Raw genomic sequence first — 72,089 nt, forward strand, 5'->3', positions numbered from 1 at the left:
GGGTATTTCTTCCCCTTTGGGTGTCAGTTGCCTTCCGACTCTGTCAGCCAAAATAAAAGATTCAGCGTGCTAATTTGAACAACCTTAAAAAGGAAAAAAATAAAAGACGATCTTTATACATTGTTATTTGCCTATGGGTCAGATATTCCTATCTTTTGGCTGACTGCAATATTTACCTTTTCTACTGCAAATGTGCTGCAGTCTTGTGTAATTCAGCCAGAAACAACCTTCCAATCCACTGGAGCATACGCTTTGTTGTTCTTGAGCCATCGTAACTCTAACAAGCCGGTATTCTATTCATCATTTTCAGCTCGGAGCACAGTCTTCCTCTTGTGTTCTCAGGATTCCTGCTGGTCCCTCCTCTCTTGACCTGGAGGACAGGAGTCAACCTTACCCAGGAAATCAACAGCAAACCATTAATGCAACCTTTTTGTAATGCTTGGAGCAAGATTAACATCTATCACATAGAAGGATGAACCCAGTGATTTCTCATTACTGTCCTTTACGTGCAGTGAGTGACATCTGCATCACCAGGCTCCTGCTGCATTTCTGGATGTGTCCTGTCCTTATACTCAGTCTACTTCTAGCTGTGTGACCTTTGCTGTCACTGTCGTTCCACCTCCAAGTCAGCTGGGGGCACTAGATGGGGGTTCAAGATAAGAAAATGTCCCATTCTGGCATCTTTCTGCCTTGTGTTCCCCCAAATAGCCGGGTGTAAGTGGGTGGCAGTTCCCAGAAGTCAGAGAGTGGGAATAATGCTAATGGCAGAAATGTCCTGAAACTCTTTAATTTCTCGTATCTTATCCAACCACCACCTCCCTACAACCACCTGTGCCAAATCCTCGTATATCAAGGGCTGAATTACAGAGTGGCAATAGATCCTTCCAGGACTGTCTCCAAGGCTCATCACTATCCTGGATACTCAATATGTGTCTAATTCAAGGATGTTCTCTTTTAGTGTCTTAAGTAATTTATTCTCTTAGAGCATGATCTTGGAGTCATAGAACCATGAATCCTGGAACCATAAACCATGGGCTCTTGGAAGCTGTGATTCATAGGCTTTGTGACTGTCTACCTCTACGTAGAATGTACTGAAAGTTCTCTAAAATGTATGCAATGGATTTACATGTCTATGGTATTTCACATGCTGTGCTATTAGAATAGGTATTGTTTTTCAATTTTACTGATGAAGGGAACGTTAAAAGTGAATTAGTTTTCAAGCTTTTTGACCTCTCAGTGCAGGGAGGACCCTGAGAGATTGTGTAGTAAGTTTTTCAGAGGAGGAAATGGGCTCTGAGGAGGTTAAATGGATTGTGCAAGGTGGACGCAGTTGTCAGGCAGGGTGGGGCCACTTCCAGGTGGCCATGACTCTGCTCTTCCTGGCACCATGCTACCTCCCTACAAGGTCTTGCTTATGCAACAGTTACCATGAGGCAGATTCAATTCCAATCGAGACAACTCCAGTTTGTTTGGTATAAGCAAACCTCATCATATTAAGAAGAGCCTAAAAATGTAAGTCTGAATCAATTTAAAATGCTAAGCAATATTGACACTTCAAAGGGACTCTATGGGACTCTTTTTGTTCATTATCATGGTCTGTAAGTCTTGCTGTATTTAAGGGAGCTAGTTGTTTTATGCCTTAAGGGTGGCATAAACTTTGTGAATCTGTACCTCTCAGTAGAATGTACTGAGAGTTGGGGGCCTTACTGGGCATAAAGTTGAAGTCTTTCTATTCCATACATCGTTTTCTTTGAGATACTATGGCAATGGATACTCTTCCCTCCTCCCTTCCTTTCTTCCTTCTTTCCATCCCCCCCTTCTTCCTTTCTTTCCTTCCATCTCTTCTTCCTCCTCCTTCTCTACATCTTCTACTTCTTATCCCCTCCTCCTTCTCTGCTTTCCCTTCTTTGATAAAGAAATGGTTGAGAATGAGTTGTCAGGATGAAGGTAGAGGATATGTTTATGGTTCAACCAATGCTAATTGCCTTCAAATAAAACACTTTATTTATTTGCCCCATAGACTAAAAACAAACAAACAAAACAAAGAAGAAAGCCCAAGCCAACTGTTAGAAAAAGAAGGTATGTAGCAAAGACATTAATAGGCATCCACCTCATATTGTGAAATCCTCAGTTCCTAATGGCATTCTTGTGAAGAAAGTGTGATCATGGATGACATGATCATAAACTAGGTAAGATTTATGTGTACTTTCTCCACGCGGCCTCACAATTTTAAGACAAAATCTGGGACTCCTGAGAGTAGGAAAAGGGGCAGCAGAGTTATTGAACTTCCCCAGATTCAAAAAACACAAGTCACTCAAGGATGACATCTTCCCTGACTATCCTAAAGAGTCTAGACATGGCCTCATGGGAACAATACCACTTGTTATAGGCCAGAGGGCAGAAATCCATTTGGATTTCATTGTTAAAACCAAAACAGAATTAGTTCGGGTCAGGCTGCAGTAGGAAAAGGAATTAATACTAATGAGTTGGAAGAATGTAACTAAGCTTGCAGCTAAGGAAAACAAATACATTCCGAGAGATTAAAAGACGCAAATTTTCCCCATAAAAGGAGGGGTGGGACCTAATCCCCTTTTCTACTAGGTTTATCACATACAGGTGTGTGTGTGTTTCATCTTCTCTAGATACTTCTTTCTTGTTTTTTTGAGGCTAATTTAGACCATATTTGGTAATATGTAAATAGTTCCAACCATGATGGTGTTCAACAATTAAGGGCCTGTGAGTATTTCCCTGGCTCTACAGAGATTACAAGTGCCATGATTAACCCCGTCCATTTGGAAATTGTAGTGACAAATTGTGTGGTAAAGTCCTTCCTTGTGAACGTATGGTTCTCATCAGATTTGGGGACATACTGATTGCCGAGGTGAGGGCAGGGCTTTGAGCTTGACTGCTTCACTGCTCATCCATACCTTCCTTTTATTGTCTTTCCTGTTCAGGAGCTTCATAGTTTTTCAAAGCCCAACAGCATTCCTAAAAGTAGAAGGAAGAGTGTTTGTTTAGCTGAATTAGGAGAAGTCTCCCAAGGCCAATGAAGTTTTTATTGAGCCATATCTGGAAGGACTTAAAAAATTAAGTGGGTTTCTTTATTTTGTGCTTTATTGTTTCTTTATATCCCTTTGAAAATGTAATCTGTACTGAGGTTCAAGATGGTTGATGTCCGTTGAGAAGTGAGACATCATTAATAGGACAAAAAGAGAGGAGGAGCCTGTGGGAGGTGACACTTGAACATGCTGGGATAGACAGATCATTTGGTTGAACTGGGAAGGGAGAGTCTGAGAATTTCATCAAGTCAAAGACAGGTTTTTGTGACTCTTTCTGGGTGTATGGTGTGTCAGATGGTGAGGACTAGCTGGGGAGTCTAAAGGATTCCTGGCAAAAGGTAACAAAAATGGAAGGTGTGCCAGATGGAACAATAAGTAGGGAGAAGATGGGGGTAACCTTATCAATAAGGAAAAATTGGGAGAGAACTAAAGTGTGCCAACACCGTATCACATAGCTGAACTACGATAGGGTTAAGAATATGTGTGTGTGTGCTGTGTGCATGTGTAGTCACTACAAATATAAACATTTTTAACCTAATTCTTACTGAATGCTTACTGTGTACCAGGCACTGTTCTAGAGTCAGTGATTTCAATCTCACAAGACCTTTTGTCCTCTGGATTGTGCTTAGCTTTCTGTAAGCAAGCTGGACTTTCAGATGCAGGATTACCCTTGTTTGCCTACAATGGAATTAAAAAAAACCAATAAGCCACAAAGCATATAAACCTGCTTACTACTGGATTCAAGGCAAGTGTTATTATCAATCATTTTTTATAGAAACACAAGGAAGTTAAGGAATTTGCCCAAAGTCACGCTGTTAGGAGTGGAAATGGTGGGATTTGAACCCAGGGACTGTGGGACCAGAGCATGGCTGCTTCACCACTGTAGTACTTTCCCTCTTTACAGGCACTGTGTGGTCTTTTCTGTTTGTCGTCATACCAAAATGCATGTAAAAGGATGTTCAGGGAAGTATCATTTATATAGCACATTATTGGAAAATATCTAAATGTTCTACCAGAGGAAATGGTTGGATAAATTTTAGTATGTTCCTATGAGAGAACACTATGCAGCTGTGAAAAAGAATATTCTCAAAGAACAGATATGGGTACTAGGTAATGTTAAGTGGAGAAAGCAGGCAACAAGTCTGTATGTATAATTTGATGTCAATTCTTTTAATGATGATAAAGGGAAAAAAGTGAAGACAATCTAATGGTGTATTAGTAGATGGACTACGGCTTAGTCTTCCAATGGAATACCACACCTAGTCCAACACAGTGAGAGTGATTGCCATGTATCAACATGGGTAAGTCCTAAAACATGCTGCTGACTAAACAAAGCAAGGTACAAATGATGCATATGACATTATATCATTTATGCAAAAATTTAACATGTACAAAAGCAATATACATTGTTATGGATGTATAAATACATAGTAAAAGTGTAAAAATACATACAGGATCTCTACATACCAGCTTCAGGATGACACTTCTTGGCTTCTCTTAGGAAGGAGAATTGGATGAGGTTGGGTTTTAGCTGGCCCCATTTTATTTTTAAAGAAAGAGAATTGAAGCACATATGGCAAAATGTTAACGTGTGTTAAACTGAGTGGTGTATGTAGGGTGGTATATAGGTTTCTTTTATACTACTTTTCTGTACGTTTGAAATATTTTATAATTAAAATTTTACGTATATATATAAATACATACACCAATATATATGGAAGAGACTGGCAGATAGGTATCAAAATATAAACAATGATTACTGTTGGAAGATTATAAACAATTATTTTCTCCAAGTTCTGTATTTTTCAAATTTTCTATAGTAAGCATGAGATAGTAAATAAAAACAGTCGATGACTTTTTAGAAAGTATCAATATTGGAGGCAAAGAGCACTGCCTTGGAATCTGCTCCTGTCACCGCTTTGAAAGCCAGCCCCGGTTAGATGACTCATTTAGCTGCTTGGAGGCATAGTTTTTTTCCCCTGCACGCTGGTGGTGATTGGAGTCTGTGTAGAGGTGGGCTGCATGCTCACTAAATCTACTTATTTTTCCTGGTAACCTGGTGCCTAATTGGCCCACGTGACTAACTCTCCCCAGTGCAGTGGGAGGACGCAGTGAGGACTGAGTGTACCTTCTCTGAAGTTTCCCTCCTCCCTCTGACTGCTGGCTGGATGAAGCCTAAGGTGCCTTGAAACCCTTGTTTGAGACGGTGGAGCCACAGTGTGGAAGTAGCCTGGATCCCATGTGTCGCCACTTGGAGGAGGGTGGTCTAACCAGGAACATACACATTGGATTTTGTGAGAAAAATTTTGGGGCTGTTTGTTACAGCAGTTAGCCTACTCTGACCAATACATCTCTAGGGTCCCTTCAAATTCTAATATTTTATGAATCCAAAGAGGCCCTTGGTTTCACGTTATTTTTCCACTCATTTGACTCAATGAGGTTCACTAGTCTCAAGGACAAACTAACTTAAACCATAAATTTGGATGTGTCCAAAATAATAAGTGAATAATAATAAGTGAATTGAAAAGATAAATAATAACAGAAAGAAGGCCAGGGGCAAATTCAGAATCAAGTAAGTTTGACATGTGACCAACTTGAGGCTGTTATGTTTTTTGCATTTCCTGAGGACAAGGACCTGAATATCTTTTTCTCTTTATAACCCCTATTTTTATATCGCATAGGCACTTAATCAATACTGTTGGATGAATGAATGAATGTGTGGGAAGATGCTATCAAGTTCTGATGGTCACATACCTTGAGAAGTGGTATGTGTCTCCCCCAAATTCGTGTTGAAATCCTAATCCCTGAAGATGATGGTATTAGTAGGTGGGGGGCTTTGGGAGGTGCTTGAGTCCTGAGGGCAGAGTCCTCATGAATGGCATTAGTGCCCCTATAAAAGGCTCCGGGAGACCCCCTAGCTCCTTCCACCATGTGAGGACACAGTGAGAAGAGCCCTTACCAAAGGCTATCGCCTTGATCTCAGACTTTCAGCCTCCAGAACGGTGAGAAATAAATTTCTGTTGTTTGTAAGCTACCCAGTCTGTAGTATTTTCTTCTAGCAGTCTGAATGGACTCAGGCAAGAAGCCCCAGTGCTGCATCATTTCTGGGGTTATAGTCACCTGAACTCAGTTCTGTCACACATGGATGATGTGCCCTTTCAGCTTGGTGAGGGGAGTCAGACACATGACTCTGGACCCGGAGGGCTCAGACAGGCTGGGTTAGAGTCCTCTAGCCTCTGCCTCTGCCTTAGACCTTCCGTGCCTCAGTTTTCTTAGATATAAAATAGGGATAAAAGTGCTACAAAACTCCTAGGGTCATTTTGAGGATGAAAGAAGTGAATGGAGATGAAGCACTTAGCATAGACCTGCCCCAAAGCTGAGTAACTTGGAGTTAGGACATGAATTCAAAGTGACCCTAAGTTATATCAAGATAAGACTTCCCCCTCCCCCCTTCTGGTCTGCCACTGCCAGTGTCTCAGCTAGCAATGTGTTGACCTTGACAAGATGTAGCATTGCTCTACAGTGTGCGCCAAAATTGCCTTATTAAAACATCATCAAGTCATACTCGCATACTCACTGATAAAGAAATCAGTGGTTCTTATGTAGCAGGAGTGTGGGTGGTGTGGGAAGTTTCCTAAAACAGACGTCCTATAGGGTAACTTCTTAGCTGAATGACTTAGAGCAAGTGACTCAAGTTCTCGAGTTTCATTTTCTCATCTGTAAAGTGGGGAGAGAAAACCTACCTACCATGCAGGTTATTGTGAGGATGAAATCAAAACAGTGTCCCTGAGGCTCAGTGCCTGGCATGGAGGGGTCACTCTTACCCCTCCCTGTCACCTCTTTGAAACCCAGCCCTGGTCGAAGCACAGAAGACATTCCTCCAGTTTTTATTCAGAACACTGTGGTTTTGTTAAAACTCAGATACTTTGGGGGAAGCTTTTATTTATTTATATTTTGTGTCCCCAAACACCCATTTTCCTGAAGGGAAATGGAATCTGTCTGGTTTTGATTCACTTACACTCAACTTGTTGGTATTATTTTGTAAGCGCCAGCCAATATCCAAGTAGCCCTTGGAATCTTCTCTTAAAAGCTGCATTTTAAAGTCTAGGAAGTTTATTTTTCTCCCTTCCTTCCTTTGTTCCTTCCTTCCTTCCCTTTCTTTCCTTTCTTTCCTTTTTCCTTTTTCAAAAAATGTTAAGAGGAAATTGGACTTTAGCACCAGTTTGAGTTTGGGTTTATCCTGAGTGTATGACTGACTGGCTTCCAACAAATTTGGTAAAAAGTACACTTTGCCATTCCTGGTTTGAAGATTTCAGCTCAATTTCAGTTACTCATGAAAAATGTTTTCATATTCCAAGCCAAGAGCACATTTGTGTGTTCTGTTGCTGTTTTAGTGGATCATGAAATTGTTGCCTCTTCAAGACTTTTGGTTTGCCACTTAAATGAAATAAATGAGGACCCTTGCTGCATATTTGCATCGTACTGGCTTTCCATTGACCCTATCTTCATTGATTTGGTAGAGGGTTTGGTGGAAATTGGTAAGAAGTTTCATGTAGTCAGTCAAGAGAAATTACATGTAATTATCCTAACCTATACTCAACAGAAAAACAGAAAGGAATTGGACACTACCCTTGGTGTAGAGGGTTTCTCAAAGATTTCTAATGAGTAGGACACCAGTCCCACTCTCTACCATGTCATCTTACCCACCAAGCCGGTATAGTAAACACAATCTCAAGACAATGCCATGTACTTTCCATTGTGTAGTAATAGGCTTCGTCTGCTATTTCTAGGCTAACAGTTGTTCATTGTTCATGCTGCTTCAAGGTTTAGAAATTGAATTTTCTCTCTGGTTCCCAGGGGAAACAGGGAGACTAAAAACAAACAAGGAGGTAATTTCCACATGTGTAGCAGCCATTTCATTTGCCAAACTGTATATTTGTGTATTTTAAGAGATGAGTTTTCAACAGCTTAGATTTTTGTATAAATCTCAGGAAGGAAATGAAGTCTCCTCTCGAATTTGCATTCAGCTGCGCTTTCTGGGCAGACACGGTAAGCCTTGTCAAGTTTGACTTGAGTACTCATTTCCAGGCAAGGAATGTGTATTTCTGGTTTCATAAGAGGAACAGTAAATTTCAATCTTCTAGCCTTCCACTTTGCTACTGTCTGGAGGCAGTGCATGAGATGTCACACTGAAGACTTTTTTTTTTAATACCAACCTCCAGTGACTTTATTATTATTTTTTAATAGATCTTTATTGGAGTATAATTGTTTCACAATACTGTGTTAGTTTCTGTTGTACAACAAAGTGAATCAGCCCTATGCATACATATACCCCCATATCCCCTCCCTCTTGAGCCTCCCTCCCACCCTCCCTATCCCACGTCTCTAGGTCATCGCAAAGCTGATCTCCCTGTGCTATGCTGCTGCTTCCCACTAGCTAACTATTTTACATCTCCACCTAGATTGTGAGCATTTTAAGGTAGATAAGGGAGACTCATAAGTATCAAATTGTTTTATTTGCACCTGTACCTAAATTTTCATATAGCCAAAATAGCCACAGAAGATTTGGGTAGAGGGATTAAACAACCCTTGAAACTCTTCCTTGTTTAATTTAACTAGGTCGGTGGAGCCCATTGAGGGCCTGCCCACCCAAGGCAAAAAATGGGAATGAAACCCTACCAAATATTGTACTAACAAAGGTGGCGTGTGAGAGGAGTGGAGTTATGTTTATGGTTTGTCTGTTTCCTTTTTCTTTTCTGAATTCTTATACAATGAATGTATGTGTGTATCTATAGATCTTAAGGTTGTGTTTGCCAAAAAGATGAGCATATGTATTTGTTTTTTTAAGAAATCAAACTATAGACAAATGTATAGAATGCAATGTCCAAGTTCTTATCATTCGACCCTAATGATTCTGATCTCTAGAGATCACAGTTGGTTTTGTGGGTAAACTTCCAGACTTTTCTCAGGTTATCTATGTGTAATTGTCAACGTTGTATTGAAGGAGTGGGACTCGCTAGAGTACAGGTAGAAAACAGATTCCCTTTGCTGTCTCTATCAATGTGATAAGCAGGTTCACTTCAAGTTTCTTGGATACTCATCTGGATAACAATTCCTCCAGTCCTTTCAAGTCCCAAGCAAAATCCCCAGGCTCTCTGGCTCTCTGCACATGAGGGGTTCCGACAGCTTGAGGGCATCCTCTGACAAAAGATGCAGGTGTTGCCGGGGAGAATGAAAGCTAACCCCTGGAGCAGGGGTGTGAATATCATCAAGAGATGGGAAGGATATGAGCAGGGAGTGCTGACAGCACCTCTACAGGTGGGGCCCCTTTTAAAATGATCCTGGCTGGCTCCCTCACATGTGGTCCAGAGGGAACATACACGCAGTTTGGCTGCTGCTCTTAAGAGGAGGGCAGTCTGCTTCAATGCGGTGCCTTCAGTGCCTGGCCCTCCCTGGGCCGCTGGATCCAGTCTCTTGCCAGTAGATGAATTTTGATCATAGATTTGTCTGTACTTCTATACACTCCAGTGTTCTGAGCAATCTCCTTGAAGCACCCCTTATTTAGATAGAGGTAAAGATGGAAGTACTATCCCAACATATCATTCTAAAGAAATTCTTTCTCAACCTTGTCAATTTCAGTCCTTTTATACTCTTGAGGCGGGTGATGGGCTAACGGTTGTAGTGGATGCCTCCTTTGTAAGTCCTGTCTAGGTGGTCTAGCAGCTCAGTTTGAAATGTGAGAGCCCTAATCACCTATTGCTTTGTTCTGAGTCTCTTGGAGCCTTAGACAAAGCTGAAAAAGAGTTTCATTTTAACCTCTTGTTACAGACCTAGAAATTTTATCGTTTCCCATAAATTGGAACATATTAATGTTCTGCAAATTGCTGTCTTAATTACTTAGCAATCTTTTCACGTCAGATGATGTTGAACTGCCTCATTCATTTTAATGAAAGCAAAAGATTCCATCAGGTAGATCAGCTGTAGTTTAGCCATTTCCCTATTGATAGGTTGTTTTCAATTTTTGGATCTTTTAAACAATGCTGCTATCAATATTTCTGTACTCACATTTTTTTTTTGCATGCGTGTACACATGCTAGTAATTTCTCTAGAATAGAGACTTAAAAGTAAAGCTAAAGGTATGAAAGGTGTGAACCAGGAAGTTTCTGCTAGATTCTTCCAGAGTGCCCCTGCAAGGGTTGTAAAAACTCTACTTTCTCCAGCAGTGCCTAAGAGTACCCATTTCCCCGCAGCCTCACTAAATGTTTTCACTGTTTTTTTTTTTTTTTAACTTTTTTTTTTTTTTAGAAATTCACATTCTTTTATTTATTTATTTATTTATTTATTTATTTATTTATTTATTTATTTATTTTTTTGGCTGTGTTGGGTCTTCGTTTCTGTGCGAGGGCTTTCTCCAGTTGTGGCAAGTGGGGACCACTCCTCATCGCGGTGCGCCGGCCTCTCACCATCGCGGCCTCTCTTGTTGCGGAGCACAGGCTCCAGACGCGCAGGCTCAGTAATTGTGGCCCACGGGCCCATGCTCCGTGGCATGTGGGATCTTCCCAGACCAGGGCTCGAACCCGTGTCCCCTGCATTGGCAGGCAGATTCTCAACCACTGCGCCACCAGGGAAGCCCTTTTCACTGTTTTTAATCTTTGCCATTTTGGGGAGCCAACAGTAATCTCATTATTATTTTATTCTGTATTCCCTTGGTCACTAATTATGTGAGTTATCTTTTCTCATGTTTGTCCATGTGTATCTGTGCTCTTTGAATCAACATATCCTTCTCTAGTTTGGAGTTCTAAGGTCTTTACCAACCTCTTGTAGTTCTAAACAAGGGGGAAATGGCAAAATGATAAAGGAGAGATAAATTGAAGAGATTTGGTGAGAACCTGGCCCAGCTCCACAAGGACAAGAATGGCGGAATTTCTACCACTCAGATTTTATCACCTTTTTTTCTAAAACTCTTGGCAAGTCTGAATCTGAAACATAGGCTACCTTTTTTTCTCAAATTGACACGTGTAATTTATTAGTAAAATTTCAACTGATTTTTTGTATTCAAGAGCACGTGCAAACTTACTTTGAATCTTAAACCCAAGTAGTTGCATGCATGCCTTTTGTCTCTTGGCCCTTATTTTACACATATTAAAAATTACTAAAGGCATATTGGGTTTAGAGGGAGAACCAAAGGAGATTATTTAGGAACACCTAGCAGCCATGGCAACATAGAAGGGGCATGTACTCTCCTCAAAAATATTCCACTTACAGGTAATGACATACATTTGCTAAACAGCCCCAAGCTAACCCAAGAAAGAATAAACAGATGGTTTGAGGTGTGTCAGGAATAGGATTTACAAAATAAGATTATAGTTATGCTGGAAAGTAACAGCAATCATTGTAAAAAGATGGAACAGACTCACTTTTTGCCATGGGGCAGAGGAAGAAGGGGGGTTTTAAATTGCTGCATGTGAATTAGAGTTGCCTCACCAAGATACATAGCTCACTGGGTTTTATAGATTTCGCTAGGCACTTGTATAGACGATATGATGGGCCTCTAGTTGGGTTTCTTCAGATCTGAAGCAGGGGAATTGCATTCTAGTTATAGACATCCCTGATGGTGTTGGCCCTATTTTACTTGTGTTTGGCATGCTAATCTACAACCTTTACTAACCCGAACATCACTATCATACCACTTGAACTGTCAGTTGAGAAGACATTGGAAAGAGCCAGCCTGTTTATTCCTGAATGTGTATTTTTGGCTGCTTGAAATAGATTTTCAGCAAAGGAGGGTACAGAATACCTCCCATGTATGATTGGCCTATTTTCTCATTAGTCCAAATCATAGCCTTTGAAGGTGTAATGAACGAGTCTGCCTCTGCCATGAATTTTATTTAATTTATTTATTTATTTTTAATTTTTTTATTTTTTAACATCTTTATTAGAGTATAATTGTAAATAACTCAGTTTCATTCCTTTTTATGGCTGAGTAATATTCCATTGTATATATGTGCCACATCTTCTTTATCCATTCATCTGTCGATGGACACTTAGGTTGCTTCCATGTCCTGGCTATTGTAAATAGAGCTGCAATGAACATTTTGGTACATGACTCTTTTTGAATTATGGTTTTCTCAGGGTATATGCCCAGTAGTGGGATTGCTGGGTCATATGGTAGTTCTATTTTTAGTTTTTTAAGGAACCTCCATACTGTTCTCCATAATGGCTGTATCAATTTACATTCCCACCAACAGTGCAAGAGGGTTCCCTTTTCTCCACACTCTCTCCAGCATTTATCGTTTGTAGATTTTTTGATGATGGCCATTCTGACCAATGTGAGATGATATCTCATTGTAGTTTTGATTTGCATTTCTCTAATGATTAATGATGTTGAGCATTCTTTCATGTGTTTGTTGGCAATCTGCATATCTTCTTTGGAGAAATGTCTATTTAGGTCTTCTGCCCATTTTTGGATTGGGTTGTTTGTTTTTTTGATATTCAGCTGCATGAATGTTTTGGAGATTAATCCTTTGTCAGCTGCTTCATTTGCAAATATTTTCTCCCATTCTGAGGGTTGTCTTTTGGTCTTGTTTATGGTTTCCTTTGCTGTGAAAAAGCTTTTAAGTTTTATTAGGTCCCATTTGTTTATTTTTGTTTTTATTTCCATTACTGTAGGAGGTAGATCAAAAAAGATCTTGCTGTGATTTATGTCAAAGAGTGTTCTTCCTATGTTTTCCTCTAAGAGTTTTATAGTGTCCAGTCTTACATTTAGGTCTTTAATCCATTTTGTGTTTATTTTTGTGTATGGCGTTAGGGAATATTCTAATTTCATTCTTTTACATGTAGCTGTCCAGTTTTCCCAGCACGACTTATTGAAGAGACTGTCTTTTCTCCATTGTTTATCTTTGCCTCCTTTGTCATAGATTAGTGGACCATAGGTGCGTGGGTTTATCTCTGGGCTTTCTATCTTGTTCCATTGATCTATGTTTCTGTTTTTGTGCCAGTACCATATTGTCTTGATTACTGTAGCTTTGTAGTATAGTCTGAAGTCAGGGAGTCTGATTCCTCCAGCTCCGTTTTTTTCCCTCAAGACTGCTTTGGCTATTCGGGGTCTTCTGTGTCTCCATACAAATTTTAAGATGATTTGTTCTAGTTCCGTAAAAAATGCCATTGGTAATTTGATAGGGATTGCATTGAATCTGTAGATTGCTTTGGGTAGTATAGTCATTTTCACAATGTTGATTCTTCCAATCCAAGAACATGGTACATCTCTCCATCTGTTTGTATCATCTTTAATTTCTTTCATCAGTGTCTCATAGTCTTCTATATACAGGTCTTTTGTCTCCCTAGGTAGGTTTATTCCTAGGTATTTTATTCTTTTTGTTGCAGTAGTAAATGGGAGTGTTCCCTTAATTTCTCTTTCAGATTTTTCATCATTAGTGTATAGGAATGCAAGAGATTTCTGTGCATTAATTTTGTATCCTGCAACTTTACCAAATTCATTGATTAGCTCTAGTAGTTTTCTGGTGGCATTTTTAGCATTCTCTATGTATAGTATGATGTCATCTGCAAAGAGTGACAGCTTTACTTCTTCTTTTCTGATTTGGATTCCTTTTATTTCTTTATCTTCTCTGATTGCTGTGGCTAAAATTTCCAAAACTATGTTGAGTAATAGTGGTGAGAGTGGGAAACCTTGTCTTCTTACTGATCTTAGTGGAAATGGTTTCAGTTTTTTACCATTGAGGACAATGTTGGCTGTGGGTTTGTCATATATGGCCTTTATTGTGTTGAGGAAATTTCCCTCTATGCCTACTTTCTGGAGGGTTTTTATCATAATTGGGTGTTGAATTTTGTCGAAAGCTTTCTCTGCATCTATTGAGATGATCATATGGTTTTTCCCCTTCAATTTCTTAATATGGTGTATCACATTGATTGATTTACGTATATTGAAGAATCCTTGCATTCCTGGAATAAACCCCATTTGATCATAATGTATGATCCTTTTAATGTGCTGTTGGATTCTGTTTGCTAGTATTTTGTTAAGAATTTTTGCATCTATGTTCATCAGTGATATTGGCCTGTAGTTTTCTTTCCTTGTGACATCTTTGTCTGGTTTTGGTATCAGGGTGATGGTGGCCTCATAGAATGAGTTTGGGAGTGTTCCTTCCTCTGCTATATTTTGGAAGAGTTTGAGAAGGATAGGTGTTATCTCTTCTCTAAATGTTTGATAGAATTCGCCTGTGAAGCCATGTGGTCCTGGGCTTTTGTTTGTTGGAAGATTTTTAATCCCAGTTTCAATTTCAGTGCTTGTGATTGGTCTGTTCATATTTTCTATTTCTTCCTGGTTCAGTCTCGGCAGGTTGTGCATTTCTAAGAATTTGTCCATTTCTTCCAGGTTGTCCATTTTATTGGCGTATAGTTGCTTGTAGTAATCTCTCATGATCCTTTGTATTTCTGCAGTGTCAGTTGTTACTTCTCCTTTTTCATTTCTAAATCCATTGATTTGAGTCTTCTCCCTTTTTTTCTTGATGAGTCTGGCTAATGGTTTATCAATTTTGTTTATCTTCTCAAAGAACCAGCTTTTAGTTTTATTGATCTTTGCTATCATTTCCTTCATTTCTTTTTCATTTATTTCTGATCTGATCTGTATGATTTCTTTCCTTCTGCTAACTTTCGGTTTTTTTGTTCTTCTTTCTCTAATTGCTTTAGGTTTAAGGTTAGGTTGTTTATTTGAGATGTTTCTTGTGTCTTAACGTAGGCTTGTATAGCTATAAACTTCCCTCTTAGAACTGCTTTTGCTGCATCCCATAGGTTTTGGGTTGTTGTGTTTTCATTGTCATTTGTTTCTAGGTATTTTTTGATTTCCTCTTTGATTTCTTCAGTGATCTCTTGGTTATTAAGTAGTGTGTTGTTTAGATTCAATGTGTTTGTATTTCTTACAGATCTTTTCCTGTAATTGATATCTAGTCTCATAGCATTGTGGTCAGAAAAGATACTTGATATGATTTCAATTTTCTTAAATTTACCAAGGCTTGATTTGTGACCCAAGATATGATCTATCCTGGAGAATGTTCCACGAGCACTTGAGAAGAATGTGTATTCTGTTGTTTTTGGATGGAATGTCCTATAAATATCAATTAAGTCCATCTTGTTTAATGTATCATTTAAAGCTAGTGTTTCCTTATTTATTTTCATTTTGGATGATCTGTCCATTGGTGAAAGTGGGGTGTTAAAGTCCCCTACTATGATTGTGTTACTGTCGATTTCCCCTTTTATGGCTGTTAGTATTTGCCTTATGTATTGAGGTGCTCCTATGTTGGGTGCATAAATATTTACAATTGTTTTCTTTTTCTTGGATTGATCCCTTGAACATTATGTGTTGTCCTTCATTGTCTCTTGTAATAGTCTTTGTTTTAAAGTCTATTTTGTCTGATATGAGAATTGCTACTCCACCTTTCTTTTGATTTCCATTTGCATGGATTATCTTTTTCCATCCCCTCACTTTCAGTCTGTATGTGTCCCTAGGTCTGAAGTGGGTCTCTTGTAGACAGCATATATACGGGTCTTGTTTTTGTATCCATTCAGCCAGTCTATGTCTTTTGGTTGGAGCATTTAATCCATTTACATTTAAGGTAATTATCAATATGTATGTTCCTATTCCCATTTTCTTAATTGTTTTGGGTTTATTATTGCAGGTCTTTTCCTTCTCTTGTGTTTCCTGCCTAGAGAAGTTCCTTTAGCATTTGTTGTACAGCTGGTTTGGTGGTGCTGAATTGTCTTAGCTTTTACTTGTGTGTAAAGCTTTTAATTTCTCCATCAAATCTGAATGAGATCCTTGCTGGGTAGAGTAATCTTGGTTGTTGGTTTTTCTCTTTCATCACTTTAAATATGTCCTGCCACTCCCTTCTGGCTTGCAGAGTTTCTGCTGAAAGTTCAGCTGTTAACCTTATGGGGATTCCCTTGTATGTTATTTGTTGCTTTTCCCTTGCTGCTTTTAATATTTTTCCTTTGTATTTAATTTTTGATAGTTTGATTAATATGTGTCTTGGCATGTTTCCCCTTGGATTTGTCCTGTATAGGACTCTTTGCGCTTCCTGGACTTGATTAACTATTTCCTTTCCCATATTAGGGAAGTTTTCAACTATAATCTCTTCAAATATTTTCTCAGTCCCTTTCTTTTTCTCTTCTTCTTCTGGGACCCCTATAATTCGAATGTTGGTGCGTTTAATGTTGTCCCAGAGGTCTCTGAGTCTGTCCTCAATTCTTTTCATTCTTTATTCTTTATTCTGCTCTGCAGTAGTTATTTCCACTATCTTATCTTCCAGGTCACTTATCCGTTCTTCTGCTTTAGTTATTCTGCTATTGATCTTTTCTAGAGAATTTTAAATTTCATTTATTGTGTTGTTCATCTCTGTTTGTTTGCTCTTTAGTTCTTCTAGGTCCTTGTTAAACGTTTTTTGTATTTTCTTCATTCTATTTCCAAGATTTTGCATCATCTTCACTATCATTATTCTGAATTCTTTTTCAGGTAGACTGCCTATTTCCTCTTCATTTGTTAGGTCTGGTGGGTTTTTACCTTGCTCCTTCATCTGCTGTGTGTTTTCTCTGTCTTCTCATTTTGCTTAACTTACTGTGTTTGCGGTCTCCTTTTCGCAGGCTACAGGTTCATAGTTCCCGTTGTTTTTGGTGTCTGTCCCCGTTGGCTAAGGTTGGTTCAGTGGGTTGTGTAGGCTTCGTGGTGGAGGGGACTAGTGCCTGTGTTCTGGTGGATGAGGCTGGATCTTGTCTTGCTGGTGGGCAGGCCTGCGTCCGGTGGTGTGTTTTGGGGTGTCTGTGACCTTATTATGATTTTAGGCAGCCTCTGTGCTAATGGATGGGGTTGTGTTCCTGTCTTGCTAGTTGTTTGGCATAGCGTGTCCTGCACTGTAGCTTGCTGGTTGTTGATTGGAGCTGCGTCTTGGCATTGAGATGGAGATCTCTGGGAGATTTTCACTGTTTGATATTACGTGGAGCTGGGAGGTCTCTTGTGGACCAGTGTCCTGAACTTGGCTCTCCCACCTCAGTGGCACAGCCCTGACACCTGGCTGGAGCACCAAGAGCCTGTCCTCCACACAGCTGGCCCATGGTCCCAAGGATTGTCACAGTTTTGGCTGGTGGGGCCCCTCCAGAGCTGGCAGCGTCAGTGAGGCCGCCCTCCCCTCGGGCTCCAGGGCAGTTCAGTGACGGCGGAGGGAAGAGACCCTGAGCCAGGAGTTCCAGCTCTGTGGAAACGCAGGCTCCATTCTGGGTGCCTGCCATGAATTTTAAATCTCAAATCTCTCCTTTCCAATTCAACTAAGAATTTAAAAAGATAGTATTTCCTCTTGGGAGTATTTTGGCATTTTCCAAGGGAAAAGAGAGAAGAGATTGTCAGTGGGGATTTGCTGATGATGAGAAGAAGGTGGTCACAAAGAAAATACTGGAGATCTCAGAACTTGGGATGCAGTTGAAGCTTCCTTGTGTGGTTAGGAACTGCCCCCATGTAAGTAAAGGATGGATTTGGCCTTTAGACTATATTTCCATTAGTTCTAGAGTTTGACAGCCAGTTCCCAATGGCAGCCTGCCAGAAATCATGTGAGACCTCCAAGTTGGCATGGCTGATCTCTGACTAATGGGGAAAACTACCCAATGAGAATTAGCAATCTTGCATCACCAATCAAAATTCTTATATTACCTTTCATGTGGGTAACAGAACAAGACTTCCAAAAGCAGTTAGGACTGGTTTTAACATGGCCTGTTGGTCACTGAGACAGGAAATATTTAACATGAATCAGACTCATTTGGAATATTTTCGATTTGTCTTGATCCTAAGGTTTCCTGGTGTTAGTATTATTGAGCACTCATTTAGCCCTTTAATGTATCGAAAAAAATGTGCCTTCTCATCATTCCTGGATAGATACAATTGGCCTGATTTGACTCTATCATGGTTTTTATTTGGAACAGATTTTTCAACCTAACACTTTTGGAGAAGTGAGTCTCTTAAATGTTAAACTAACAAAACCAGTCCTGGCCAACTATTCCAAAGAACAGTGTTGCTATCATAGGCTGAATTGATCCCAGATGGATTCTGGAGTGGGAGGACTAACAGTTACGTAAAATGGCCTAAATCTGAATTACACAGTGGTGACCCTCTGGAAGAGGGCTGACCCACAACCACGTGTCCTCAGAGTTGGGGCATAGATACTGTTTCTTTTGGACTTTGGATGGCATGAGATGGTCAAAATGATTTGAAAAATATTAAGTTAGGCTGGCATTGGAAGATGGCATAGTTTGAGAACAAATGCAGCAACTGAGGCAGTAAACTTGCCTTCCTCGTTATTGATGTCAGAAATGACAAGCTAAGGGTCCAGGATAGAAGTGATTTATCCTCTTTACCTTGCCTCTTTAGACTGTGTTGAGAAATCCTGCTTTTGTACATTTGCTGCCATGTCTTTTGGTAATAATGACATCTGAGCAGAGGAAGACATGGTTGTGGCTTTCTGACTCCTCTTTAACCAGGACGATAAATATAATGACAATAATGAAAACACCCAGAGTGCTTCTTTATTTATCTCTCCATGGGAACTCATAAGATTGAAGGAGCTCTCATTTAGTGGATTCCCCTGGTAGGAATATACACAAGCAACACCAAACCCACAGGATCTATCCTGGACCAGAGGACCCATGTCTGATGCCAGGTAACTGGAGGATCCTGAGCAGACTGTGGGATTAGATGGGACTATCTCTTCATTATTCTATTCTTAAGGGGCATATGAACTGCGTACTGAGAATGGATTTTTCAGGACACAGGCTATAAAATGTATAGGAATGTATAAGAAATGACCAAGAACTGATCTCAGGTGGCCTTGGCCTGCAGCGGCTTGAAGCAGGGTTTCAGTTCCCGGTCAGTGACTGAGGTCAGGTCGCGGGGGTGAGAGTACCGAATCCTAGCCACTAGACCAGTGGTCAGTGACAAGGCCCTGGCCCTACGGCTTTGCAGAAAAAGAATTCCCGCAAAGACGGAAAGTAGTGAAACAAGTAAAGAATTTATTAGGAGAAAAAAAAGAAGTACAGTATGTGTGGATAGACACACGGGTGGGCTCAGAGAGAGAGTCGTGCCCTTGTGGCAGCTTGAATCACTTCTATGGGGCATTTCTTCCGGGTTTCCTTTGACCAATCATTTCGATTTGCCCGGTTCAGAGCCCATATTTGGTGTATCTCAGGATTTTCCCATGTATGCGCGCACATCTCTTAGCCAAGATGGAGTCTACCGAAGAGGCCTATGGGTAGGTTTGACCACTTGGCGTCACTCCCCTTTTGACCTCCAAGGAGCCTTTCTGCACATGTGTAGTTGGGGAGGTCTCCTGACTTTGAGAATGAGGAATATGTGGTCTCTTATCTTCTATCTGGGCAGGGCCCAGCCATCTCTGTCAGTTGTCCTGTTATTCCCATCTTGGAGTATCAGTCCACAAGGAACGAACTCAAACCGTTTGCCCTGAGGGCCCATCTATCTCCTGCCTCAGAACCAAGGTCAGAATAGGGGGGTCATATGAATTCCTAGTTTCACCCAACATTAACTTAATACTGTAGAGTCAGGAAAGCATTCAAGGGAGGTGTGCTCTGTAAGGTCACCAGAGGGAAATTTGAAGAGTTTTTGGACCAAAACTGAAATTGTGTGAATTTTACAATATAGTCAACAGGAAAAATATTAACATGTGATTGTGTAAAAAATGAGGGTTGTAATATCTCACAGATACTGCCATTTTCTGTGATTTTCACGGCAAAGTCAACAGGAAAATAGAGGTTGTTGAATCTACTAGATTTTTTCTCTGTTCTCCAGTCTGCCTTCCCTCCTTCACCTAGAAGCACTTAGGGAGCGAGCACTTTCTGATTACTCTCCTTATTCTGATTGCATCCTTGGTGGACAATTTAATTCTCAACTTCCTCCTTGGTTTCCCCCCTCCTTGGCTTCCCCCCTCCTTGGTGTTTCTTGGAATCAAACACCATAGTAGGCTGCAACAAATCCTACTCTCAAACAGATTCTAGTCCTTGCTGTTTTGTTTTATTTTAGTACCTGTACTTCTAACAAATTCTACTCCAGAAAACATGATTATACAACAGTAATGCTAAGCCTTGTGCCAGACATTTTATATGTATGATCTCGTTTACTCTTCAGAACAATCTTATGAAGTAGGCATAATTACTTTCAATTAACAGATGAGAATTCTGAGTTCAGTGGAAGTTGAACACTGTCCCTAAGACCACACGGGTGGTAAGGGGCACCTGTAGAATTTGGACCCAGGGCTGTGGATTTCTTGACCACTGTGTTACAGTAAGATCTTAGTTTTATAGTAAAAGTGACATTGTTTATTAAAGAATAATGATGATTATTCTTATGGTAACACTTATTTAAATTTCAAATCACTCTCAGTTCTTCCTAAATATCAGCCCACTCTATGGAATCAATTGGTATTTTAATTCAGAAATCTGAGCCTTAGTCCATGTTCTTATGATAGATCTGAAATATGATAGAGCTAATGACTGTTTCACCTCTTCTCTTCCCATTTACAGGGCCCTCCACTAATATATATGGTCTCTTGGTACAAACTCAAAAAGGGGCATCTCCCTCCAAGCAGAAGAAGCTTTGTGCCAGGATGCTCATTGGACAAGCCTGAGCTGGATCTCAACCTCTAGTTATCCTCTTGGCTGGGGCCAAAGGTAAAATATGGAGTGAGGTGAGTCAAGGATCCAAAACAATTGCATTTCAGATAAATTGAGATATGGATATGTGCATTTCATATGGTCATATTTTATGAGAAGCAGGGTGTTAATTGACAAAGGAGAACTAAAACAAATATCAAAGAACAAAGCAATTAGGCCTGAACTGCCAGAGAAAGAGGAAGACTTTCTTGGGATCAATAAAAGCTCTAATCTGCTTCTGAAGCCCCAAGTTTTAACCTTCTGGTTAAACTCTTGATAAGGTGTTCAACTTGTCTGTAGTTCCTATAGAAAGTCATTCAGTAATCTGCATGCCTCAGCTTACATCTCCCTCAAATGAAGCTCAGTACATAGTAAAGTGTTCAAGTAAGGCCAACTAATAAACCCTCATCTGATTTCTCCCTGGACTCTCATGTGAATAGAACAGATATGACTCCAAAATATGCGTATAATTATGGCATCAAAGTAGGGTTCTGATTGGCCATTATACTTGGATCTGGAAGAACTCATAAAGCAACTTAGGGTATTTTCCTTCTTCAACCAGGTTTATAAAGAATAGCCCAACACCCCGGGCAAGGGTGTTACAGGGAAGAAGTATTGCACTTTTTTAGGGCCTTTCGGTCACTCTAATTTTGGACACATACCTTACAACATACAGGAGGCATGCACGAATCAGCACTCAGAAATGCCCTGGCTGACATGTCTCGTGGCTTAATTATAGCAGTGCACATCCGCAGCACAGCACCAATGTCTTGAATGATTCCCATAGCAATATCCACACTCTGGTCTCCCTCAGGTTTCTAGCTATTCAGCCCAGAGATGGGTACTGATATGCTGTACCATAATTACAGTTGTCCTACCAGTAGATTCCATTTCAACTTTTTAGAGTTCTCAATAAATTTATCCAGAAGTCCTATACCTTAATTCTAATCCAGTGTTTTTCAAATTGTAGGTTGCCACCCATTAATGGATTTGAAATCAATTGAATGAGCCATTACCAGTGTTTTGGGGAGAAATGACATTAAATAGAATAGAAGAGAGTAGTAAATATCAAAGTGGACTACACATAATAAAGATTAGTATTGATGCTTGAAATGTTCTCTATATTCCATCCAAGACGTAGCATTCCATATAGGATATACATTTTTTCATCATAAATCTCTTAAATCAGGATAAGTTTTATTATAGACAACATTTTTTTCTTTGTCAGTGGTAAAATTATGGTTTATCTTGCAATTGATAACAACTCAGATTTGTGTATGTGTATATTGGGTTTCAATGTAAAATGTGTTTCTCTTTGTGGGTCATGGCTGAAAGAGCTAGAAGCAGACTTGATTTAACCCAACCTTTCCAGGTTGCCTTCTCCACCGGAAGTTGGACAGTTAGTCTCTTGCTGCCTGTAGACTGTACACAGAATTTCTGAGCCTCCAATGTCACCCCATTTCCTGATGAGGAATGGCTGTCCTCCCTCCACAGGGAAGTATGCATTCCAAAACTAGTCATCTCTATGTAGTCTCTCTTTGGATATTGAAGATGATTCAGCCAGGATGGTAATAGTGTCAGAGAGCTTGGGTAATGGGTCTTCTCTCGTCTGACCCTCCTGTCTACTGTTCATGCCAATGCCTCCCAAAAGAGACTTCTTGGTGGTAAAGCAGGCTTGCAGGTGGAAGAGAGAGATGCTGCTAGATTTTTCTTTTGCGAACACCAACCCCTAAGCCTACCTGTGGTTTCTCCTGTTCGCTAGGGCTTCCTGTGGCCAACAGTGAGGGTTCACTAGAGCAGCGGACTTTTAAGGTCCTTGGGATTTCTCATATCTCAGGTGGTTTCTGCCTCTTTCTCAGGCTGACAACTCAGTAGGATTCCCAGCATCACTTACAGAGGGCAAGTCACAGGGCGTTGCTGAGCCCTCTGGCTCAGATACTGTCCTTTATAGATATGTAAGGGAAACGGGTCTGCATTACACCAGGGACCATAGCCCTACCTCTCTTTTGCTCTGTCCAGAAAGGGAAGTTCTTAACCCAAAGGAATGAGCCACTTAATGGGAATTTTTAGATTCTGTGGCTATTGAGAGGAGAGGTGTAATTTCCTGTCATTCCTTGGGCCCTGTCCCTACCCCAAATCCTCCCCCTTAGATAGTCATCTTATCAATGTCCCCAAACACTGCAAGCTAGAATCTTAAATGCTGTATAAAACCCTAAAACCTCTTGTGTTTGACTCCAATTTTGTTCTGTCTACAAATCCTGCCCACTTTCCTCAAGTTCAAGTGCTACCCTCCCCAACAACCTCTATCTTGACTCCAACCATATAGAATCACCTTGTCTCTTTTTGCACTTTATGTAAGTGGAACTGTACAGGATGTGCTTTTCTGTGTCTAGCTCGTTTTATTCATCATTATGTTCATGAAATTCATCCATATTTTTGCATGTTCCTGTAGATCATTTGTTCTCATTGCTGTAAAGTATCACATTTCTGTGAATATACCACAAATTAGTCCTCCATTCAACTACTGAGGGTATTCGGGTAGTTTCTATGGTTTGCCTATTGCAAATAGTGCTGCTATGAACATCCTAGTACCTTCTAGGATGTATACCTAGGAGTAGAATTAATGAGTCATAGGGAATATATATTCAGCTTTAGTAGATTCTGAAAATGGACTTTTTCATTTCAGCCATTCTGGTGAATGTGTAATAGCATTTAATGTGGTTTTAATTTGCATTTCCCTGATGGCTAATGGAGTTGAGAATCTTTCCTGTCCTTATTGGTTATTTGGATAGCTTATTTTGTGAATCGTCTATACATTTTTCTGTTGGGTTGTCTGTCATTTTCTTATTGATCTATGAAAGTTATTCTGGATGTGAGTCCCTTATCTGATGTATGCAATTGCAAATATCCTTTCCACTGTGGAGTTGCCTTTTAATTCTCTTAATAATGTCTTTTGATGAACAGGTGCTCTTAGATTTAATATTGTCTAATTTATCAATTTTATGTTTAATGTTTTCTGTGTCCTCTTTAAGAGCTTTTTGCCTACCCCAAAGTCATGAAAATATTCTCCTATGTTTTAACAATTTTTTAAAAAGGTCCAATTCCTTCTTTTCTGCCTTTTCTTCTTACCTTTACTTTCCTTACTTTTCTTGCTTTCTATGACTCTCCCTTTTCCTGTTTCTCCTTTCCTTACTTCTTTTTTCCCCTCTGTTTCTCTGTCCAAATAAGCAGCATAAGAAAACCTTTCATCTTTTCATTAGGAAAATCAGATTCGTCCTCAGCCTAAAATATTCCATGGTCTACCAAAGCTTTCCGGATAAAGTTGGAATTTCTTAGCTTAGGAATTAAGGTTTATAATGATCTTTCTCCTGCCTACCTCTCTGGCCTCCCCTGATTACTGTCTCCACCTGAAACATACTCTTCATTCCAATCATATTGTAATATTAAAGTTCCTAAAGATATCTGCTTTTTTATGCTTCCATGCCTTTGCATATGCTGTTCTGTCTGCCTGGTACACTCTTCCTCCTTTTCTTTTTAATTAATTACCCTTCATCCTTCAAAACTCAGCCCAACCAAGTTTTCTCTGGTGATCTTTCTGCTCCACACATCTGGTTTAGCTGTGCTTCCTTTGCTCCCTCAGCATCCTGGGCATATCTGGGTTATGACACTTATCACACTCTATCATTTTGCCTGTCTTTCTCCCTCACTGGAGTCACAAGATGCTTGAGAGCAAGGACAGTGTCTTATTTGCCTTTATGTGTCTAATGTCGATATGCCTGGATTGTAGAAGATGCTCTAAGTGTTGAGTAAGTACATTGGGAGATCAATGCAGCCCTGCTTTATGGCTGAGGAAAACAGTGGATGCGAAGTGATAACCAGACCAAACTAGAGAAAAGAGATGGAATTTATTGAGGATACATGCACCAGCATTTTCTGTTATTGGGACCTCTTGATCGAGAATTCTGTGTGGAGCTTTCCCATAGCATATTTGTTTTGCTAGTAAGCTCTGCACTAGTTCTTTTTCTTATCTCTTCTCTCTGGAAGTTTGTGGTTCATTCTGAGAGAACTGGCAAATATTTAAATGCTCTGGTAACATCATTACATCAGTTCCCTTTCTGTACACCTTGTCAAGAGATTTCCTAGCCATTCATCTATCTTAAGAAAAAATAAATGAAATCACTTTTGCTAGCTCATGTCTTTCATTTTTTGTTAAGTGTTCATGTTATATTTTTATTTAATTAATTATGAATAAGCAATGTGTGCATATGGTTTAAAATCAAAAGGTGAGAAGGATATATAGTGAAAAGATTCTTCCTAAAAGCCTCACTTTAACAGTACCAAATGTTGGGGGAGATTGGTTCAAGATGGCAGAGTAGAGGATGTGCGCTCACTCCCTCTTGCGAAAGCACCGGAATCACAACTAACTGCTGAACAATCATCGACAAGAAGACACTGGAACTTACCAAAAAGATACCCCACATCAAAAGACAGAGGAGAAACCGGAATGAGATGGTGGGAGAGGCACAATCACAATAAAATCAAATCCCATAACTGCTGGGTGGGTGACTCACAAACTGGAGAACAATTATACCACAGAAGTCCACCCACTGGAGTGAAGGTTCTGAGCCCCATATCAGGCTTCCCAACCTGAGGGTCCGGCAACAGGAGTAGGAATTCCCAGAGAATCAGACTTTGAAATCTAGCAGGATTTGCTTGCAGGACTTCGACAGGACTGAGGGAAACAGAGACTCTTCTCTTGGAGGGCACACACAAAGTAGTGTGCGCATCAGGACACAGGGGAAGAAGCAGTGACCCCATAGGAGACTGAACCAGACTTACCTGCTAGTGTTGGAGGGTCTCCTGCAGAGGCAGGAGGTGGCTGTGGCTCACCACAGGGACAAGGACACTGGCAGCAGAAGTTCTGGGAAGTACTCCTTGGCGTGAGCCCTCCTGGAGTCCACCATTAGCCCCACCAAAGAGCCTGTAGCCTCCAGTGCTGGGTTGCCTCAGGCCAAATACCCAACAGGGAGGGAACCCAGCCCCACCCATCAGCAGACAAGCAGATTAAAGTTTTACTGAGCTTTGCCCACCAGATCAACACCCAGCTCTACCCACCAGCAGTCCCTTCCATCAGGAAGCTTGCACAAACCTCTTAGATAGCCTCATCCACCAGAGGGCAGACATCAGAAGCAAGAAGGACTGCAATCCTGCAGCCTGTGGAACAAAAAACACATTCACAGAAAGACAGACAAAATGAAAAGGCAGAGGACTATGTCCCAGATGAAGGAACAAGATAAAACCCCAGAAAAACAACTAAATGAAGTGGAGATAGGCAACCTTCCAGAAAAAAGAATTCAGAATAATGATAGTGAGGATGATCCAGGACCCTGGAAAAAGAATGGAGGCAAAGATTGAGAATATGCAACAAATGTTTAACAAAGACCTAGAAGAATTAAAGAACACCTAGAAGAATTAAAGAACAAATAAACAAAAGAATTAAAGAGATGAACAATACAATAACTGAAATGAAAAATACACTAGAAGGAATCAATAGCAGAATAACTGAGGCAGAAGAACAGATATGTGACCTGGAAGACAGAATGGTGGAATTCACTGCTGTGTAACAGAATAAAAAAAGAAGAATGAAAAGAAGTGAAGACACCATAAGAGACCTCTGGGACAATATTAAATGCACCAACATTCGCATTATAGGGGTTCCAGAAAAAGAAGAGAAAGGGAAAGGACCTGAGAAAATATTTGAAGGGATTATAGTTGAAAACTTCTCTAACATGGGAAAGGAAATAGCCACCCAAGTCCAGGAAGCACAGAGAGTCTCAGGAAGGATAAACACAAGAAGAAACACACTGACACACATAGTAATCAAATTGACAAAAATTAGACAAAGAAAAATTATAAAAAGCAACAAGGGAAAAATGACAAATAATATACAAGGAAACTCCCATAAGGTTAACAGCTGATCTTTCAGCAGTAACTACAAGCCAGAAGAGAGTGGCATGATATATTTAAAGTGATGAGAGGGAAGAAACTACAGCCAAGATTATTCTACCTGGCAAGGATCTCATTCAGATTCAATGGAGAACTCAGTAGCTTCACAGAGAAGCAAAAGCTTAGAGAGTTCAGCATCACCAAAGCAGCTCTACAACAAATGCTAAAGGAACTTCTCTAAGTGGGAAACACAAGAGAAGAAAAGGACCTAAAAAAACAAACCCAAAACAATTAAGAAAATGGTAATAGGAACATACATATCAATAATTACCTTAAATGTGAATGGGTTAAATGCTCCAACCAAAAGACACAGGCTTGCTGAATGGATAAAAAACAAGACCCATATATATGCTGTCTACAAGAGACCCACTTCAGACCTAGGGACACATACAGACTGAAAGTGAGGGGATGGAAAAAGATATTCCATGCAAATGGAAATCAAAAGAAAGCTGGAGTAGCAATTCTCATATCAGATAAAACAGACTTTAAAATAAAAACTATTACAACAGACAAGGAAGGACACTACATAGTGATCAAAGGATCAATCCAAGAAGAAGATATAACAATTATAAATATATATGCACCCAACATAGGAGCACCTCAATACATAAGGCAAATGCTAACAGCTATAAAAGAGGAAATTGAAAGTAACACAATAATAGTGGGGGACTTTAACACCTCACTTACACCAATGGACAGATCATCCAGACAGAAAATTAATAAGGAAACACAAGCTTTAAATGACACAATAGACCAGAAAGATTTAATTGATATTTATAGGATATTCCATCTGAAAACAGCAGATTACACTTTCTTCTGAAGTGCATATGGAATATTCTGCAGGATAGATCACATCTTGGGTCACAAATCAAGCCTCGGTAAATTTAAGAAAACTGAAATCATAGCAAGCATCTTTTCTGACCACAGCGCTATGAGATTACAAATCAATTACAGGGAAAAAACTGTAAAAAACACAAACACATGGAGGCTAAACAATACGTTACTACATAACCAAGAGATCCTTGAAGAAATCAAAAATACCTAGAAACAAATGACAATGAACACACGACGATCCAAAACCTATTGGATGCAAGAAAAGCAGTTCCAAGAGGGAAGTGTACAGCAATACAATCCTACATCAAGAAACAAGAAAAATCTCAAATAAACAATCTAACCTTGCACCTAAAGGAACTAGAGAAAGGAGAACAAACAAACCCCAAAGTTAGTAGAAGGAAAGAAATAAAGATCAGAGCAGAAATAAATGAAATAGAAACAAAGAAAACAGTAGCAAAGATCAATAAAACTAAAAGGTGGTTCTTTGAGAAGATAAACAAAATTGATAAACCATTAGCCAGACTCATCAAGAAAAGAGGGAGAAGACTCAAATCAATAAAATTAGAAATGAAAAAGGAGAAGTTACAACAGACATCTCAGAAATACAAAGCATCATAAGAGACTACTGTAAGAAACTCTATGCCAATAAAATGGACAACCTGAAAGAAATGCAGAAATTCTTAGGAAGGTATAACCTTCCAAGACTGAACCAGGAAGAAATAGAAAATATGAATAGACCAATCACAAGTAATGCAATTGAAACTGTGATTAAAAATCTTCCAACAAACAAAAATCCAGGACCAGATGGCTTCATAGGTGAATTCTATAAAACATTTAGAGAAGAGCTAACACCTATCCTTCTCAAACTCTTCCAAAAAATTGCAGAGGAAGGAACACTCCCAAACTCATTCTATGAGGCCACCATCACCCTGATACCAAAACCAAAGATACTACAAAAATAAACAGTTACAGACGAATATCACTGATGAATACAGATGCAAAAATCCTCAACAAAATACTAGCAAACAGAATCCAACAACACATTAAAAGGATCATACAGCATGATCAAGTGGGATTTATCCCAAGGATGCAAGGATTCTTCAGTATATGCAAATCAATCAATGTGATACACCATATTAAAAAATGGAAGAATAAAAACCATATGATCATCTCAATAGATGCAGAAAAAGCTCTTGACAAAATTCAACACCCATTTATGATAAAAAAAAACTCTCCAGGAAGTGGGCATAGAGGGAACCTACCTCAACATAATAAAAACCATATACAACAAAGCCACAGCAAACATCATTCTCAATGGTGAAAAACTGAAACCATTTCCTCTAACATCAGGAAAAAGACAAGGATGTCCACTCTCACCACTATTATTCAACATAGTTTTGGAAGTCCTAGGCATGGCAATCAGAGAAGAAAAAGAAATAAAAGGAATACGAATTGGAAAAGAAGAAGTAAAACTGTCACTGTTTACAGATGACATGATACTATACATAGAGAATTCTAAAGACTCTACCAGAAAACTACTATAACTAATCAATGAATCTGGTAAAGTTGCAACATACGAAATTAATGCACAGAAATCTCTGGCATTCCTATACACTAACAATGAAAGATCGGAAAGAGAAATGAAGGAAACAATCCCATTTACCACTGCAACAAAAAGAATAAATTACCTAGGAATAAACCCACCTAAGGAGGTAAAAACCTGTACTCAGAAAACTATAAGACCCTGATGAAGGAATTCAAAGATGACACTAACAGATGGAGAGATATGCCATGTTCTTGGATTGGAAGAATCAATATTGTGAAAATGACTATACTACACAAAGCAATCTCAGATTCAATGCAATCCCTATCAATTTACCAATGGCATTTTTCACAGAACTAGAACAAAAAATCTTAAAATTTGTATGGAGACACAAAAGACCCCGAATAGCCAAAGAAATCTTGAGGGAAAAAAACGTAGCTGGAGGAATCAGACTCCCTGACTTCAACCTATACTGCAAAGCTACAGTAATCAAGACAATATGGTCCTGGCACAAAAACAGAAATATACATCAATGGAACAGGTTTAGAAAGCCCAGAGATAAACCCACGCACCTATGGTCAACTAATCTATGACAAAGGAGGCAAGGATAGACAATGGAGAAAAGACAGTTTCTTCAATAAGTGGTGCTGGGAAAACTGGACAGCTACATGTAAAAGAATGAAATTAGAACACTCCCTAACACCATACACAAAAATAAACTCAAAATGGACTAAAGGCCTAAGTGTAAGACCGGATACTATAAAACTCTTAGAGGAAAACATAGGAAGAACACTCTTTGACATAAATCACAGCAAGATCTTTTTTGACCCACCTCCTAGAGTAAAGGAAATAAAAACAAAAATAAACAAATGAGACCTAATGAAACTTAAAATCTTTTGCACAGCAAAGGAAACTATAAACAAGACGAAAAAACAACCCTCAGAATGGGAGAAAATATTTGCCAACGATTCAAATGGACAAAGGATTAATGTCCAAAATATATAATCAGCTCATGCAGCTCAATATTAAAAAAACAAACAATCCAATCAAAAAATGGGCAGAAGACCTAAATAGACATTTCTTCAAAGAAGACTTACAGATGGCCAAGAGGCACATGAAAAACTGCTCAATATCAGTAATTATTAGAGAAATGCAAATCAAAACTACAATGAGGTATCACCTCACTCCTGTTAGAATGGGCATCATCAGAAAATCTACAAGCAACAAATGCTGGAGCGGGTGTGGAGAAAAGGGAACCCTCTTGCACTGTTGGTGGGAATGTAAATTGATACAGCCACTATGGAGCACAATATGGAGGTTCCTTTAAAAACCAGAAATAGAATTACCATATGACCCAGCAATCCCACTACTGGGCATATACCCAGAGAAAACCATAATTCAAAATCACACATACACCCCAATGTTCATTGCAGCACTTTCTACAATAGCCAGGTCATGGAAGCAACCTAAATGCCCATCGACAGACGAATGGATAAAGAAGATGTGGTACATATATACAATGGAATATTACCCAGCCATAAAAAGGAACGAAATTGGGTCATTTGTAGAGATGTGGATGGATCTAGAGACTTGTCATACAAGGTAAAGTAAGTTTGAAAGAGAAAAACAAATATCGTATATTAACGCATATATGTGGAACCTAGAAGAATGGTACAGATGAACCGGTTTGCAGGGCAGAAATAGAAACACAGATGTAGAGAACAAACGTATAGACACCAAGGGGGGAAGCTGCGGGGGTGGTGGTGGTGGGATGAATTGGGAGATTGGGATTGACATGTATATACTAATATGTATAAAATGGATAACTAATAAGAACCTGCTGTATAAAAAATAAATAAAATTCAAAAAAAAAAAAAGGCACATGCACCCCAATGTTCATTGCAGCAGTATTTACAATAGCCAGGTCATGGAAGCAACATAAATGTCCATCGACAGACGAATGGATAAAGAAGATGTAGTACATATATACAATGGAATATTACTCAGCCATAAAAAGGACTGAATTTGGGTCATTTGTAGAGCTGTGGATGGACCTAGAGACTGTCATACAGAGTGAAGTAAGTCAGAAAGAGAAAAACAAATATCGTGTATTAATGCATATATGCGGAATCTAGAAAAATGGTACAGGTGAACCAGTTTGCAAGGCAGAAATAGAGACACAGATGTAGAGAACAAACGTATGGACACCAAGGGGGAAAAGCAGGGGGAGGGGTTGGGTGGTGGTGGTGGGATGAATTGGGAGATTGGGATCGACACAGATACACTAAAATGTATAAAATAGATAACTAATAAGAACCTGCTGTATAAAAAAATAAATTAAAAAAACAATACCAAATGTTGGCAACAATGTGGAGCAACTAACTGGAACTCTCATGTACATGGGAGTGTAAATTGGTACAAACGCTTGGAAATCTCTATTAAAACTTAAATACTTTTACCTGTGGATCTAACAATTCCTCAGAAATGAGTTTTTGTAAGTCCTCCAAAAGACTCCTGGAATACTACCAGAATACTCCTAGCAAATTTTATTCATTATGTCTCTAAACTGAAACAATGCAATGTTCACCATAAGTAGTGGATATACAAACTGGTATATTGCTACATCATTTATTCATATGCAATGGAATACTACATGGTAATGAAAAAGGACTGCCACATGCAAGAACATGGTTGAATCTCATAGCCATAATGTCCAATGAAAGAAGCCAGACATGAGAGATTAGGTACTGTATGAATCCATCTATATTGTGATCTAGGTCAGAAGCCAGTTGTCTTTTGCGTCTGGGTATTGACTGGATAGGAGCAGGGGGTGGTGTCCTCTGGGGTTCTGGAAATGTTCTGTATTTGACCAAGGTTGTGGTTATAAGGGTGAATACTTATGTAAAAATTCATTGAGCTGTTCACTTAAGATTTTCACACTTTACCTCAATAGAATAGTAAACAATAATGTTAAAAACACACCCACAAAAACATTTTAAAAAGTCTCTTCCTATTTTCCAAGTTCTCCTCCCTACAGATAACCAGTATTATCACTGTTTTTGGTGAACCCTTTCAAGGATATTTTGTGCAAGTATAGACAAATGCATATATATGTACATGCATGGATATTTAAATGTGTGTATGTAATTTTTTTTTTGCTGTTTTATAAATAGATGATAGCTTTTTATACTGACTGTTTTGTTCCTTTAGGGTTTTTTCCTCAACAATCTTGGAGGTTGTTAGATGTTTTGGTATATAAGTTTTATGTATTATAACATAAGTGATAGCCTGAATTATTCTCTACCCTGATCAAAGAAGAATATGGTAAAAAATAAATAGAAGGAATGATGGTAGATGTTGTAAACCCGTGAAGTCTGCTTTCTATTGATTATCTCACTGTTAATGGCAGTGCTACCCTGGAACTAACATTAAAGCAAGTTTAGACTTAAAATTGGTAGGTAATTTAAAAAATAACCATTCCAGAGACTTGTAATTTTCCAGTTCTAGTTGAATGGTTTATGTCTTTTCTTCAAATTGAAGTATGGAGTGACGTCCTCATTAAGTAATAGTAGATTTAGAACTATTTTCAAACTTCCTGAGCCCAGAGACTGTTTGGAGGTTCAGTTCACTCTTCAGGTCCAAATGAATGTCCTGAAGCCATCAGTCAAGCATAATTTTTGAGCACGTGCTGTGCCAGGTGCTGTCTCACTGTGTGCTCCCCGGCCTTCCTTCTGTGCATGTGATAGGGGAAGGGCTCTCCCTCTTCTTATAAGGCCACTGGTCCTAGGGGATTAGGGTTCTACCCTCTTGACCTCGTTTAACCTTAATTACCTCCTAAAGACCCTATATCCTAATACAGTCACATTGAGGGTTAGGGCTTCAATTTATGAACTTGGGGAGGACATAGGTCAGTCCATAGCAGTTACTAAAGCTACCTGAAAGCTTGTTTCCTAGTCTGTAAAATGAGGATAATAATATCTGTCTCATTGCGTTAGTGGTAGGATTGAAAGATATATGGCCCACCAAAGGTATCTGATGTTTGTTTTCTTTTGTTTTTTAACTTTCTTCCTTTGGAGAGAAAATAGTGAAAGTGAGGACTGTCCTGACTCTGTGGTAATGTGCGGGCTTATTGATAGAATCCTAAAGCCAGAAGGTCCCACAGCATTTAAATGACTTGTCCAAGGTCACCTGTTAAGCGAGTTACAGAAATCGGACTGAACCCTAGGTCTTAGGACCATCGGGGCTGTATTACACTGCACTGGATGACTTATTTTGCTCAGGGTTGACAGGAGTGGGAGGACTTCTCAGCAGGCTTAGTTTTGTCTTGGGTATTTCACAGCCATGCCGCCCCCAGACACAGTCAGGCATTATGGGCGGAGGGGAACACTATGTGCCCTGTGGAAAGCTACCCTTTCATTGGATTAGTGAACTGGGCTGGCCTCTTCTGCTATGCACCGCTCTGGCCTCACAGTATCTAGTTTCAGAAGAGCATGACTGGCCCACACGCAGGTCAGGGAGACAAGGTTGTGTGTGGGGGGGTCACCAGTGTCCTTGGGGAAAGGGGATCGTGCTTCTCGCCGGACAGGAGGCATACACCAACTGCGTTGTAAAGCACACCAGCTCAGGCAGCTGAAATAATTTGCCCTCTAAGGGCTTTGGGTTTTGAGGGACAACATCTGCGATTGAATGACTCTCTCCTCTGAACTCCGCATGGCTCCTGTTACCCCATCATTCCAGACTGCATAAATATTCTCTCTTTAGCCATGGGCGGAATCCCAGGCTGACGGGTGAGAGGGTGGAGAGTGAGCTGCTTCCCAACTGGTAGGATTTAAGGGGCAACTGTCCTCAAAGAATCCTCCAATATGGTGGTTCTATGCCTGAACTCCCACCATTAGCAAGGAATTCTTTTGTGTGCTGAAGGCTTTGGGGTTGGTCACTATCATCCCCCTTGGAGACTTCAGGACCACTGGGTGGGATGAGAGGAAGCCGGTGAGTCTCTGTTATCAGGCAGCTGACAATGAGATCCCCTGAACGGGTGACACAGAGTAGGCTGAGGAACGGTGAGGTTGAAAGGCAACCTGCCATGAGTTTATCTAAGCCCTTTGACTTACAGTCAAGGGAACCAGAGTAAAAAGACTTGTCTGAGGTCACACAACTGGTTAGGACAGAGCCAAGCCCGATACCCAGGCTTTTGACTTCTGCTTCTGTCTTATTTATTTGCTATAAGCAATGCTGAAGAACACAGATGCTGCAGAAGGGTGAGGCCTGGGACACAGGGGCTGGAAGGGCACCAAAGACAAACTCTGACTCCTTCCCAGCTGCACCTTAGGCCAGTCCTGGTGTCAGCACTCATGCAGGAAGTCCATGCGTATAAACCGAGTCCTACTCCAAAAGTTCATTCTTAGGTTTATTTCTTGAATCATGGGGCTTGTGTTCCTGTGGAAATACTAATTTAAATGTTTTAAATGGTGAATTAGGTTCCCAAGATCTTTCTACGGAAACCTGTTTAATTCATGCGGTACCTGAAGGGAAGTATTAATAAGAGTATTTCAATTAATCCTGCTGTTCCCGGTGAATTTAAGGTTCTTGCCGCATCACAGAAAGAATTCAGAAATGAGACAGGGAGGTCAAGAAAGTAAAGTGAGGATTTATTTAAATAAGAATACAGTCAGAGGGAGAGCAGGCAGACAGGTGAGAAACTGCTGCCCTGGGCTTCTTTGGAAAGCTGGTTATGAGGGGCTTACAAATGAAGGGGCGGAATATTCTCTGGGGAAGGAGGAGTTTGGGGGTCGTAGTCCCTGATTTTCATCCCAGCTTCATCTTCCCAAGGGGAGGAGGAATTTTTCTCCTTATTTAGCTTAGATCAGAAGTGTCATGGTGTCGGTGCATGATGCGTACTTCTTATTTGCAAGTCTAATTTTACTATAATGAGAGCATAATGAGCACCAGCTTGCATTTGGATGCAGGAGATTCCCGCCTTTCCCCACCTTTCTTTGCCTGCCTTCAGGACACTTATCACCCAAAATGTGTGGTTTCCTGTCGGGGTTCCTGCTTTTCTTTGTCTGCCCATGGACCCATGCTGTTTATAAGATGCCTGATTTCCTGCCACCTGGCCCCTGCCCCCCTTTCTCTGCTCATATCTAGCTACCTGCCGGCTGTAACACTACCTGACAATTGTTACATTATTAGTTCTATGGGAATATTATATATAATGAATTTTAAATCAGGTTAGAAGAAAGGTATCTCCCGTACAGGACAGGGGTGGCTCTCCTAGAACAGAATCTGGAGGATGGGACAGGGCACAGATTAGGAAGGGGTGGGGAGGGAGGGCAGCCATACTCTCTGAACCTCAGCTGTAAAATAAAAAATAGTAGGAACAATGTTGCCCTGCCCACTTCATAGGATTGACTGAAGGCCTGAGTGAGATAGTAAATGGAAAAGCACTTTGAAAAAAATAATGAGAACACTTGTCTAAGGTGAGACCTTTCTAGGTCAATCACTCCCTAGATGGTTCGATGGGGTGGTGGTGCTATGGGGCTGTGTTTAGGCCTCAATTAGTAGTAGTACTGATGGTAATAACAACTCCAGTAGTGACAGTAAACTAAGTTGTACAGAGAGCTTTCTAGTTGCCAGCTATGGTGCTGGTGCTTTATACTATTAACTTATCATACCCATTGTAATGGTTAATTTTATGTATTAACTTGGCTGGGCCACAGTACCCAGATATTTGGTCACACAGTAGTCCAGATGTTGCTATGAAGGTATTTTTCAGATGAGATTAACATTGAAATCAGTAGACTTTGAGGAAAGCAGAGTACCTCCCTAATGTGATGGGCCTCATCTAATCAGTCGAAGGCCTTAAAATTCTGAGATTTCCTAAGGAAGAAGGAATTGAGCCTCCAGACTGCCTTCAGACTCAGACTTGAACTGTAAAACTCTTGCCTGCCAGTCTGCTCTGATTTCAGACTTGGCAGCTTGAACAATCCCGTGAGCTAATTCCTTAAAATCAATCCATCTTTCTGTCTCTGTCTCTGTCTCTGTCTCTCTCTCTCTCTCCACACACACACACACACACACACATACACACACACTCGTATGTCATGTGTTGTTTCTCTGGAGGACCCTGACTAGTATACCGAATTAACAGGGGAAGAAACAACATAAATGCGTGAAAATAGAAAACATAAAACACAGGAATTTTCTTAAGTAAGCAGATATGGCAGAGACTGGGTTTGTTCACCACACCAGTTTCCTTTTCCCTCTGGACCAAGCTAGACTACACTTCCCAGCCTCCCTTGCCGATAGGTGAGATCATATAACTGAGTCTGGTCCATGGCTGGTAGGTGAAATACACATCTCCAGACCATACTCACTCTTCCCTGATCTGCTGACTCCAAGGCTCTGGGTACCGGCAGGGCCATGGATGGAATGAGCCTGAGTCCCTGAATAACTTCATGGAGCCAGACCTCTTAGCCAAAAGCACACTGTACAGCAACCTGAGTGAGCAGTACCGGTGTTATGTTTAGTCACTGAGATTTGGGGGTTTACTTGTTAATTATAGCACTTTCCCCGACAAATATAGTGATGGAGCTAGACTCAAATCTAGGCCATCAGTATCCGGAGTCTGGATGCCTCATCTCTGTACCGATCAAGCATCCTCTGTGTTCACTCATCAAGAACTCAGAATAGGAAGTACCTCCTTCACTTTTCCCTGCCTGCTCCAAAAACTGAGGATACCTCAAAGGTACAGAACACCACATCCTGGAGCAGGATCCTGAACACCATCTGTCAGGTGCCCGAAGCTAGGCAGAGGCAAGTGAGCCCCAGGTATGAGGGGAGGGAGAGGAGGAGGAAGGGGACCAAGTAAGCACTGGATCAGTCTGTTTCCTTATTTCCCTGGATGTGGCCTTTGTCTTCCCAAGCAGGGGAGTTCCTGGCTCGTCACTGACTAATAAGCGCGGTCCGTTTATGCTGGAGTAGACTGTGGAAACACACAGTGCGTTCTGCCCATTGCCAGCCATTCTTCACAACGTGGTGCTTTTTGCCCAAGCCCAGTTCAACAGTGGAGGAATGAACTGTCACAGGGCTGCCCAAGGAGACTGGCACAAATGCGTTTTTCCACATAAAGTTTGCCATCTATAAACAAAATCAAGGTTCAGGGGAATGAGGGCTGCTTTGGTTTCCCTTTTCTGTGCATTGTGGACTGCTCATCCACTCTTACCTAGGACAGTCACCCTGTCCCATCCAGGGCCCAGGGCAGTTATACTCCTTGGATTTGTCCAGGGTCAGAAAACCTAGGTGGGCAGGTAGCAGATTAGACTCTTGTGGCCAAATGTGATTCAAAGGAGCTGACCGAGTCTCTTTACCTCATAGAACAAAGAAATCCCTGCAAGGAAACTTTGAACTAGAAAGGGATACAGTGGGACGTGTATGCTTCTACTGAAGCCACCCCAGAAACCCTGCCCGTGTTTGTGTGGAAAGGTGACCTTGCACACAAGCTCAGGTACAAAATCTGAATCTTGAGGCATGTGTGGTCTGGCTGAGTCTGTGGGAAGAAGTTGTTCAGTTTAGGAAAACGTGAAGTTAAAAATTTAGTATAACAACTGTATGAGGTCAAAAAACTTTCTGACAGACTTTTCACTTTTCAGCTAGTATTAAACTTCAGCTTCTCTCTAGTCCACTTTTTTGAAATTAAAAGAAAATTAGAGTAAGTCTTTGTTTAAATTGACCAGTTAATTTGTTTCTACCACAATGACCACTGACTACCTTTGTTTAAATAAGACAATGGTTTATTTCCTATGGCATAGTAGAATTCAAATATTTCAAATCAGCATGCCAGATTTGGGGGCATGAGGTATGTGGTTTCACAAAGCTTTCCATGTACCTCTGATCTTTCCAATTCTACAACCCTGGATTTTGTTTTGGTTTTTGTTTTCTGGTGAATTGCTGGATATTTATTGAAGCTTGAGACAACCAAGTTTCTTGATTGTAAGCAAGAGAAGTAGGCTTTGGTCAATGTCAGGTAACTGGAGATTTGTTTATTTATGTTAGGAGTCATCAGCTTTTTTTTTTTTTTTTTGGCCACGCCACGTTGCATATGGGATCTTAGTTCCCTGACCACCAGGGATCGAGCCTGTGCCCCCTATTGTGGAAGCATGTAGCCTTAACCACTGGACCGCCAGGGAAGTCCCAGGAGTCATCACCTTTGATGAGAGGCTGGGAGACCAAGTTTGAAAATGATAGGAACCACCATAGACCCAGAAAGCAGGAAGTGGGAAAAACAGCAACAGTCTCTGTCTCCTAGCAGGAACCAAGTGTCTGGGATGCTATCACCACTCCTGCCTTTGAAATGAAGGTGACCTCCAGATGTCCCTAGCTGTGGTAGGTAGAATTCTACAGAGGCTCCAAGATTCCCATCCCATGGTTATTCATTGGCACACTAATCTAGGTACTGATGTGAAAGGATTTTGCAGATAAGAAGTCCAAAGTCAGTTGACCTTAAGATATGGAGAATATCAGGATCGGCCTGATCTAATCATAAGATCCCTTTAAAGCAGAAGAGGAAGGCAGAAGGGGAAGTCAGATTCAAAATGTCAAAAGGGTGCTGTGTGCTACTGCTGGCTTTGACGATGGAAGGTGTCATATGCCAGGACCATAAAATGACTTCAAGGAGCTGAGAGAGTGACCCCTGGCCAACAGCCAAAAAGGAAACAAGGAACTCAGCCCTACAACTGAAAGGAACTGAATTCTGCTAGTAACAGAAAGAGCTTGGAAGAGGTGTGTCAGATGAGAACATAGCCGGGCAATATCTTGTAAGATCCTGTATAAGCCAGGGTTCTCCAGAGGAACAGAACCAACAGGATATACATAGTTACAGTTGACACTTGAATGACTCGAAAGTTGGGGCACTGGCCAACCCTCCAAATAGTTGAAAATCAGCATATATTATAACTTTACGGTAGGTCCTCCATATCTGCATTCCCACATCTGCAGATTCAAACAACCTCGGATCGTGTAGTGCTGTATTACATATTTATTGAAAAAAATGTGCATATCTTACGTGAATTTGAACTGTGAACTCACACAGTTCAAAACCATGTTGTTCAAGGGTTAACTGTATATATAAGAGGATATTTACTGTAGGAATTGGCTCACATGATGATGGAGGCTGAGAGGCAGATCATGTCACGTGATCTGTAAGCCAGAGACCCAGGAAAGCTGGGGTGTAATTCAGCCTGTGTCCGAAGTGTAAGTCCTAGTCCAAGTCTGAAGGCCCAAGAACCAGGAGTACCGACGTCCAAGGGCAGGAGAAAACGGATGTCCCAGCTCAAGCAGAAAGCAAATTTGCCCTTCCTCCATCTTTTTTTCTTTTTTTTCTTTTTAACATCTTTATTGGAGTATAATTGCTTGACAATGTTGTGTTAGTTTCTGCTGTATAACAAAGTGAATCAGCTATACATAAACATATAACCTCATATCCCTTCCCTCTTGCGTCTCCCTCCCACCCTCCCTATCCCACCCCTCTGGGTAGTCACAAAGCACTGAGCTAATCTCCCTGTGCTATGCAGCTGCTTCCCACTAGCTATCTATTTTGCATTTCATAGTGTATATATGTCAATGCTACTCTCTTACTTCGTCCCAGCTTACCTTTCCCCCTCCCCATGTCCTCAAGTTCATTCTCTACATCTGTGTCTTTATTCCTGTCCTGCCCCTCGGTGCATCAGAAACTTTTTTTTTTTTTTTTAGATTCCATATATATGTGTTAGCATACGGTATTTGTTTTTCTCTTTCTGACTTACTTCACTCTGTATGACAGACCCTAGGTCCATCCACCTCACTACAAATAACTCAATTTTGTTTCTTTTTATGGCTGAGTAATATTCCATTGTATATATGTGCCACATCTTCTTTATCCATTCATCTGTTGATGGACGCTTAGGTTGCTTCTGTGTCCTGGCTATTGTAAATAGAGCTGCAATGAACACTGTGGTACGTGACTCTTTTTGAATTATGGTTTTCTCAGGGTATATGCCCAGTAGTGGGATTGCTGGGTCATATGGTAGCTCTATTTTTAGTTTTTTAAGGAACTTCCATACTGTTCTCCATAGTGGCTGTATCACTTTACATTCCCACCAACAGTGCAAGAGGGTTCCCTTTTCTCAACACCTTCTCCAGAATTTATTGTTTGTAGATTTTTTTGATGATGGCCATTCTGACCGTTGTGAGGTGATACCTCATTGTAGCGTTGATGTGCATTTCTCTAATGATTGGTGATGTTGAGCATCCTTTCATGTGTTTGTTGGCAATCTGTACATCTTCTTTGGAAAAATATCTATTTAGGTCTTCTGCCCATTTTTGGATTGGGTTGTTTGTTTTTTTGATATTGACTGCATGCTGCATGAGCTGCTTGTAAATTTTGGAAATTAATCCTTTCTCAGTTGATTCATTTGCAAATATTTTCTCCCATTCTGAGGGTTGTCTTTTCATCTTGTTTATGGTTTCCTTTGCTGTGCAAAAGCTTTCAAGTTTCATTAGGTCCCATTTGTTTATTTTTGTTTTTATTTCCATTTCTCTAGGAGAATGGTCACAAAGGATCTTGTGGTGATTTATGTCCTAGAGTGTTCTGCCTATGTTTTCCTCTAAGAGTTTTATAGTGTCTGGCCTTACATTTAGGTCTTTAATCCATTTTGTGTTTATTTTTGTGTATGGCGTTAGAAAGTGTTCTAATTTCATTCTTTTACATGTAGCTGTCCAGTTTTCCCAGCACCACTTATTGAAGAGGCTGTCTTTTCTCCATTGTATATTCTTTTCTCCTTTATCAAAAATAAGGTGACCATATGTGCGTGAGTTTATCTCTGGGCTTTCTATCCTGTTCCATTGATCTATATTTCTGTTTTTGTGCCAGTACCATATTGTCTTCATTACTGTAGCTTTGTAGTATTGTCTGAAGTCAGGGAGCCTGATTCCTCCAGCTCTGTTTTTTTCCCCTCAAGATTGCTTTGGCTATTCGGGGTCTTTTTTGTTTCCATACAAATTGTGAAATGTTTTTGTTCTGGTGCTGTGAAAAATGCCATTGGTAGTTTGATAAGGATTTCATTGAATCTGTAGATATTGCTTTGGGTAGTATAGTCATTTTCACAATGTTGATTCTTCCAATCCAAGACATTGGTACAGCTCTCCATCTGTCTGTATCCTCTTTAATTTCTTTCATCAGTGTCTTATAGTTTTCTGAATACAGGTCTTTTGTCTCCTCTAGGTAGGTTTATCCCTAGGTATTTTATTCTTTTTGTTGCAATGGTAAATGGGAGTGTTTCCTTAATTTCTCATTCAGATTTTTTATCATTAGTGTATAGGAATGCAAGAGATTTCTGTGCATTAATTTTGTATCCTGCTACTTTACCAAATTCATTGATTAGCTCTAGTAGTTTTCTGGTAGCATCTTTAGGATTCTCTATGTATAGTATCATGTCATCTGCAAATAGTGACACTTTTATTTCTTCTTTTCTGATTTGTATTCCTTTTATTTCTCTTTCTTCTCTGATTGCTGTGGCTAAAACTTCCAAAACTATGTTGAATAATAGTGGTGAGAGTGGGCAACCTTGTCTTGTTCCTGATCTTAGAGGAAATGCTTTCAGTTTTTCACCATTGAGAATGATGTTTGCTGTGGGTTTCTCATATATGGCCTTTATTATGTTGAGGTAGGTTCCCTCTATGCCTACTTTCTGGAGAGTTTTTGTCATAAATGGGTGTTGGATTTTGTCAGAATGTTTTCCTGCATCTATTGAGATTATCATATGGTTTTTCTCCTTCAATTTGTTAATATGGTGTATCACATTGTTTGATTTACATATATTGAAGAATCCTTGCATTCCTGGGATAAACACCACTTGATCATGGTGTATGATCGTTTTAATGTGCTGTTGGATTCTGTTTGCTAGTACTTTGTTGAGGATTTTTGCATCTGTGTTCATCAGTGATATTGGCCTGTAGTTTTCCTTTTTTGTGACATCTTTGTCTGGTTTTGGTGTCAGGGTGATGGTGGCCTCGTAGAATGAGTTTGGGAGTGTTCCTTTCTCTGCAATATTTTGGAAGAGTTTGAGAGGGATAGGTGTTAGCTCTTCTCTAAATGTTTGATAGAATTTGCCTGTGAAGCCATGTGGTCCTGGGCTTTTGTTTGTTGGAAGATATTTAATCACAGTTTCAATTTCAGTGCTTGTGATTAGTCTGTTTATATTTTCTATTTCTTCCTGGTTCAGTCTCGGATGGTTGTGCATTTCTAAGAATTTGTCCATTTTTTCCAGGTTGTCCATTTTATTGACATATAATTGCTTGTAGTAATCTCTCATGATCCATTGTATTTCTTCAGTGTCATTTGTTACTTCTCCTTTTTCATTTCTAATTCTGTTGATTTTAGTCTTCTCCCTTTTTTTCCTGATGAGTCTGGCTAATGGTTTATCAGTTTTGTTTATCTTCTGAAAGAACCAGCTTTTCGTTTTATTGATCTTTGTTACTGTTTTCTTTGTTTCTATTTCATTTATTTCTGCTCTGATCTTTATGATTTCTTTCCTTCTGCTAACTTTGGGTTTTGTTTGTTCTTCTTTCTCTAGTTCCTTTAGGTGTAAGGTTAGATTGTTTATTTGAGATTTTTCTTGTTTCTTGACATAGGATTGTATTGCTATAAACTTCCCTGTTGGAACTGCTTTTGTTGCATCCCATAGGTTTTGGATCATCATGTTTTCATTGTCATTTGTTTCTAGGTATTTTTTGATTTCCTCTTTGATTTCTTCAATGATCTCTTGGTTACTTAGTATTGTTTAGCCTCTGTGTGTTAGTGCTTTTTACGTTTTTTTGCCTGTAATTGATTTCTAATCTCATAGCATTGTGGTCAGAAAAGATGCTTGCTACGATTTCAGTTTTCTTATATTTACCGAGGCTTGATTTGTGACCCAAGATGTGATCTATCCTGCAGAATATTCCATATGCACTTCAGAAGAAAGTATAATCTGCTGTTTTTGGATGGAGTGTCCTATAAATATCAATTAAATCTTTCTGGTTTATTGTGTCATTTAAAGCTTGTGTTTCCTTATTAATTTTCTGTCTGGATGATCTGTCCATTAGTGTAAGTGAGGTGTTAAAGTCCCCCACTATTAATGTGTTACTGTCGATTTCCTCTTTTATAGCCATTAGCATTTGCCTTATGTATTGAGGTGCTCCTATGTTGGGTGCATGTATATTTATAATTGTTATATCTTCTTCTTGGATTGATCCCTTGAACATTATGTGTTGTCCTTCATTGTCTCTTGTAATAGTCTTTGTTTTAAAGTCTATTTTGTCTGATATGAGAATTGCTACTCCACCTTTCTTTTGATTTCCATTTGCATGGATTATCTTTTTCTATCCCCTCGCTTTCAGTCTGTATGTGTCCCTAGGTCTGAAGTGGGTCTCTTGTAGACAGCATATATACGGGTCTTGTTTTTGTATCCATTCAGCCAGTCTATGTCTTTTGGTTGGAGCATTTAATCCATTTACATTTAAGGTAATTATCAATATGTATGTTCCTATTCCCATTTTCTTAATTGTTTTGGGTTTATTATTGCAGGTCTTTTCCTTCTCTTGTGTTTCCTGCCTAGAGAAGTTCCTTTAGCATTTGTTGTAAAGCTGGTTTGGTGATGCTGAATTCTCTTAACTTTTGCTTGTTTGTAAAGGTTTTAATTTCTCTGTCGAATGTGAATGAGATCCTTGCTAGCTAGAGTAATCTTGGTTGTAGGTTTTTCCCTTTCATTACTTTAAATATGTCCTGCCACTCCCTTCTGGCTTGCAGAGTTTCTGCTGAAAGATCAGCTGTTAACCTGATAGAGATTCCCTTGTATGTTATTTGTTGCTCTTCCTTTGCTGCTTTTAATATTTTTTCTTTGTATTTAATTTTTGATAGTTCGATTAATATGTGTCTTGGCGTGTTTCTCCTTGGATTTATCCTGCCTGGGGCTCTCTGCACTTCCTGGACTTGATTAACTATTTCCTTTCCCATGTTAAGGATGTTTTCCACTATAATCTCTTCAAATATTTTCTCAGACCCTTTCTCTTTTTCTTCTTCTTCTGGGACCCCTATAATTCAAATGTTGGTGTGTTTAATGTTGTCCCAGAGGTCTCTGAGACTGTCCTCAATTCTTTTGATTCTTTTTTCTTTATTCTGCTCTGCAGTAGTTATTTCCACTATTTTATCTTCCAGGTCACTTATCCTTTCTTCTGCCTCAGTTATTCTGCTATTGATTCCTTCTAGAGAAATTTTAATTTCATTTATTGTGTTATTCATCATTGTTTCTTTGCTCTTTAGTTCTTCTAGGTCCTTTTTAAACGTTTCTTGTATTTCTTCCATTCTATTTCCAAGATTTTGGATCATCTTTACTATCATTATTCTGAAATCTTTTTCAGGTAGACTGCCTATTTCCTCTTCATTTGTTTGCTCTGGTGGGTTTTTGCCTTGCTTCTTCATCTGCTGCATATTTCTCTTTCTTCTCATTTTGTTTAACTTACTGTGTTTGGGGTCTCCTTTTCACAAGCTGCAAGTTCATAGTTCCCATTGTTTTTGTTGTCTGCCCCCAATGAGTGAGGTTGGTTCAGTGGCTTGTGTAGGCTTCCTGGTCCCTTCCTCCATGTTTTTGTTCTATTTGGCCCCTCAGTTGGATGATGCCCACCCACTCTGGGAAGTTTCATCTTCTTTACTGTTTCAAATGCTAATCTCTTCCAGGAACACCCTCAGAGACGCACCCAGAAATCATGTTTTGCCATCTATATGGGCATCCCTTATCCCAGTCAAGCTGGCATAGAAAATTAATCATCACAGACCCTGAGCTAAGAGCCCAGCCAAAACATCCCAGAATTCTGACCTATAGAACTATGAATAAATAAACTTGTGTTGTTTTAAGACACTAAGTTTGTGGTCATTTGCTATACAGCAATCGGTAACCAATACACTTGTCCCGTGTCTCTTGGGACTTACAGAGTCTGGGAGATAGTGTCCCATTAGGGGAGCTTAGGGCACATACAGGTCCCTGACTGTACCCTTGTGTGAATATTGTGCAGAAGGGTCATTGTCTTTGTAGTTGGAAGGTAGGCTCTAAGAATTACCTTCTTCCATGGTTACACACTGTGGGAAAGTGCTGATTTTGCAAAATGAAATTGGGATGTGGTTACCAAAAAAGGGATGGCAGCTAGGTAGCCCAGGTAAACGTCTACCACAGAGTTTTCCTCAGTGAATGTTCTGGTGTACCTCCTGCTCACCCTGCCTTTGGCTGCTTTATGGCCAGTTTGCTAACCACACCTATGTTCCTAACACATCGCTTCTTATTTGCAAGTCTGTCGTGTAAAAATGGGGATAAAGTGTTGTGTCTTAAGTGTTAATGTTTCAGGATAGGTGGTGCGAGGATGGGGCTGTAAGTTTGGGAGTCTAGACAAGTGGGTTTTAATCCCGGGTTTTCTGCCGTGTTACTTTGGGCAGTCACTGACACACTGTAGATTTAAGCTGCCTCTCTGAAAACTGAAGGACTGTGATGAATGAAATCTACAGTCTCTTCTAGCTGGAAGTGCTTCTGATTATCTGTCTTAAATTCATTCATTGAATAATTATTGAAAGTTGATACATGTCAGGTTCTAAGGATAGAGCAGTGAGCAAGGCTGGCAAGGCTTCTGAAGTACAGGGTCAACATTACATAGAGGTTATGGAAAAACCACTCCAAAGAGATAATATCTGAGTGGTACTTGGGGACCTAAGACTGGGTCTACTATGAGATTATGAACAATGGATTGATTACCAGGATGTTGAGCCAATATGGTGGGGCACAGCCTAGATACAACCCATGGGTCTCATTTAGCCTGCTGCTTGCCTGTTTTTGTATGGCCCTTGAGCAAAGAATTGTTTTACATTTTAAATGGAGTATTAGTTTTCTAGGACTGCCATAATAAAGTATCACAAACCGAGTGGCTTAAACAACTGATTTATTATCTCAGTTATGGAGGCTTAGTCCAAAATCAAGGTGTCAGCAGGGTTGGTTCCTCCTGAGGGCTGTAAGGGAGGATCTGTTCCTAGTTTATTGTAGCTTCAGGCATTCCTTGGCTTGTAGGCAGTGGTCTCCTGTGTCTCACATCTTCCCTCTATGTGTTTGTCTCTGTGTACAAATTTCCCCTTTCTATAAGGACACAGGTCACATTGAATTAGGGTCCATTCTAATGACCTCATCTTAACTTGATGACCTCTGTGAAGCCCCTATTTCCAAACAGGGCCACACTCTGAGGTACTGGAAATTAGGACATCTATCTTTTCTGAGGAGGAGGAGGATGGGACATGGTTTAACCTCCAACAACTGTACATTTTAAACAGTTATATATAAGTACCAACAAAATATCCTCAATTTTGCCTCTTGGCCCACAAAGCCTAAAATATTTGCTGTCTGACTCTTCGGTAAAAAGTTTGTCAACCTTGATCTAAATCATTGGCTCTCAAATTTTAGAATACATCTGCCACTTAGAAGGCCTCAGTTCCAGAGTTTTGAGAATTGTGATGCTGATGCTGCTAGTCTAGAGGGTGGCTCCCCAGTTCTGGTCCTTGGATGTGCCACATCATCTGGGGAACTTGTTGATAGTACAGATTCCTTGTGCCCCAGACTTCGTCCATCAGAATCTCCAGGGATGGGGCCAGAGATGATTCTAGTATGCATCAGGACGTGGAAACTATTGGTCTAGTGTAATTACCTTGGTCAGGAAGAGCAACCAATTAGATTATTCCTTTGTGGTTGGATTGGTTGCTTGGGCCTCATCTGTCTGTGGGAAATCAGGGCACTGGGGAATCCTGTTCTTCTTGTCAAGACTTGTGCTGAAGGAAAACATCATCAAGAAATGTCTGAATTCTTCCAAGGCCAGAGATCTTTGTTTAGGCTGTTTCATAAATATTATTAAGTGGCTTGTCATCAGCTCACGGTAAAAAAAAAAGACATATTGACTGCAAACTCAATTGGAGCCAACAACAACGTAGGACATCTGCTGAGAGACCCCAGGCCTTCTGGGCTGCTCAGAGAACCGTTTACTATCCAGACCACAGAAGATAACAGTCCCATGTATCCTGGGCTCCACATGCTGTGACTCCTGGTCTATTAAGCAAACTTCAAGAGCAACACTGACACACTGGAATATTTCCAGGGGAGGGAGGTAAGGGATCTGGAAACTATGTTCAGGAAGGGAGGATTGAAAGAGGGCTTGTAAAATGGTTGCCTGCAAGCCCAATCTACTCACAGACATGTTATGCTCGACAATTCTAGTGATGCTGAAAACCCAGCCTCTGTACACGGGTGCTGAATCAAATCTCAGAGTTTTGGGCTAAGTAGAAAAGAATAGCTTTATTACTTTGTCAGGCAAAGAGGGACACAGAAGGCTACTTCCCTCAAAACTGTGTGTCCCAACCCGGGGAGGGAGGGGGGATTTCGTGAGGAGTTTTATAACAATGGTTTAAGGGTGGGATTGCTGATAAGGAGCAGGGTGTGTGCAGGACCTGCATTCCTTTAATCTGGACTTAGGTGGTCTCCTGATGAGTGTCTGTGGTTCTAGAGGTTATCAAACGGTGACTTTCTCTCTGGAATAAAGAATGCTTCATCAAGTAATTAACATCTTCCATTTGTTGGGGGTTTTAGTTCTGCAGAAGAGCTCAAAGATATTGTTATGTGTATTCCCCAAGGCAGAACCAGGATCTTGTCCCAAGGCTGCGCTATTGTTTCTTGACTGCTCCTCCCTTGCCTCTGCATCCCCTCCCTTCCCTGATTACCAACTGTTTGAATCTGCCCCTTGGAACTCAGGGAAGGTCATGGAGGCTGAAGCCTATTCCCTACAAACAAGAAATGGGGAGCACAGAAAGGCTTCCATGCCCAGGAGGCCCATAGGGTCCTGCTTGGTTTTCACTAGAGGTTAAAAGTGTTTTGAATTGGAGTGCCTTTGGGCCAAGCACTTACTCTGGCCAGATCCACAACCTTTCCACTTCTTATTTCTTTATGCCAGCCCCACTCAGAGAGATTTGTTACCTGATGCTCTCTGGGCTCAGCAATTTGAAAAATCTCAGAAGGAATAAAGATAGATGGTCAGGTCACAGAAGGCTGAGAGACTAGAGCTATTAAAAAATGTCTAAAGACATGGACTCATGTACCCAGTATCTGTTGAGCACCCACAATGTGCCAGATGCTGGGGGTCCAGCCATAGGTAAGACAGCTCAGTGTGGCCCCTCTAAGAGCTAAGATTCTCTTATAAAAAAGACATACAAAAAACAATGGCAAATTGTGATGAGTGCCTTGAAGGAAACAGCAAGGGCATAAGTAGAGAACAATAAGGAACATCTTAGTTTGGATGGTGTGGTCAGGGAAGTTCCTGGCCACTCCGAAAGTGGGGGAAGACTGCCATGGGAAGGGGAAATGTGTTAATCCTGGTTTTCTTCTAAGAATGAATAAGGAATCCTGGGGGGAATAGTTGAAAGGGAGATTTTATTCATCCTAAGAACAAATTTTCCAATTTGAGCTCTCCATCGATGCATTAAGAGGCCTTTTGAGGTAATGAGGTTTAAGACAATGGAAATGGTGGAGCTGGACACAGATTCTCAATAGGTGGAGTTGTAAAGGTGGTGGAATGAGAGGATTTCGTTATCTCCAAAGCAATTCCTTGAAGTTCTGAGATTCTTAGAAGTGGTGTGATGACAATAGTATAAAACCAGAGAAATACTGTTTTGGGCTCAGATTACACATAATCTCTAGTGGGATTATCTTCACATTTCACAGGCAAACATAATGAAGATATGTCTGGTTCCACAGAGAACCGAGTACATAGACTGTACAAATTGGACCTTGACATGGAAAAATCCTGAGGCACTAAACTGATGTTTAGAAAAGTGATTTGAAATAGTCAATCCATTGTTACTCTAATTATGTTCTTCTGAAGGAATGGATTTGAACTGATCTGGTGGTGCAGTCTCTGTGATCCTTAAAAACTATATATTGAACCATGTCCAGATTATGGAAAACCCAGGTAGCCATTCTGAGCCCTGTTGTTTTTGTTACAAGCATGTTTGCTTTGTGGGGATGCTGAAAACGTGGCCTCTGTGCACCTGTGCTGAATTGAATCTCAGAGTTTTGGGTGAAGTAGAAAAGAATAGCTTTATTGCTTTGCCAGGCAAAGTGGGACACAGAGGACTCCCTCCCTCAAAAACTGTGTGTCCCAACCCAGGAGGATTTGGTGAGAAGTTTTATAGCAGTAGTTCAAGGATGGGGTTGCTGATAAGATTAGGGTGTGTGCCGGACCTGCACTCCTTTAATCTGGCTTCAGGTGATCTCCTAATCTTGATGAGCTTCTCTGGTTCCTTTAAACTGGAATGAAGAATACTGACACCTTTCATTTGTTGGTTTTTTTGTTTTTTGTTTTTTTAGTTTTGTAAAGAACTCAAAGATATTGTTATGTGTATCCCTTGAGGTGGAACCAGGACCCTGCCCCAAGGCTGCACCATTGTTTCTTGACTGCTCCTCCCTTGTCTCTGCGTCCCCTCCCTTCCGTGATTAGCAACTGTTTGAACCTGCCCTTTGTAACTCAGGGAAGGTCAGGAAGGCTGAACAGAAAGGCTTCTGTGCCCAGAGCCCCATAGGGTCCTGCTTGGTTTCATGGGTGTTAAGGGGCCAACCTAGAATCAGACCCCTGGAGCCATCAACTGAGGGAGGATGTGCTAGTTCCATTAATACAAAGAATACCCCCTGGGGTTCAACCATCAGTAAATGTGACACTGGGGTTGGTTGATCAGAAAACAAACACCTCCCTCCTGACAACTTCAGCTCCTGCCTACTTCCACCATCCTTCTCTCAGGCTATCTTCTCTCCATTAATAATAATCAGTAACTACTTATATGAGAATTGCCGGTATGCCAGACACTATGTGCTTCCCATAGATTGTCTTCTTTAACATTCATAACAATCCTTTCTCCATTTTACTGATGAAGAAACTGAGGCCCAGAGAGGCAAGGATTCCAGCCTAAGTCACAGAGCAACTCACAGGCACAGACAAGCTTTGTGAATTTAAGTTTGCTTGGCTCCAGAGCCCAGCTCTTTCCATCAGGCTGCCACTCATTATCTTTGAGGGTGATCACTGACACTAAATTTTTTTGGTCATTTTTTATGATAAAAATGTTAAGAAATTCCCCTTGGGCAGACTCTGATAGCAAACATAGTCAGATTGCTGGAGGGGGAATATCTCAGGTTGTGTAAAAACTTATCTCTTGGAGAATCTTGTTCTATGTGTGTCTGTTTTTTAAAGTAAAACTTTGAGCATTTGCTTAATTTTATATTACTTTTTTTGTGCTTTTCCCTTGCCTTGTGAAGTCATGTTTTATAATAGATTCAATATTCTGGGTAGAGAATAGAATCTACAGTTTAGTGTATCTGTCTGTTTTTCATGTGGTTAAGTGTGCTTGCTTTCATGATCATTTTCTTTTTTTTCTCCTTCCTCTATTGATAACTTACATACTACAGCGAAATGCACAGATCTAAGTATAATGGGTTTTGATGAATGCAACTACTCCTGTGTTGCCATTAATATTCATTATCTTGAAAGGTCTTTAGTGCCACTTTCTAGTCCATTTCTTCATTCCCCCAGAGGCAACCCCTGTTCTATCATCATATATTTGTTTTGCCTGTTCTTGACGTAATATAAATGAAATCGGACAGTCCATAGTCTTTTGCATCTAGCTTCTCTTACTCAGTATAGTCACCTATATTGTTGCATGTGTCTTTAGTTCTTTTTCATTCCTGACGAGAAACCCATTGTATGAATATAACACCATTGACTTATTCATTCTTTTTGATGGACATCTGGTTGATTGACAGTTTTCGGTGATTATGAATAAAGCTGCTATGAACATTTGCATACAAGTCTTTCTGTAGGCATCAGCTTTCATTTCTCTTAAGTATATTCCTAGGAGTGGAATTGTCATATCATAGGTAGGGTATGTTGAACTATATAAAAACCTGCCAAACTGTTCTCCAAAGTCGTGGTATCTTTACACTCCCACAAGCAACGTATGGGAGTTCCAGCTGCTTCATATTCTCACTAACACTTGATATGGTCATTCCATGATCATCCCCATATAACTGTTTTTTGCATGCTATAATGTAAAGAATCAACATTAGTTTTTTTCTACACACATATTCATTTGGTCTAGCACCATTTGACATTATAGCACCATTGCTATTTCTCCATCAAGTTCACTGAATTTTGTTGAAAATCTATTGATCACATCTCTGTGGGCCTATAATGGACTCTATTCTTTTTCATTTTCTATTTGCTTTTCCTCCTGCCAACACAATATCTTAATTAATGAAAATTTATAATGTCTTACTCTCTGCAAAAAAAACCTGCTAAGATTTTGCTTGGGATTATTTTAATCTATAGATTAATTTAGGGAGAATAGATATCTTAACAGTAATGAATTTTTCAGTCCTTTAACATTGAACATGGTATATCTCTCCATTTATTTTGAATTTTTCTCAGCAATGTTTTTGTAGTTTGCAATAATAGAGGACTTAAACATATATTTAAAAAATATGTTTAGGTATTTGCTATTATAAATGATATTTTTAAAATTTTATTTTCCAGGTTTTTTTGTTACTAGGATATAGAAAAGAAATACAGTTGATTTTTATATATTGCTATTTTATCCTATGACCTTGCAAATGCACTCAGTAGTTCTAGTAGTTTTTTTCATTCCTTTGCATTTTCTACATCCATAATTATATTGCCTGAAACAAAGATTATTTCTTCCTTGCCAATCTTTATGCCTTTTATTCTTTATTTTAATCTTTCTTTTTTTTCTGGCACATGCATTTAAAGCTATCACTTTTCTTCTAAGCATTGATTTACCTATGTCTCACAAAATTTGATATTTGTGTTTTCATTATCATTCAGTACCAAATATTTTATATATTCTATTTCATTTCTTCTTTGACCCAAAGATTATTTAGAAGTGTGTGGCTTAATTTCTAAGTATTTGAGGGTTTTTCTAGTTATCAATTTATTATTGACTTCTAATTGAGTTCCATTTTGGAAAAAAAATATGCTCTCAGAATTTTAATTTCATATACGTCAGATTATTTGATATTTACCCACTTATCTCTGACATTTGAATTCTTTTTCTTTGTGTACTTAACTTTGGCTATTTTCTATTGACTTATCTTTGAGTTCACTGATCTTTCTTTTATTCCACTCTGCTTTTAAACTTATTCATTACATTTTTTTTTTTTTTTAGCTATCATATTTTTCTATTCTAGAATTTCTCTTTGGGTCTTCTTTAGAGCTTGAGTCTCTCTGGTGAAATTCCTTTCTGTTCACCCATCTTGTCCATCTTTATATATTTAACATAATTCTTTAGCATATTTAAAATAGTTATTTTAGAGACCTCATCTACTGATTGCAATATCTGGTCATCAGTGGGTCTGCCTCTATTGACTCTTTTATTGATTGTGGGTCACATTTTTATTCTTCTTTGTATGTCTCATAATTTTTAATTATATATCAGACATTTTGCCTAAAAGAACAATAGGGACTAAACTGGATTGTATCTTTTTGTTTTGTTTTTCCCAGAGAGGGCTTCTCCTTTCCTTTGTCTAGGAGCTGGGGAAGGGAATTTTATCCAGATCCTATCATGAGTTTAGCTGAGCTGGGGTTGGGATATAACTTTATTTAGTTTTAGTTTACCTCTTGCCAATGAGATTATGATTATGATTTCTCTTGGCCTTTTAGTCTAACTCCTAGCTTCTTGCTTTGTATCTTGGGGGCTGATGAATTCGGGATTTTCAATATTTGAACTAGAAGGGGATTTGTTTCTAGTTTTAGTTAGTTTGATTTCACATACAGATTCAACTCTAGGAGGCCTCTGGACCCTAAGTAGCACAAGGGACTGGGAGATCACTCTCTACCTCCAGCTCAGCCCCAACTGCTGCTGGCTCAGCAGAATTCCCAGGGGGGAGAACTGCTGTTTTGAGAGATGTATTTTTGTGTTTGGGACTCATCCAGATTTCAGTATTTCATGCTAGCCCACACTGTTGTTAAAAGTTCAGGTGCTTTCTCCTCATTCCAGCAAAACTTACCATGTCTATGTCCAGTTTACTTTTCCATCCCCCTGTACTCGGGCTATGCAATTTTCCCCAAGTATGAAAAGAATCACCATTTTTTTGCTCTTCCTCCAAGGCATGTCCCTCTTTGGAATTAGTTTACTTAGACTTATGTGTGTGTCTAGTAGACTTTGAAGGCTTTTAAGAAGAAAAGGAAAATAGAATTTTTAGTTTATCTATTTTCTTTTGTTATGATGAAAGTCATAATCTTTATGGCTTTCTATATCATAACCAGAAGTAGCATGCCCATGGTTTCTTAGAATTTTGTCTTAGATTAGCTCTGGGAAGCAAGTGTAAGGCCTCAGAGCAACATAAAGTAATCACAATCCTGGATTTAGACTTATTTAGATTTTGAATGCCAGTTGCCTGAGTCATGAGCAGTATTTGGCCTTCTAAACTATTACTGTTGTTTTAACCCTCCCTCCCTGCACCAAAAGCAATTAGTTTTACTGCATATGCTTATTCTGTATGCCCCTTTCCTTCTTCAAATCTAATTGAAATCCTAGTGATTTTTCCTTCAATCCAGCTCCACTGGTACAATTTGATCTACGCTACCATCATTGCCAGATAATAGCCACAGCTTCTTCCTGATATTCTAGCTGGTTTCCCCATAGCCCCTCTGGGTCCCCTCTAATCCAGTCTTCACACTGAATTCAGACTAATTGTTACAAAGAAGTAATTCTGACCACATCACCCTCCTGCTTAAATTCTTTCAATGACTTCCCATTGCTCTTAAGGTACAGACAAAGCTCCTCAGCATGGGCTCACTGGCTCTGTCTTGTATCCTACCCCCTGTTTTCCAGTGTTCCACTGTCTTTCTCTTAATCCCTACTCTCTTTGCTTTCTCCCACCTCACAGCCTTTCTTTGCACATGCTGATCTCTCTCCTTGGGATTGCCTTCATTCCTGTTTTTACCTAGTCATTGCCTGTCATTTTTTCCTTTCAGATATCTCCTCAATGATCACTTCTCAGAGAAGACTTCTCTGACCACTCTGACTTTTTCAAATCCTCCTATCTGTTTTCCTCTCACTTGTGGTTACTTGACCCAGTGATGAATTTTGTATTTGTTTGTAAGATTATCTATTTATTGACAATATCCTCCATTAGACTAGAAGGTCCAATGAGGGCAGAGAAAAATATTTGTTTTCTGGATCACCATTTCATCTTCGATGCCTAGAACAGGGACCCGCATTAAATAAAGTGTGTAGAATGAATGGTTAACACATTAATGAATTTGGAGAAAATTGTAATTTTTTTTAACCTGGGGTCTATTCTGTAGACGGTTCCTATGTCCTATCTATCTATCTATCTATCTATCTATCTATCTATCTATCTTCTTATCTACCTACTACCTACCTACCTACCTACCTATCATCTTCTTCATCATCATCCTCTATCTATTTATTTTGCTTTCTAAAGTCTTTAGAACAAAGCCCTTGGACTCCAGGAATTTGTCTTAAATCAGATTTAAAACATAAGGCTACATATAAAGTAGGAAGTACACCTACTTCTAAACTGTGAGTTGACCATGTTAAGCGTTATTTGGTTCACTATAGCAAAGGAATATGTCTTACAGAGTGTTGAAGGAGTTCTCTAATTCTTTCTTTGCAGACTACATTGACATGTTTTTTTCTCTTGACCTAGATCACTAGAGTGGATGGGAATTGAACATTTGCCAATTAATTAGTGACTTAAATCACTTGTGAAAATGGCTGTAAAAATTAACTCAAGATGACATAGCTGAATTTTCAAATGCCATGTAAACATAAGTGGTGTTTTCTTTTTCTGTGGTGGTGTCCAAGGAACTGTGGTCAAGACTTAATATCATTGAAGACCTCCCCCTTCGAGTTCTTCTTCAAAGACTGGGTCTAGTTACCTAAGCTATTCTTAAATTATCTCCAGGTTTCCAATTCCATTCCTCATCAGTCTTTTAATCCAGTGTGCAATTATTGGCACTGAAAATGGTGGAATTCTAAAGGAAACATCTCTCCTTCAAAAGTTAAGAAGATTGAGTTTCACACTCACATGGGAGTGATTTTAATGTTTTGCTTCCTAATAATTTTTTGGCGTAACATCTCAAATGCTACTGGCACCCCCCAGATGACTCAGAGATGAGAAACTCACAAGTGTCTCTCTCAGTGGTCTTGCCCTAGCATTTTAAACCTTAGGGAAAAATAGCACACATGGCCACACTTTCTCATATAAGTTTGAGATCCTCCACCTCTCCATCTTTTTATACATGATAAAATATATTGCTTGAGTAAAGGCAAGAAGACATAATTAGACTGTCTGCTGAAAGGAAGGAAACAGTCAGCTGCTCCCTGCCATATCTTTTTTTTTTTTTTGAAGAACAAGTAAATAAGTTCAAGAAGGACCAGATTGTATCTTTAATACTTAATTTTCTTGACAGTTTAATATGATTAACTGAAATTGAGCCAATCTGGAATGGTTTAAAATGTCAAGAAATGCCTATTTGTGTATTGTACGTGTATGTGTGTATGCACACACACAGATGCATGTTACATAGATTATAAAAGAGGATAATTACTCTGTGATAGGACATGTTTCTAAAGAACACAGATCTCAAGAAAATGGAATTATGGCTCTGATTACTAATCCCTAAGAATGTTTCCTCTTTTTACTATTTCTCTTTTCTGTATGTGTGTAAACATGTGGTGATCATAGGGAGAAAGCTGTACCAGAAGCCTTGAACAAGAATCTTAATACTATTTTATTTTTTCACACTTCTTAAGGAACATTATTAGGGAAGCTCTTCTTTCTCAGTATTCACTTCACATAAAATCCTTAGCACTGCATTGGTAGAAAAACAATATGATTTTCTTTATATTTATTAGTTCAACATTTTTTTTGAGCACCTGATATGTACAAGGTATTATTTTGGGTGCTATTAATTATATATAAATTTGGAAAGAATTACAACTTTACTTGAAAAATACCATTGGTCTACTTTTCTCTGTATCTCATATCCTGATGACTCATGTCAGTGGTTGCTAGGAGAGACTTAAAGAGAGGATTTTGTGTCTTATGATATAGCAAAGATAATAATAAAAATAAATTAATAATTAACACTTATTTGGGGATTAGTCTATTTACTGTACTATGTACTTTACATGTATTATCTCATTTAATCCTCACAGAAGCCCTATGAGGTCATTAGAATTATTATCCCCACTTTACAAATGAAGCAACTGAGGCAGAGAGTTTAGGTAAGTTGCCCAAGGTTACACAGCTAGTAAGTGGCAGAACTGAGACCGAATAAGCTAAAGAAGCACAAAATGATATCCATAGAGCTTGGTGATGAGAGCTAATTTGTGCAAAATAGACATGACCCATAGGAAAAAAATGATTCCTAGCACTTTTATGGACAAGAAACCAAGGCATCTTAAGAAGTCCCAAGTTCATTCTGCACTTTTCAGAAATATTTATATGACCCTTTTAAAACTCAGCAGAGAGGCAAAAGTAAACAGACTAGCCAGAAGAAAACAAAAATTCTGGAAACAGCTCCACATATAGATAAATAATTAGTCCTTCACAATGTAGTATAACAAGAGAAGAATTGATAGATCTTTCAATAAATAGTGGTAACAACAAAGTCTAATGTTTGCTATGTTCCGGGCAATGTTCTAATTCTTTATGTGTTTTAACACGTTTCATTGTCAAAACCACCCTGTAAAGTAGGACTGTTATTTTCATCTCTATTTTGTAGATGAGACATAGAAAAGATGCCTAACTTTCAGAGGTCAAAAAGCTACCAGTCTGGCTCCAGAGCCAGCCCTTTTAATCACCAGACTTATAATGTCTACATTAGAAATTCTGTTTAGCCAGTTAGAAAATAGTAAGGTTATGGTCTGACTTCATATCTTAAAACAAAGTAAATTCTAGATGAATTAAGGATTTAAAAGTAAAATATGAAACAATAAATATACTAGAAGAAAATATAAAACAAAAATTGAAATAATTGGTGTGGGAAAGGTTATTTCTCAAAAGGACATTTAAGACAACAATCCAAAAAGAAATATTTTATAGTTTTGATTACATCAAAATGTAGAAATTTTACATAGCAAAACAACAAAGAAACAACTAAACACCACCATAAACAAAGTATAAAAGAAGATGACAAATGAGAAAAAAATTACAACATATGACAGATACAATTTTAGTATGTAAAGATGAACAGCCAATTGAGAAATGAACCAGGATATCAACAGGTACCTAATTAAATCTTAACATAAAAAATTAAATATCAGTGGATAACTGATGTCAGAATAATTTCATTCTTGGTAGTGCTCAGAAAGATACTTATTTAAACAATGAGATGTTAATTTTGCCTGTTGAAATGGTGAATGTTAGTATTTGTTGTTGAGTTAGGTTATGAGAAGCTGGCATTGCTATATACCACTGCTGGAAGTATAAGTGTTGGGGAAGGCAATTTGGCAAGATGTCTAAAAACCTTAAATTGTGATTTTTTTCGACTCAACCATTCAATTTTTAGGAATTTATTCTAAGAATATCATTTTACACACATGTAAGACTATGTACAATTGTGCTAGTTGAAGTATCGATTTTAACAGTGAAATGGTGCAAACAACTATAAAACCAGTAAGAGGGGATTGGTTAAATAAATGAAGACAAAAGTTTTCATTGAAATCTGTACATCAAAATTGGAACCATGCTCTGTATATCATTTCATAATCATATTTTAACAATGGAAAACATGGTTCCATGTTGTGGTTAACACCTATTGTTTGCTGGCTATCATCAATTTCTCCTAATTCTTGGTAATAGCATCCCATAATTCCTTGGGGAAAGCACCACTTTGGTTTGATTTTTTTCCCCCACCTCCAGGGTTGGAAGCTGGTTGATTTAAGTAACTAATCATGTGGTGTTCTCCTAGCCACAGTGATGTTGCAGAGGTGAATACATCATGTAAGCATACATCTAGCAGGGTGTACTTCATGACTTTTGCTGGGAACTGTTGGGACAAAGACTGGCTTAATTCTTATTTTGTGTTTGCTAATGAAGAGGCATGCGGCTTTGGGAGCTGTTGGCAGCCATCTTTGCACCATAAAGAGGGAGACCAAGCCTGGAGCTAATGGAGAGATGGGAAACGGTGAGAGAAAAACCAGGTCCTCTTCACATCCTTGAGCCCTGATAAAGCCTGGTTTGAAGTAAGTATTATGTACCACCTTGGACTCTTTAGGTATGTGAGCCAATAATTTCTTTTCCCCTTCGAAATTTTAAAAGCCAGTTTGGGTAGGGATGTCTGTTTCATGCAATTGAAAGCATCCTAACACATGCACATCTCTCTGTTTCAAACATATAATATACTATATACTTGGGACACACTGATTACAATTCTGAATAGTAAGTGGTGAGGATGAAAATATGTATTCTATTGAAGCAGAGGCTATAGCCAAATGTCAGAATCATTGAAAGAATATCTGGACTATAAGAATAAATCTGAAATTGTATGCAAACATGTCAATTATTATCATAGTCTCATTATTAATATTTAATAGTCCAAAATTTTAAAAATTATTATACTCTAGGAACATTACAGTAGTCTCTCAGAGCTGGCAACTGCTAGATGGTTCTTTCAGCCACTATTCTGCGCATTTTAATACTGAAGAGAGGGCTACTTTCAACTGAGACATTTACTAATGTCACCAATCATTTGTGCACAGCAGAATATAATTCAGGCACAGGTTTCAACAGTGTGTTTTCTAGAAGGAAGTTTTCTCCAACATTCATAAGTTTAGCAAATCTCAAAAATTCTTTGACTTTTAATACTGGTAGCTATAGCAATAATTTCAAGAAACTTTTTATTTAAAATAACTTCTATAAGTTTAAAGACTGTAAATAATTGCCTTTTTAGAGAATTCTTATAAAGTTTATAATTTTAAAATTGGATCAGTGAAAACAAAATGTATCATATAGACCATTTTTCTTTAACCCAACTTGTTCTGTGATTTATACTCTTTATAGTGCTTACTATGTATGGAAAAAATGGTATATTATGGATGTTATGGTCCATGGTTTAGGAATTTTTTCTCCTTGTGAAATTTTAAGGTGGCAGAGTTTACATAATAGTTTCAATTCATCTTTTAAAAAATGAAGAATTCCAAAACAGAATTTTTTCCTAAAAAAATCATGGCCAAATAGAATGAAATAGCTGAATACTAGTCTGCCTTATATTATTATTTAACTTTTTACTAACATGCTTTGTTCAGGAAGGATAGCATGATCTTCCTAAGTTATCTGGGTAATTCATTCTCTATTAATATTTGCATTATTTATTCTATATTAATGTTGTATTAGTACTTTAATATTTATAAAATATTCCCTTATTTAAGCTTTTGAAAGTTTCCAATAATCATTTTAGTGCATAAAATTAATAACTTTTCTAACCATTCTTAATTATTGTGGCATTTTCCTCTCTCTCTCTACACACACACACACATACACACTTGCAATATTTGTACTCCAGCTGTTAGAATTCCAATATATAAAGCATATATAGAGATTTCCCCCTCCTGCTTACATCTAAAATGCTTATGTATAATTTTAGGTGAATATTCAGATATCAACTGGAAATTTGATTATGTCTTATTCAAGTTACTGACATTATTGTCAGCTAGATGCAATGGTAATCTGTTCTATCACACAATCACTGAACATGCAGGACTTCAAGGTTGTCTTCAAGGCCAAGGCCAGAGATGAAACCAAAGAGCAGATTTTGGATAAATACTGAGTGAGGCCAAGGTCCAAAGTTGGTGTATCATGTATGTATCATTCTTAGTAGCTACATTTTATGACTGTACCAGCATTTACTTAACCAGTCTCCCAGAGAAAAATATCTGAAAACACATGCCCCAGAATAACAGTGTTTGTCTCTGGGTGGTGGAATTACAGATAATTTTTTTCTCATTGCTTATCAGTATTTTCCACCTTTTTTCTACAATAAACATGCATTACTTGAGTAATGATGAAAAAACATAGAAGTCTAAAACTTCTACAATTTAGAATGAATAAGAAAACAAAAACCCAATTTACAAAAACAACATCAGACTAAAAAAACAAAACAAAACAAACAAAAACCCCAGAGGTACACTGGGCAATCCCTTTTGGTAAGACTTTGCCAGGACTTATAATAGGAAGTTTTTTCTTAAGATGTATCCTCAGTTCTTCTTGATGTTAGTTAAGCCCTTCATCAAAGGAGACAGGGCAGCTGCTAAATCTCATCTAAATCTACCTCCAGATTATATTTCCTTCCCTCTATCTTTTCATTTTTAAGCTAAACTTTCTTTTTAATGTCCTTTCACCACACCCTTATTCTGAACAATTAAAGCATTAAGAGTATAGGAGCAAATTCCGCCTTCAAGGACGCATTCCTACTCTGTTTTATTGCTTTGAACCTCATTGGCAGACTAACTAAAAAAGCTTGTTGAAAATAGGCTTTGAAACACCAATTTGAAATGAATCCTAGGACCTAGCAAATAAACAGAGCTGGATTGGTTAGTACTGTTCTACCCTGGAGGCTCAAAGATAGAAAAATCATTTGAGAAAAAAACCCCATTACACACACACACACATGCATGCACGCACATGTGTGCACACACACACATTTTCCATATATATTCTTTTTCATATTTCCTGCCAGAAAATGCAGGAAAAGTCATTGCCACATTGTGTTAGGCCGCTCACTGGAAGGGAGCACAGCCTTTTCTTGGGGTGGAAGCAGAGAACGAGGATCTGGAACATCTTCCCAGTCAAGGCATTTAGTTACTCATGGTCTGATCCAGGCAATGCAGGTTCAAATTTTGGCCATGTCTGTAGAATTGAAAAAACAAAGCAAAGCAAAACAGAAAAAAGTTCACAATGAAGAGTCACCGGCTCCTTGTTTTTCAATATTGGTCCCATTTTCCTGTGGACCTTAGAGCTAGTTTACAGCTGGGCCTCCGTAAAGAATTGTGGACATGTTGCTTGATCCATTCCACCAGGCAGTTGCCTGCAAAGGAGTCTTTGTGATGACATACATAGATATACATAGCCTTTGAGAATTTAATAAATGATATTTTCTGGGTTTACTCGGAATTTTCCTCTTTTATGAGCCCCTAAACTTATGGATTCAGATCAAAGTTTGGGTAGGAGGTAAGGGGCTGACTACAGACACACTGCTATATTCCTGGCTTAACCAATAACGGATAAAGTAATGAAGTGAACACCTAGAGGAACAACTACTTGGATCAGTTACTCACCCCATAACTGTGAAATTGATGAATATGAATTATGAATATGAATATTGAACTCTGACAATAGATGATATGCTTTCTCTGATGGGGTTATTGAATGGCTGCAGATTGAACTCCAAGTTATAACTTTATTTTATGCAGTAGAGTAAATAATTCTAATTGGGAGAATCTAAAGCACAACTATTATATCAGAGAATCCAATGAATTTGTTTGGCATACACACTCAATGACTCGAGACCAAGATCCTTTCCTTTTTCAAAACTGGAATTAGAAACCTTTAGGCACAATTTAAAAGAACTCAGAAACCTTTCCAGTTCTTTGGTACATTGTTGTTTTCCTTGGTTTACGGGGGAAGTATAGAGTATATTAATTTAAAACTGTAATTTAATAGATATAAGCCAGCTGTTCAATCTTGGAAAATATCATATCCCAAGTATTCCACTTTCCTGTAAGTTTTAGACTTGGTGCAGAAACAGGCGGGGACGGGAGGAAAGATGAGGCTCATCCAAGTCATTGAAATTTGATTATCATCTTGCTCAGAACATTCCAGCCAAATGAATGCTTCAGGTTGTCATCGGCCAGTGGGCCCAAGATGGGCTATGCCCAAAGATGGAGCTATACCACCAAGGCCTCTAATCCAAAAAACACAGTGGGATTGTGTCCAGGAACTGAGCTCCTGCTGCCCCTCGAGCTGGCCTCAGACAGCTCTGTGGTGACTGCTGTTGTCTAGGACCCTTGGCTTGTTAATGCAACTAACGTCGCCAGGGTTGAGTAGAGCAAACTGTTAGTGCCTTTGCCTGGAGTGAGGCGGTTGCTATGGGGAAGTAGTCTAAGAGGGGGTCCTGGACCCAGCTTCCCCAGAATCTTCTGAGGGCAGGCTAATTAGAGTTGACATACCATGGTCCTCTAGAAACCTAATAGAACACACATTTTTTTCCAGTAAGTGAGACAATTGCAGAATCCATATTTCATAAATGCTCAAAAGGAGATCTCACACACACAAGAAAATAAACTCATAACTAATAGCCCTTTGGGGGGGAAAATTGTATTTTCAATTACCACGCTCACATGGCCTTCCACTTAATCTTGAACACTGTTGTCGGAACTGGGCTAGAAGCCAGTTCTCAAAATAGCGTAAATGGGAAATATTTAGGCAAGCCTTGGGATATACACTAGGTGTGTTTGGTTATTGTAACACATTTCCCTTTAGTGCTTTCAAAGTACATGTGATGGATTATGGAGTTTGAGATTATTATAGGAAGTGTCACTTCCCTGGTATGACATAGCTGGGCTAGAGGTCACAGGAGTCGGAACTCACGGTGAGCAAAATCAGGGTACATGTGCCTTATTGGGGGAATATGTTCAAAAATGACAAAATCTTCCAGCGGAGTAGAACACATAAACATATTTACTTCATCTGTAAAATGGGGAGGATTGATCTCTGAAGTTATTTGCAGCTCCACCATTGTATGACAGAGATCTATTTTTAACCTGTTAATTTCACATTGTCTGTAAAACAGGGAAAATAATAGTAGGTACCTTGGGTATCAACCTCAGCATTGACATGAGGATTAAATGAGTTAATATATGAAAATTACCTACATTGGTGCCTGGCACATAGGATGTTCTCAGGAAGTATTGGAGGCTGTGATTGTTCTTTTTATTGGTATGTGTTTAGAGACCTCTTTAAAACCAATACCACAGAGCCTGTGCTGGGCCTTCTGCCCCTGTACCTCACACACAGCCTCATAAAAAATAGAAATTTCTTTCAGTAATGTTGCTATTGCTCAAATATCTCCAAATATTGTCTCTACAATGAAGACAATTGCTGATAGAATTAAAGTAATTGAGGTATGTACCAGAGGTACTTTGTAAACAAAAGAGGCTATTCAAATATAACAAAAAATTGAGGGTTGCTTGTTGCTAGTGTAGACACCCTCACATTGAAATCGCCCCAATATCCATCTGTTTTAAAATGTAGGTTTTATTATTAGTCAGGTATGGCGAGGCCAACAGATCAGGAGTTAATGGCCATTGATAAGATAGTTTGTCACTCACAGTTCTCAAGAGGAGGGGGAATGTCATAGGGCCACTTGGGGAAGAACCAGGGTTATTCAGGAGACAGAAGTAATGAGGGGGAAACATGGGCAAGAGCTTTATTGTGGTTTTTGCGGGAAGGAATGGACAAGGCTGGGTAAGCAGGCTGGACAGATTAGGATTGGCTAGTTTGAATAATTTCAGCAGGCTCCAGGATGTAGGGACTGTCCCTAATTGCCTGGTACCTGGCCCTGGAGTGATTAAGACAGGGGGATATGGCTCATCCTGTGAGGCCTAGATAAAGGTGTTAGTTGGTAGGTATGGGCTCTGGATTGGTTAGTTTATTATATTTGAATAGTCCTTTTTTGTTTACAGAAGATCTCATGTACACCTTCTCAACTGATTTAATGCTGTCAGCAATTTTCTTCATTTTAGGACAAAATTTGGAGATATTGGTTGAAAGGTATTCTCTCAGGGGAGTTATTTACTACCTCTTGGAATTAGCTAGCCCTGGGAAGGGCAATTTCTCCAGAATCAGTAAGGCCCTGGATGCCAGAGCATTAAGAATTCAGGAAATAAGAAAATATAGTTAATATACCATTTCATATTTATAGCATCTTAAGTTTCATTGTTTGTTACCTAGAGGGAGGCTAAGAAAGCTTGGATGAGGATGGAAATCTAGAATTTTAGCTGGAGTGGAAGGCATCTGTCCTTACCTAGTCCCCTGGACTGATTTTGAGATCCTGGTGAATAAAAGGGATGTGTAGCAGACAATGATGAAACTTTCCTTATCTAGTCACAAGAGATGCTTACAGGTAGGTCCAAGCAAAACCTGTGGCATGGAGTTGGAGAGAAAACCATCCTTCCCCATCTTCTCTCTTGACCTCTCTATATGATTTGGCCCCTTTCAGATTTAAGAGGAATTAGTAGAAGACTTGGAGCAATTTGAAGTGCCCCTGGGGCACAGTTGGGCCTTAGGTGTTCCCAGGACAGGCAATAGTAGTCATAGAACGTTTTCCAGTGGCTTTCTAGGCAGATGTAAAAATGTGACAGCCAGAGCAGAATGAGAACAAGACAAGTACATGTGAGGAATCTTTTTGGACACTTCTAAGAATAACTTGGAGGTCCACCCTATGCCCCCAAGCCAGTAGACATTTAGGCAAAACTATAGAAGATATTATTTTATTTCAGAACATTTTCACTCATTCAATAGTTAGCCAATATTCATTGAGCCCCTTTTATCAGTTACGCCAGAAAATTCATCTTATTCATCTAACAGCTACTTCTAGCATCTCCCCTAAATATGTATTAAACAGGTTGACCAGCCCCCCACACACACCCTTTCACTAAACCTGGTACTGTAGTCTGGACCTGCTGAGAAGCAGATGTACAAGGAAAAAGAGGAAGCAAGGAAGGCAGGAAAAGCCTTGAGGCTGTATTGCAGGTCTGACACTTGTGGGAAGAGAGAAGGAAGGAAGAAGGCCTGGGTGAGAGGAATCTCAGACTGCAGTACAGTTCTGAGAAATGTTCAGCCAGCCTGATAGGGGGCCTTGAGTCCCATGCCTCGCTGGGATAGGCCTGCCTTCATTTCCCTCCATGCTCAGTCATGGCAGAAGTGTGGTGCATCCCAAGGGGCAGTAACTGGGGCCATCATTCAATTATGCTCCCAGCAGCAGGAGATCTGAGTGGCACATTTTCATTGTTGCCGCCTCTGGGATCAAAATAATTTTGACTGTGTCCCAGATCAAATTTAGCTTGAACAGTCTAGGATTTGCTACCATTGGGAACAGTAAATGAATGCCCCCTGGGGTTTGAAGGCAATCCTGGAAGAAACATCCTAAAAACATCCTGAATTTGTAGAATTCCAGCAGGGTCACCAAAGATGACTGAGCAGGTTGTGCATCGCATGAGGCCATCTGGTAATGGGGGCTGAGATCCAGCCTCCAGTTTGCTCATTAGGCTGCATTCCCTGGGCAGGGCTGCCTTTCCTAGAGAAATCGCTCCTTCTCATTTGCACAAATGTTAGCACTAAGACCTGGATTCCAAGGCGTTTGTTCGAAGTTCACATATACTAATAGAGCCACTCTCGTAGAAAGAGGGGCTCTACACCTACTTCGTGGAGACCTGTAAGAACTTTTTCAGTCCCCCACAAGGTCAAAGACCTAGGCACATCTGTGAAAGAACTGCTGGCCTCCACATGGTTCTTCCTTCAGAAACTCTCCTGGCTAGTGGGACTTCTCCCTCTCACCAACTCCACCCCTATCTCATTGTCCCTCCCCTGCTGGTCACTTCTAGGGCTGCCCTGATGTGCTAACCTTTCTGTACCAAGATTTATGTTGTGTCCATCATGTACCACCCTGCCACTAGTTCTCCACTAGAAAAAAGTTGGACCACATAGCTTCACAGGGGGGTTAAATGTTGACAACACCTCTTAATACCTAAGTGCTATGCCAGGTGATTTCACTTCATCTTCACAACCATGATGAAGGAGTAATATCATCCCCATTTTTTCAGGAGGAAATCAAATCTAGAGGGATTAAGTAACTCTGCTAGATTCACATCTTTAACAAGTGGCCAAGCCAGATTTTAAACCCAAGCATTTTCCCTACAGACTGTTTGCTCTTAACCACCATGCAAGACTGCTTCAGCCACGGAACCTTCAGACACTGCCCTCTTGGTAAGTCTTGAAATAGAGAAAACTTCTGGAAAAGAGAAAAGTTTTGATCAGTGCTCCTTACATGATACCACATAAGTCACTGCTTTTCAAAATAGTTTGGTTGAATGTAATTGGTTGTGAGCAGTATTTCAAAAAATTAAAATGCAAATGAAAAAGAATGCAATAGAAGAGAAAATACTAGAGGGCATGGCATATACAAAGTAAATAAAAGTAAATGTTGTTCTAGTAAACTTCTATTTCAGTTTTATATATGTGCATATATCTGTGTGTTGTATGGTTAATGTATCTGTATATGCATACATATTTGTACGTGGGTACTGACGTCTGTAAAATTGCAGACAGTGTACTCCTTTTTTTTTTTTATTGAAGTAGAGTTGATTTACAATGTTGTGTTAGTTTCAGGTGCATGGCAAACTGATTCAGATATATATATATATATATCTTCTTCTTCAGATTCTTTTCTGTTATAGGTTATTATAGGATATTGAATATAGTTCTCGGTGCTATACCATAGGTCTTTATTGTTTATTTTATATATCGTAGTGTGTATCTGTTCACCGCAAACTCCTAATTTATCCCTCCTCCCCTCCCTGCCCCCGGACAATGTACTCTTAATTGTGGGTCAGGGTCAGATGACTTTGTTTCACACTTGGGTGCTGGATTAATCTGCTTCCTCCTGTATCTGGCCCTAGGGGAGCAGAGAGCTGGTAGATAGCTACACTGGCCTGAGCTCAACCCAACCCTCTGCTTAGGACTCCTCGCCTGACTACTAGAGAAGCAGAGGCCCCACAGGCAAAGCTGTGCTCCCAGCAGATGTTCTCCTCCACTTTCCCCCTGCCCCCTCCATTTAGCACACTCTGAAGGCAGGGTAGCAACTTGGGCCAGACTAACCAGGCCTTATCCCTGGGGAATCTCCACATTTACAGGGTACAAAAAAAGTGGAATAATTACTTACAAAAGGAGTGTGTAATTTAAATATTAGTGACATTCACATGTTGACAGAACATGAGCCCTTTTCCAGTAGACAGGAAAAATAGAGATAGATCCTAGTTAGCAAGAAGAATTGGTTAAGTTATAGCCCAGTACAACATTGTCTCTAAGACCAATCTGTGAGCAGTATCATGAATTACAAAGTGAATTTGACAAAATGTGAGGGTGAAATTCTTGCTCTTTATCCTAAACATCAGAATTTCTAGTTAGTTATGACTCTGTCAATAAGGTAGTTGAGACCAGGGCTGCTATGATCAGTCATTGGCCAATAATCATGAGGGCTAACATTGGTTAGTACATGGTAACTTACCAAATGAACATATTCTTGTAAGCTCTTTGATATAGATTGATACATATAATCCTCATAACAAACCCTTAGATTTTATTATTATCTCCATTTTGCAGTTGGGAAAATTTAGGCTGAGAGGTTAAATAACTTGTCCATGGTCATTCATCTAATAAGAGCTCTATTGATTGCTGTGATAGATTGACTGCAGAAATAGCCCCAGTTCTTCCAAAAACCTGTATTTGCATCCCTTGCAATGTGACTGCCATTCCTACTACAGGGAAGTGAAACCTATTTCTGTGCCTGTTGTGTTGAGGCTGGCCTTGTGACTTTCTTTGGCCAACAGATATGGTGGAAGTGACTGCATGTGGTGCCTAGGCCTCAAGAGGACATGCATGCTTCTGCTTTCTCTTTTGAGCGCCTGCTTCTACCTTGGGAACAAGCCTGGGCTAGTCTGATGGAGGTTGAGGGGCCACATGGAGCTGAGCTGAATCATCCTAGATGAGGCCAATCTAGACCAGCCAGCCCCTCACCAGCCCACCAACCTACTTACTGCAGATCCACGAGCAAACCCAGCCAAGACTGGCCAACCCTGGCTCAGATCAGCAGAACTATCCAGCCAATCCACAGCTTAAAGAAAAAATAATAAATTGTTGTTTTGGCCACTGAGTTTTAGGGCGATTTGTTATGCAGCATTATTGTGGCAATAGATAACAGGTACAGTTGCCTCCCCAGTCATTTCTTCTTTCTGCTTTGAAGGCAAAATCTGCTTCCCACAACAGAGATTTAAATGGCGTATGCTCACTTTTCAAACATTTTTGCAGTTAGGGTGATTCAGTTCTGGTAGATGTACAGGGAAGTCAACTTGGTGGGAGGGTATGTGGGGAGGGAAATAATTCTGAGAAAGATTTTCCTTTATGAAAAGAAAGAACCTAGCAATGAGATAGAGATCTTCTCCTTTTTTCCCTATCTGCTTTGAACACTATCGTTAAAAATAGACACTGGAGGGCTTCCCTGGTGGCGCAGTGGTTGAGAATCTGCCTGCCAATGCAGGGGACATGGGTTCAAGCCCTGGTCTGGGAAGATCCCACATGCCACGTAGCAGCTGGGCCCGTGAGCCACAATTACTGAGCCTGCGCATCTGGAGCCTGTGTTCCGCAACAAGAGAGGCTGCGATAGTGAGAGGCCCGTGCACCGTGATGAAGAGTGGCCCCCGCTGGCCGCAACTAGAGAAAGCCCTTGCACAGAAAAACGAAGACCCAACACAGCCAAAAAAAAAAAAAAATAGACACTGGAGCAACAGCAGCCATTTTATGACCATAAGGCAAGAAGCCTAGGAACAGCAATCTATCACATTGGAAAGAATGGAAAGCTGAAAAGGCCCTAGGTTTCTGATCACATCATTCAGTTGCTGAAACAACCCTGGAAGTGGCTCAACTTCTGACTTTTTTTTTTTTTTTTTTTACTATTTAAGCTATTGTGTTTTGGCTAAGTAACTCAGTGTGGGAACCAGAGTCCAATTCTAGGCAGTCTAGTTTGTAACCATTATGCTGAATTCATGGAAAATTGAGTGCTGTTAAGACTATTAGAGCTCTGGACTTGAGAGGCCCAAGTGAATATTGATTGTTGTCATCGACAAGGCTTATTGTTGGTAAACACTGGAGTGGTCCCCTGTGAGGATCCTCAGTCTTTTGGATAACAGCACCACTGGGGCCAGAGCACAAGCTTTCATGGGGGAGTTAGAAGGACACCAAATCTTTTCTAGAGACTCTGAAACAGCAGGGTGGAGGGAGGAACCATAAATCCCACCCTCTACCACAAACCCCACCCAATATCCCTGTGCCACTCTTGTCCCTGGGCCCAATTTCCAATGACAACAAAAACCTTTCTAAATTTGTTTTAACATTTAAAAACTTCTTCATATTGTCTTGATTCATTAAATTGCCATAGTTTATGTTTGTTTTATCACAAAATTACTTTGCTATAAATATCTTTGATCTTACAGATCTCATCAAGTAAAACAAGCTTTCTCTATACAGAAGAACCTCTATCAGACTTCACCTGGATCCTGCTTTCATTGGTTATATTATCTCTTCAAAGCTAAGCCCAGGGACATTTCTACCCTGGCATTTCTGTCTCTTCTACATCCTGCCTGAGTGGTCATGAGCTTTGGTCCAGGCTCCTTTCTTGTTTCCCCGGAGTCTAATTTCTATTGATTCCCTCCTAGGAGCAATAGGTCTCTCCGCCTCCACTTTTTCATGTATCATATAGCTCCTGATCTGCCTCACACACTCCTGTCTAATCCCCACTCCTTGCCTGGGTCACCCCAGCCAGCCTTGTCTTTGGCCACCCACAGCCCAAGTATATCCATTAGCGGACTCATTTATCCCTTTTCTTGTTCCATAGCTAGAGGAAATCTCAGGTAGATCAATCACAGTTTTTATCTTAACAAAATACAGTCCCTCCATCCCCTTCCTTCCCACACCTGACCCCCAACACACATAAAACGTCCAGCATGAAAGTTGGAAGTGGGGAAAATGAGAGGACATCCAGATGGATGTGCACTTTTGGAAAATGCTAAGCACCCTGTGTTTATCTTTTAGCAGGGCAAAGGACATGGGGCGGGATGGGGGAGCTGTCATGCACAAAGATATCAGCCTTCAAGATGAAAAACTGAATCCCTTCCTCGAGGCATTCCACCTGCCTGGCAAACAGTTGTTTTCTTAAGTAGGTAAGACCTCCCAGATCCTGGAGAGAAATTTGTACCTTGAGGTTGGAAGACCTTTCAGGAGCACAGCTTGTGTGGGCATTTTGAAGGAATGGCTCCTCTTTTTTATGTTTCCTGCAAACTGTTCACTGGGCTCTTGCAGAGAAAGAAATACCCAATCTAGAGCCATCAGCCTGGAGTATTACCGAAAAAGAAAAAAAAAAGCTGCTCACTACTTGCTCTTCAGAGGCTGCATACAATGGACCCAGTTTTGGCATTATAATTGCCTGCCAGCCTCAGGGCAATTTCCCTTTGCAGTAAGGGACTGTACCATCCATGCCATCTAGAAGGCCTGCAAAGGACATCCACATGGCAAGTAAGGGTGAAACACACCAAGACCTTGTCCAATCTGCCATATATCAATTTTTGTTTCAAGATGGAAAAAGCTATGTAGACGTGGGTTCTCACCACAGCAAAGCCAGCCTGTTATCTCCCCTGAAAACTTGGAAGGATGGAATTCACCAAAGTGAATTCCATCTAACGTCAGCTTTGCAGATTCAGAAACTCATGATCAGCTCACCCAGGCTTTCAGAGGTGGGCTTGTGTTAGCCAAGTTCACATGACTGATATGTAAAACTGGTCGTGAGTTAATATATTTACAATAAAAAATTATTATCACCGTGCCTTGAATGCACAGGACTTAAGCATTGTCTCTCTATAGAAAGACTTACAATTGAAGGAAGCCAAATTATGATGAGAATAGCTCTAGGTCAGCACCAAATCAGATGATTGAACCATTGGATGGCATGAGGTAAAGACTGCCTGTTACTCTTCTTGTTCTGTTTTAGGGATGATCTTCCTGATGGGACCAGAAAACTCAAAGTCCACTGGCCAAGGTGCTCTTTCCCTTTGGACAGTACTCTTCCTTTCTCTGTTTCTTAGGCTGGTTGACAACTCTCTGTAGATATGATAATATATTTAGTCAGATCACACCATCCGGTCTAGCAGGCCTGGGAGCCCTTCTGACTCTTAACGTGACAATGCATATTTCTATTCTGATCTATTGTATATTGATTTCAAATTTTAAAATGTTATGGATGATTCCGTTTCTCTCATTTTCAAGGTCTTAGGGGACACTGTCTTACCATTGAGTACTGCCAGCGGGTCGTCCAGCCATTCCTCTGCTTGGAGATCAACAAGTGGGCCCCAAGTCTACCAGGTGTCCCTCTCAGCTCCATTATTTTAATTCTGTGTGGTTCTGTTTCCTTCTTGGGTCTTTCTAAAAGCTCTGTAGCTTCATGGGAAGACCACTGTCCCTAATATTTCAGCTGGTGTTAGAGATTCTCTACACCCACATGTCGCTAGAAAAATTCAAGGAACTTTGCTAATTGGATCCACTGTCATTTCATTTGTAGCCGCAATGCTACCCAATAATCATTTTATTCAACTCAAGGCTTCTCCGTAGCATTCTCCTCTGAACAGTTTCCAAACACTCTCCATTTTCCTCTAGCCCTCAAACTCACTTCTCTACCTGTGGCTCCTAATGGAATATTACAAATACCTGAACACGAGCTTTCATGTTCATCCTAAAATTTTCATCATCTTCTCCTTCTCTTTTTTTCTCAGAAGAAAAAGTATCCCTTCTCCTCCCAAACATCAGTCTCATATTATACATAGGTCCTTGATCCCATCTTTTCCTAGTTTTTCCAGGATTTTGTTTCACTATTCTTATTTCCTCTCGCTCCTTGTCTTACAAACAAGGGCAGGCCATCCCATCTACACATAA

Source organism: Balaenoptera acutorostrata, chromosome 2, assembly GCF_949987535.1.
Source record: "Balaenoptera acutorostrata chromosome 2, mBalAcu1.1, whole genome shotgun sequence".
Classification (NCBI taxonomy): domain Eukaryota; kingdom Metazoa; phylum Chordata; class Mammalia; order Artiodactyla; family Balaenopteridae; genus Balaenoptera; species Balaenoptera acutorostrata.